The 62,933-nt window shown below is 36.6% G+C and overlaps 1 long non-coding RNA gene and 1 pseudogene across 1 annotated transcript; one reads left to right on the top strand and one right to left on the bottom strand.

Moving 5' to 3' along the window:
- Window positions 1-19,328: 19,328 nt before the first annotated feature.
- Window positions 19,329-36,389, top strand: LOC138165651 (uncharacterized). Its single transcript, XR_011169389.1, has 3 exons — window positions 19,329-19,505; window positions 25,486-25,573; window positions 34,860-36,389. It is a non-coding gene; the product is annotated as an uncharacterized lncRNA (long non-coding RNA).
- Window positions 36,390-49,374: 12,985 nt separating this feature from the next.
- On the bottom strand, window positions 49,375-50,664 carry LOC138165611 (deaminated glutathione amidase pseudogene; annotated as a pseudogene).
- Between the last annotated feature and the right edge of the window lie 12,269 nt (window positions 50,665-62,933).

The following is a 62,933-nucleotide window of genomic DNA, read 5'->3' as shown; positions in this document are numbered from 1 at the left end:
TCTCTCTCTCTCTCTCTCTCTCTCTCTCTGTCTCTCTCTCTCTCTCTCTCTCTCTCTCTCTCTCTCTCTCTCTCTATATATATATATATATATATATATATATATTCAGAACCAATAGTTGCAACAAATGTTTCCCAGCTTTATGCTGTCCTTTTAATCTTGGTTGCATTGGCTTCATTTGTGCAAAACTTTTTAATTTAATATAATGAAAATGATGCTTTTTGTATTTCAAAATGTTCTCTATCTCTTCTTTGGTCATAAATTCTTCTCTTCTACATAAATCTGATCGGTAAACTATTCCTTGTTCTCCTAGTTTGCTTATAGTATCAACCTTTTTATTGAAATCATGTACTCATTTTGACTTTATCTTGGTATAGCGTGTTAAGATGTTGATCTATGCCTAGTTTCTGCTATACTATTTTCCAGTTTTCCCAACAGTTTTTGTCAAGTAGTGAGTTCTCATCCCAGAAGCTGGAGTCTTTGGGTTTATCAAACTGCAGACTACTATAGTCATTGACTACCATGTCTTCTGTACTTAACCTATTCCACTGAACAACCATTTTTTTTTCTTAACCACTACCAAGTATTTTGGATGATTGATACTTTATAATACAGTTTTAGATCTGCTATAGCTAGGCCACCTTCCCTTGCATTTCTACTCATTATTTCCCTTGATATTCTGGACCTTTTGTTCTTTCAGGTGAATTTTTAGCTATATAAAATAACTTTTTGCAGTTTGATTGGCCTGGCATTAAATAAATAAATTAATTTAGAAAGAATTGTCATTTTTTTATTATATTAACTTAGCCTACCCATGAGCAATTGATATTTTCCAGTTATTTAGATCTAGCTTTATTCGTGTAAAAAGTGTTTTGTAATGGTGTTCATGAAATGATCATGGCTTTCAGGTAGACCAATAATTCTTAAATTATCTCTCTTTGATCTATTTTTCCGGGTCAGTTGTTTTTCCATTGGGGTATTTTACATCTTCTTTTATTTTTTTCATTTTTTTTAATTTTATTTGACTGATTATTGATTTCTCATAGCATTATTAGCGTCCACTTGTCCAATTCTAATGTTTAAGTAATTATTTTCTTCAGTTAGCGTTTTTACTTTCTTTTCCATTTGGCAAATTGTTTTTAAGTAATTATTTTCTTCATTCAATTTTTGTCCTTCCTTTTCTAAGCTGTTCACTCTCTCTTGCATACCTCTCATTTCTTTTCCAAATTTTTCTTCTACTTCTCTTATTAGACTTTTAAAATCCTTCTTGAGCTGCTCCAAGAATGTTTTTTTGGGCTTGGGACCAATGCATATTTCCTGCTGAAGTTTCTATTGACAATGTTGTTCTGAGTTTGTGTTTTGATCATCCCTGTCACCATAATAATTCTCTTCGACAGTGTTCTTTTCTTCTTCTTGCTCATGATGCTTGTGTATATTCTCAAAACATCAAACACAAACACCGTGCATATTGGGGGAAGATTTATTAATTTATTTTTAATTAGTCAGTAATAATAAACGGTTCACTTTGAATTAAATGGGTTTGAAGTTGGAAAAGAATACTGACAAAGGGAATGATCATGGTGGAAGAGAATATCAAAACACAAACTCAGAAGAAAACAGCATTGTCAATATGCCTCCATCTGAAGCTTCAGTGGGAAATATGAATAGGGAGCCTCAGGTGCTCTAGGCTGGCATCTCTAAAAGTTTGGCAGCATACCTGATGCTGAACTTGGGGCCTGGTGGTGGGGGCTGGCATGTTCTGAGGTCACGTGGGGTTCTTCTGTCTTTCCTGGGGGCTGAGCTAAAGGATGGGGAGGTTGCCTGCTGGAGGATGGATGCCGGCCTGGTTGGGGCTGCACCAGAACACAAGGAGATCTGGCATCTGGAGGATGCTTACCAACCTGGGGCTGCACTGAACTGCATGAAAGTCCACTGGGGGAGGCCGCAGAGAAGCTGGCGGTGGTTCCTGGAGATGAAACCTGCCAGTCCCCAGGCATCTGCCTGTTCCACCACCCTGGAGCTCAGGATCTTCCTCTGGCTTGCTAAGATGGACCTTGTTTCTGGCTTGCTGCTACACTTCCTGCCTGGAATATGCTCCCCTTTTAGTTTAGTGGAACACACCTTTCTTGCTGATCCTCCAAATTTTCCTGCCGAAGAGGCTGCTCAGCCCCATCTTTCTGCTGACTCAGCTGCTCCAGGAATTTTCCTGGAGTACTATTTTCTGTTTTATTTAAGAGGGCAAAAAGGGAGAGTGACAGTTATCTTTTTATCCCACCATCTTGGTTCCCAGAAGTACCCTCCACTTTTTTTTTCATAGAATACTAGTAACTATATTTTTTTGTTCCCACTTTTGTACAGAAATTATGATGTATCAATGTACCAGTTTACCTACTCTGAAGGATCTCAGGCTTTTAGTAAAATGTCTTTATCCCTTAAATGGTACAAGTCATGGTACCAGTCAATGGTACCAATCTTATGCACCAGTCATTGTTGTATAAGATGCAATCATCTTCATGGTGAATTTTTTGATTATGATCATCATGAACTCTGCAAGATAAGATGAATCAGTTCCCCATGAAAATAAATGTTCTTTACTTCTTTTGAGTAAATAACAATACCAACTCTAAAAATTCTTAGGAGAGCCTGTGAACCACAGTGCTATTAGATGGCAGTTTCATTTTAATCGTTACTTTAGCATGACAATATTAATATTGATGTCACTGGGTTCTTTCATTTGTTCACTAGAAATAGATCTCACAATTAACATTCTTACTGATAATGTTTCTAGACAATCTAGAAACTGTGGGATTTTTTTGGGACCTTCATTGTTTTCTTGTGGACATGAAGAGAAAAGCATATAACTATGCTTAGTGATGATTTAATAACTAAGTATCATTATGATTTATTTCTTTTATTTCATAGGTTTCCATTATGAAAGAGTTCATCCCTTCGTAGCCTGCTTCTGGTGATAGTTCTCTCCATAGTTGTATATCTCTCTTTGTACAACAGTCTCATTGTGTTGCCAGGATGATGTTAAAAATTCTTTCCAAGCATGGTCAGAGAAGTCAGAACACATACTCTGCTGTCCTATTTTTTGAGAACCTAGGCTTACCTCCAATCCAAAAAGAGGCACTGTGGTAGGAATTTGGAGGATTTAATAAAACAAAACATTTTAAAAGTAATTGATAGTATTAGTTTTCTTTTCCATAATAAAAGTTCAAGCCTGATTTACTTCTAAGGAATCATATATAAATATGAGAATCATACTATAATGGATTATGAGTTGAAGGTAATGTTAGAGAAACTAGAGGTTATATAAACCTTTAATATCAATAAAACTCACATGAAGTAAGCAGGATTAGAACACTGAGGTAATGAAAATTAAAAGGGAAAAATCAATTTATTCTCTATATTTCTAAAATTGTGGAAGCAATATATTTTGGTTTTGGTAGCAGGCAGATTGCAGAAACATAGATTTGGACTTGGAAGGTACCTCAGAAGTCATTAAAGTCATATCTTTCATTTTTCATATGAGGAACCTGAGGTGTTGAGGATGGATGGACTTCCCTGAAGAGCCATGAACAGTAACTGGAAAAGCAGTAACTGGAAAAATAACAGGATCAGAAACTCACAACTCTAATATCAGTTGCAATAATCTTTTCACTATCTATATTGAGACATCATATGTCTATCACTTTCAAATGTACCAACTCTAGTGTAGAAACAACAGTTTCCTTCTATTTTGGTTTAACAAAATACATTTTTGCTATTTTTCCAACTTCAAACTCATTTAATTCAAAGAGAACAGTTTATTATTTCTGACTAATTAAAAATAAATCAATAATAACTTCCCTAAATCTGTATAGTGTTTGTGTTTGATGTTCTAAAAATGTTCAAGAATCATAAGTCAGGCTGTTTATTATTCATGCATTCAATCCTGTGGCTCCCCAGCCCTTCCATTTCCATACTGTCAAACACAGACAGTGGTACAGGCATACATTGAGATTCATCCTCTGGTAGAGAGGCCAGAATTCTGGATTTCTGCCCCTAGAACTATTGAGCAGATTCAAAAGAACTGAGTATGTGTGGGAGAACCTAAGTGGCAGTGACCAGACTGTGATATCCCACTACCCTCATCCACCAAAAGGGCATTGTGATTAGTAAAGTTTGCTACAATGCTTGTAATAAAGAGAGATTGGCATACCTTGCCCAAACAGAAGTAACTTCAGCCAGGAGCTAGGAACTTCCTGGTATATAGATGATTAAATTAAGGATCAGACATGGAATCCCTTATATCAGCTATGATCTAACAATATGCCAGTGAAATTATTCTTTATCTTTTAACTGTGGAAAGATATCTCAGTAACAATGCAAGGCACATTAATAAGCAGAATTTATCACTTTAGGATGAAGGTATCTTTTGTAAATAAATGATTAGCTTTGTTTATCTATTCATTCAACCATCATTTATTAAGCACCTACTACATACAAGTTGCTGTTCCATGTTCTGGGGTACAAATATGAAGAAATGACACAATCAAGGAGTTCACAATCCAGTAGATTTAGTCTTTTGTGTGGTACTTCCTCTTCTAAGCTATTCCCATCATGCAACTTGGTACCAGGAAAATCTGTTTCATTTATTTGAGAAGTTTTAAGACATTACACATAAATAATGATGAGGATGAGTGAAAAATAATATAATAACCGACATCTATATAGCATTTTTCCCACAAAACATTTTATATTTGATTCTCCTAACAATTCTGTGAGGTAGATGCTATTACTAGCCCCATTTTATACTCAAATAAACTGAGGCTTTTGGAAGTCAAATGACTTACCCAAGTAGAAAATGTCTGAAGTAGGATATCAACCTGATTACTCTTGATCAAAGATTGTATTTTTAATAGCAGTCATTTAGGAGTTGTCCATTTGTTGGACTATAATTATAATAGTACTACAATTATATAGCATCAGGTGCTATAATTCTTTTAAAAAGAATTTCAATATCTTTTGCATTTTTTACATTGTAATTCCTAATGTAATCTCCTCCCTCTCCTAAACATTATATAATCCTAATAGCACTCACAAGAATACCTGATCAGTTCTTTTTATGTAAAAAAAAAAAAATCAGGAAGCATTTTTCAAACTCTCATTGTCTGACCAGCACTGTGTTGAGCCCTGGAGATATAAACACAAAAATGAAAAAATCCTTGCCCTCAAAGAGCTTACATTCTATTAGAGAAGACGAGAGATATATAATTTATAAAAAATAAAGATAAGGAAAGGGAGATGCCAACATCTGGATTAATATCCTTGAAATTACTCTTAAACCTTTATATAGTTCCTTGATTTCATTGTGATATGTGAGAAATACGTTGACATGAGAACAAAGAAAAATAAACAGCCAGCTGAAAAAGGACTTATGTAATGATTTAACCAAAAAAATTCTCTCAAGAGGAAAGACAAAATAGAAACCTTCCCAAAGGACCGGCAACCATTCCAACACTACATCTAGCAATAGAATTCTGTATTTGCAATTTAAGAATTGATTACAAAACAGATTCCCATTATCTCCATGGGGACATTTCTTTTATTTTCCAATATTCAAAAATAAAAGGATTACGCATTGTGAACAATTAGAGACCTCAAGAATCCTTTAGTGGAAGCCTCTCATTTTAGAGAGAAGAAAACTGAGGCTAAGGAAAGGAAATGACTGAGTCAGAGTCACAAGATCAGTGAAGCAAAGGTATTTGAGCAGACCTCTTAGGGGCAAGAGGAGGGGTCTATCAAGGGTTATAGTTGAATCTTCTCTTGGCCTTGGGATGGGGCTTGGATGAGCACCTAGGAGGATAGGTGGCTGATAATCTTTGGTTTGGGACTGTTTGATCATCTGACTGGGAGTGATATAGGCCTCTGGCCCCTGGATCTATCTGGGTCCCAAGTCTGGCAGGAGCTGACCACTAGAACAGCCAGAACTCTCTTCGGTTTCTGTGCTGTCCTGCCTCCAAGGGCTACAAGCATTGCATGATATGAACCTGGACTGGATCAGGGGGACTTTTGGGGGACCTAGTTGCAGAAAGATACTCCCAATTGCAAGTGAGTATCTGATTTCTGGTTCTCAGATTTTTGTATTATAAAAGAGCTGGGAAGTGTCATAGAGCTCCTTAGGTGAAACTGGGACTTTTCTTGCTGGAGCAGATCAAGAGGCATTTTTTTCTGGGAGATGCAGGGAGGATAGAAGGCTCCAGCAACTGTTTCTGTCTGCCTTTTATTTTCACAGGTTATAATCAGATCATTTACTTCCATTAAAGCTGCTGGAAGGGTGGCAGCTCCCCCATGTTTGATGGTGGTGTTGGCCAAGGATGTCAGGCCCCTTCTCCACAAAGATTGTTGCCCTCAATGACTGTAGCAAGGGCCACCTGCTCATTGAGGATCAAGGTGCACTGATGTTATATTACACATGATAGTGAGCTAGGTTAGGATCAGATGCCTCACTATTAAGATTTTGTTTTTCAATCTTAACTCTCCTTCATCTTTAATGCCTCTCCCAATCAAGACACTTTAAACAGTAAGGGCTTAATTAATATTTGCTAAAGGAGTGAACACATGAAATAGGCTGCCAGTACTCCATTAACTGGGACTCTCCAAAGTAATATACTTAGGGGCCTTCAGGGGGGAAAAGAGGATGCTTGTTTGGCTACTGAATGGGCTGGATGACCTCTGCAGTCCTTTCTGAATGCCTGAAACCCTGAGAATGAATGAATGAAGGGAGGTACTGGCAGTGATTGACAAGTGTCTGAATTCTTCAACAGGCAGAGAGAGAGAGAGAAAAAGAGAGCAAAATAAAATTTGTCTATTCTTCTATTTTCTTATCTAAAAAAGAAAATTAAAAAGGATCCTTATATTTTTATTTGACTATTTTCAAAGTCAGAATCTATAGTTGTTTTTTTGTTGTTCAGTCATGTCCAACTCTTCATGACTCCATGGACCATAACATGCCAGCCCTTTCTATCTTCCACTATGTTTTAAAATCTGTCCAAGTTCATGGTCATTGTTTCCATAACACTATTTATTCATTTATTTCCTTTTACCTTCAATCTTTTCTAACGTGTCCTATATTCGCATTATGTGGCTGAACTATTTAAGTTTCAACTTCAGTATTTGACCTTCCAGGGAACATACTGGGCATCCACAATATTTGAATTGTTTCTTTATTACTACTTGTGATATTTTCTGGAGCTCTGGAATTTAGCAATAATAATCCTGGGAGTTTTCAATGTGAAATGTTTCTCAGGAGGTGATCAGGATTCTTTCAATTTTTATTTTACTCTGTGATTCTAGAATATCAGAGTAGTTTTCCCTGGTGATTTCTAGAAAAAAAATATGACTAGGTTCTTTTTTTGATCATGACTTTCAAGTAGTCCAATAATTGCTAAATTATCTCTCCATGATCTTTTTTTTCCAGGTCAGTTGTTTGTCCAACAAAATATTTCCAATTTTCTTCTCTTTCTTTCATTCCTTTTACTTTGTTTTATTGTTTATTGATGTCTCATGGAATCGTTAGCATCCACTAGCCCAATTTTAATTTGTAAGGAATTATTTTCTTCAGCTAGGCTTTGTACCTCCTTTTGTATGTAGCCAATTCTATTTTTTAAGGAGTTCTTCTCTTCAGTGAATTTTTGTGCCTTTTTACCATTTGGCCTATTCTGTTTTTTAAGGAGTTATTTTCTTCAGCATTTTTGTCCCTCCTTTACCAAACTATTGACTCCCTTTTCGTGATTTTCTTGTAACACCCTCATTTTTTTCTATTTTTTTCTATGTCTCTCTTATTTGATTTTTTAAATCTTGTTGAGTTATTCAAGGAATTCTTTTTGGCCTTGAGACCCAATTTTCACAATTTTCTTTTAATCTTTACGTGGAGCAGTTTTGACTTTGTTGTCTTCTTAGTTTGCATTTTAAACTTTCTTTTCACCATAGTAATTTTCTATGGTCAAGTTTTTTTTTTCTTGTTGTTTGCTCACTTTTTCAGATTATTTCTTGATTTTTAATTTTTGTGAAGTTGGGCTCTACTCCCAGGATGAAGGGGCTACTGTTTCCAGATTCTGAGTTGGTTTTTTTATTTGTTTGTTTGTTTTGTTTTGTTCTGTTTTTCAGTTGTTTTCACAGTCAGTTTGAAGCATCTATAAGTTTTGAGTTCTTTCAAGGTGGTATGAACTAAAGAGAAGTGTCTTTACTACTCATTTACTGCTCTCCTGCCTTGTGCTCTGGTTTAGGAGTGACCCCAAGCATTTTATTTTCCACAACAGAACTGTGACCAGGCTCCTTCTCCCCTTAGGTTACAAACTCTTCTGTGTTAATGTTCCTCCTTGGTCTGGGACAGCAACCCAGGACTGCAGCTCAGACTGGTATAGTGACAATGTACCTAGTGCCAACAAAGAGACCCCTAGAATCTTCTATCCAGTTGTCTGACCTCCTTACCATCTGCTGAAAGAAAGCTCTGAAAGCCATTGATGCTGATTCAGTTTCCCCCAAAGTTTGCAGGTGGCTTGCTTGTGTTTTGCCTGAAATGAACTGTGCTCCATTCTGAGGCAACAAACCTTTTTTGCCTATCTTCTAAGTTGTCTTGGACTACAAGTTTGTTTTACCTGGTCCTTTTTTTGTAACTCTAGAATTTTTTGGTGGGAAGGAGGGGAGGCATATAATGGCAAGGGAATTTGAAGATCTTCCCTGTCCCTTGCTGGGCCTCCCTTGGAGCCCAATAAAAGAAGCTTGCTTAGGGGAGGCGTATATATACATATATATACACACATATACATATACATAAACATAAACACACACACCAATAGATAGATAGATAGATAGATAGATAGATAGATAGATAGATAGATAGATAGATAGATAGATAGATAGATAGATAGATATTTGAGGCTCACTTACAGAAAGAGTTGTATAATGTGGCAAGATGAGATTCTGGGCAGCTGTTGAGCCCCCCAGCTTTGAAAACACAGATGTTGGTGCTTTTCTCTCTGGTAACTAACATTGTATGTATGTAATGATCAGACAGTTAGAAGCCCTGTCTGTTGGTCTATTGAATTACATTGTTTTCTCTGCCTGTATTTTTTATCTGCTTATAATTTTTGTTTGTATTGTGAGAAGTTCAGGGTGCTGACTTTTTCCCCTGAACTAAGTGAATGATATCTGTGCTTGATTAAAATAAGATTGTTAACCTCTTTTGAGTTGCTTTCCTTTAGAAAAGAAGATCAAAGAACCTGTGCTAGCAGCTATCCTGGGTATGCTAAGGTGCTTGCTATTACAGGGCATTATTTAAAGTATTTTGGAAGAGAATTTGGAAGAACTCAGGTGAGTTCCTGTTCTTTATCCATCTTATTAGCTCTGACCCTTACTTTTTTTAAGAACAGGAAGAGCCATGATGCTATCAAATAGAGTAAAAATAAGAATGTACAATATAAAGTTATAAATAAACTCCATTAGGTTTAAGAGAGTTTTAGCTAATGTATCAAAGTTAGTGCTAAACATACAGGCACCAAGTGGTATAGCATCTTAACAAAAGAATAGTGGACTAATTTATTTTTTAAAGGTAGTAAAATAAATTTAGAAAATTTTAATGCTCCTTTCAGACCTAGAGAAATCTAGCAGAAAAAATTCTAAAAGGAAAATATAATGATCAAAAAATTATTAGGGAATTTGAAACTGAAAGATTTGATGCATTTTATGAATGATAAGATAAAAGTACACATTTGTCCTTTGTAAGCAAAGCATTTTACCTTTAACAAAAGGAGTTCATTTGCTATGACACAGGCAATTTATAATAGATAATAAAAATACTAAAGCTACACTTTAGAATAAAAAATAGTAGGACAGAGAATAAATGTTCACAATATATAATTAAATGAAGATTTAACAATATAAGTTTGAATAATTTCTGGGGGGGAAGAGAATGAAAAAATGGGGATATGAAAGCAGAGGCAAGAGGAAAATTGATGGAACAAAATTAAAAAAAATAGAAAGTTTGCATTGAAAACCTTATATAACAAGAATGCTGATAATGATGATAGGGAGGGAAGATATAAGCAGTTGAATGATTAAATGTTATAGGAAAAAAATCATGAATAAGAAAACTCAATTACAATACCTCAAAATTAGTACAGGAAAATAACCCAGAAATGGTAGATGCAGAGAGTAAGTTCAGATCAGGAGGATCCCATAGAACATACATAGAAAATGACTCCAAATTTAACTCATCAAGAAACATCTAAATCAAACTTCAGATTCACACCAAACAACAAATTTGTTCACAAGTGAGACAGCAAAAAAAAAAAAAGGAAACAACTTTCAAATTTAAATAATTTCAATATCACAAGGTTAATATATGTTCAAAGAAATCAAAGGAAAAATTGGAAGATGGTATCTGAAAATGGCAAAACATTATTACTTGACCTCAAATTATGTCATTAGTCAATGTCCACCAAAACTTAGTAGCAGAAAAAATATCAAAATAAAAAAGGAATGAAAATCAAATAGAAATGGATAAAATAAGCAACATACAGACTCAATCCAATATTCTATAAACTAAGAATATGAATTAATAGCAAAAGCACTCACTCCCTTTTTTGAAAAAAAAACTAGTAGGGGTGACCAGGTAGCACAGCGAGTAAAAGCACTGGCCCCAGTGTCGGGATGACCTGGGGAACGAATTCAGGCTCAGATACTTAGCACCCACCCAGAAAGACCTGGCCATGTAACCTTGAGCAAATTACTTAACCCCAATTGCTTAAAAAAAAAAAAAGAAAAAACTAGTAAAAAAATTTTTGAAAGCACTTTAATTTTCTAGAAATTCAATTGACACCAACATTTTATACTATACACCAACATGGATTTAAATTTGATATGTGACTTGAATACATAAGGTCTAATCTTAAAAAAAGAAGAAAGAAAAGATTTTTTTTTCATATCTATGACTACAGATTCCTTTCTGTAATGGTAATGTAATTTGAATTTGAAGATACCTTTGTGTTGGCAAAGGTAGCATGTATTTAGCACTTAGTAATTGATCAAGCCTCTGTTGCAGAAACAGAAGGTATGAACTCCTGTCTCCTGTTGCTGACATATCAGAAAGGGGTTGTCTGAAACAGGAAGCTAATGCTGTGTCTATAAGAAAAGCCCCAGAGAGGCACAGTCAGAATTTCTTGGGACCAGAATCTGGTGGCAGAGCAGCTACAGAAAAGAGAATGGAGAACTAAGCCAGAATATCCTGACAACTTGTCATGGTGCAGCTTCTTCTGAACAGGAGCCTGGAGCCCAGGTGACTGAAGTATGACTGGGATGCTGAGACTTTGTTTGTGGCTTGATTGAAACTTGAATTACCTGGAGCAGAAATTGTGAAGGATCTGGCATGGACCAGACTCTGTTAACTTCAGTGTGGAGCAGGATCTGTCCAGAGAACTGGTCAAGGAACTGGGAGCTGTCTGACATTGAACCCAGGCGACAGTCTGGTGGATTCAGGTAGAATCTGGGACCATGGAAGGGGATCCAGGGAATCTGAGAACTGGTCCCAAGTCAAGATGAAAAGCCCTCTCCTGGATACCGAATAATGATGAAATTGTAGTTTACTAGTGACCTAGGAATGGAGGATCTATATCTTCTATTGTACTTAGTGGTTAATGATACTTAGCAATTGATTGCTGAATTAGTTACTGACTGAGTTAACTTAAGACTTTGCCCCATGAGAGGAAGACTTTGACTATGTACTCTGAGATGATTGTTCTTTGTTCTAAATATTGTGACCACTTTGGTGAAAACTATGTGGCCATTTTAATGATAAGCTGTTGTGCTGTGATAAGTTATGATATTGTGAATGCTGTACCTTAATTTTCTGTGAAAGTTTTGCTTTGATTTGTTATGGAATAAATAGAGTTTTCACTATACTGTGTAATCAGAACCTTAAAAGCTATTCAAAGTAGCATTCTTCTGGAAAGCTGCTTGTGCATGGCATTACACTATCCCAAAGGATAAAATATCATAAAAATACATTGACAATTCCAATTATATAACATGTAAAAAATTGCATGAATGAAATTAATGCTTCCATAATAACATGAGAAATTGTGAAATGGGAAAAGATTTTTTCATCAAATCTCACCAATGAATGTCTGATATTATTCTCATATTTATATACACACATATTATGTATGTGTAGATATGTTTACTTATATATATTTATCTGTATAAATCTATAACATCTATAATGATAACATATAAATATACACAACATATAAGTTACACACACACACACGTGCAGCTAAGTGGTACGATAGAGTCCCAGGCCTGTAGTCAGGAAGAGCTAAGTGCAAATCTAGCCTCAGATACTTACTAGCTATGTAATACTGCACAAATCACTTTGCTTCAGTTTCCTCAACTGTAAAATGACCTGGAGAAGAAAATGGCAAATTTCTTCTGTATATTTGTCAGGAAAATTCCAAATGAGATCAGGAAGAGTTGGACATAGGTGGAACAACCTGAACAACATGTATACACATATACATATGTGTGAATAGGAATATATGTATGTGCATGCATATGTATGTGCATGTAAGCGTATATTTATGTATGTCTATATATGTATACATATATGTTCTGCCTTTATATTTATATCTATATATGTGGGAGGGCACAGTGGCCTATCTACAACTGGTCAGAGTAACCCAGGTTCCTCATTCCTACAGGGCTTTGACCCCTCTTCATACAAGGAGAGGCTATCATAACTCATCACCCTGGTATGTACCAAGTGATTCAATAATATAGTACAGGGCCTCTTCTGGAGACATAATATATTTACAAGTCAGGATGAGTTAAAAAAAAAGTGATTGCAATCACTCCTTTTCTGAGAAAGTCAAGGGCGGGGTGCATAAAACAACATTACTCACATACTGAGTTGCAGCCTGAGAGCAGAGAAGAGCTTCTTAGATAGGGTGTTGTACAGAAAGTTTGAGATTGAGGTACCCTGCGTTTATTCCATTTGTGATCATCCTGGAGTAGCTTTAGTTCCACTGGGTTATTGGGTACAGTTCTGACCTTACTTAGTTGGAGGAGTAAGGAAGGAGAAGGTAAGGATAAAACTCCAGCTTCCTGAGTAGATACGGGACCAGAAGCCAACCTGGGAGGTAGGGTAGGATTTAAGACAATAGGGAAAATGTAGTGAAGCTGGCAACTAAAAATTATAGTTTACCACAGGTTTCCTCACTGGATGCATCATAGCATCATCTATGGAGTAGGGACATTGGCAGGGCTTGAGGAGGGGTTTTTTCTACTTGGTTGCAGAGGAACCAAGTAGAGATCTGAGGGGAGGGGCAAAAGAATTGACACATCTGCAGTATGGAGGGGTCAGGTAAGGTACTGGGTGGAAAGGCCAGTGGGGCGTAGAGGGTGCTTCCATTTGATAGTTTACTTAATTCTGCTATTGTGAATGCTAGAAATTCAGCTAGAAATGAGTTTTTTAAATAAAAGTAAGCCTAAGGCAGCAGCTGGGCCAAGGGTTAAGTATAAAATGTTGGGGAGTTGTGAAAGGTTCTCTAGAGAAAAGCTACCCTCAGAAAAACTACTATTTGGAAATAGTGTGTTTTCAGATATATCCCACTGAAAGTACCTGAAGCTCAAACTTTCTTCACCACACTCTATCTAAAACTGTGTTCTTTGGTCTCTGGCTGCAGCTCAGTGTACTAGTAATGGTATATTTTGCATACATTGGATCCCTCTCAGAAGAAGGATTTGAAATATTTTTATCCACTTGTCCTGACCTATAAATGAACTCTAATTTTACGGAGTTTTAAGACTCTTCTAAAAAGATCTGTGACAGGGAGTGAGGAGGGCCTGAAGGTCTGAATTCTAGGAAATAATTAATGTCTGGGGCCCAAGCACTTGGATGTTCGCTCAGTTAAATAAAGACCAGAAGGGAGCAAATCCCAGTCTCAGGGTAGTAGAACTGGCAGTTTGGGCTCAAACTCAACCAGCTCTTTTTGTGGTTTTAAGGTTTCTCCCACCATGAGGCATAAGTCAGACTCCTTGTCGTTGACTTCAAATTGGTTTTAAATTGAGACCAGTTCTGAGTGAGGTACAGATCTGATCACTGGCATTAAGAAAGGGAGCAGGGATGTTTCCATCTAGTTCCCATCAATGAAAACAGGAAGATGTGACTTGGAGAGTCAGAGAATTCACCCTGGGTTTCTAAGGCTCAATTTGCATGTTGGACCCTCACCAGGAATAAAAACCAGGCCATCCTAGAATTTATTATAGGGAGAAACCATAGAATACTACATGCACTTTATATTTGGGAGCAATAATGGTTTTTGATGAGTTCAAAGAACTGATAAGTAGAATCAACTAAAGGGAATTTCATACTCTCAGGAATGAAATTCAAACACAAATGATTCTGAGGAAGAAGAAAAAAGGTAGTTCTTTATAGAAACTAATACGAATACATAGTGATGTGATCAAATACAATTAGATTTGTTAAAACAACAAAAGATTGAATCAAGGGTAAGTAAATGAGGATGAACATGAAAGGGTGACAAAAACCTATAAAATTGTGTTTGGAATACTATAGCACAGAAGGAGCTGAGATTGATGATACTTTTTTTTTTAAGCAATTGGGGTTAAGTAACTTGCTCAAGGTTACACGGCCAAGTTTTTTTTTGTGTGTGTGGGTGTTAAGTATCGGAGGCCGGAATTCATCCTGGGTCCTCCTGACTCCAGGCCAGTGCTCTTACTCACTGTGCCACCTGGCCACCCCAGGTGATACTTTTTTTAAAGTTATTTTGGGGGCAATAAGATGAAAAAGAGATAGAACAGCTATCTCAGATAGATGCAACAATGGTAAAGAATGACCAAAAGGAGAAAGAAGTAATCATTTCTTATTTTGCCTCCATTTTTTTTCTACCAATAGGAATGACCTTTGGACTGTGAAGAATAATATAAAATGGTTAACCAGGAAATAAAAACAAAGACAAGAAAATGGAAATTAAGGAAGTGCCTACCTAGTCTCATAAATTCAAGTCTCTAGACTTCAGTGACTTATATTAAAAGGTTGAATAAATCTTTTTGGGCCCCAGTTTTCTCATTTGTAAAATTCAGGGCTTGGATGAAATTAGATCTAAAAGCATTTCCAACTATTTTGAACTAAATATATATTGATGATCAGCATCTATAGCAGATAAGTTAGCATTGCAGACACATGATCCCAAACTACCTCCCTTAATGGATTATCATTATTCAGTGATTTTGGACATTGATTTATTTAGCACATTTTTTTTGTTTAGCTTTTTGGTAAATATTTTAATTTATTATTTCTTTATTTTTTAAACATTCTTTTCTTTTCAAATTTCAAATTCTTGATCCAAACATCCTGGAGAGCAATTGGAACTATGACTAAAGAACAATCAAACTATGTGTGCTGTTTGATCCAGCAATACCACTATTAGGTCTATATTCCTAAAAAAAATCATAGAAAGGGGAAAAGGACCTTCATATTATATATATGTGTGTGTGTATATATATATATGTGTGTGTGTATATATCTATATCTACAAGTAGATATAGGTATATACTCTTTTATGGTGGTAAAGCTTTTGAAATTGGTGAGTGGCCAATTGTTTGGGGAATGGCCAAAAAAGTTGTGGCATATGAATGTAATAGAATACTATTGCGCTGTAAGAAATGACAAGCAGGCAGATTTCAGAAAAAAAAATGGAAGGACTTACATGCACTGATGCAAAGGGAAGTGAGCAGTACCAGGAAAGATTTTGTATATAGTATTAGTGGCATTATATAATGATAAACTATTATTGACACTTTTCACTTTCCATATTTTTCTTTTGTGTTTCTTCTTCTTTCACAACCTGACTAATATGGATATCTATTTTAAATGCTTACGTGTATATATCCTATATCAAATTTCTTATCATCTTAGGAAGGGGAGACGAACAAGGAGAAGGGAGAAAATTTGGAACTCGAAATTTTATGTAAAATTATATTTAAAATTATCTTTACATGTAATTGGAAAAAAATAAAAAAAAAACACCTACTGGAAAAATATACTGAGCTCCAAATTCTCTCCATCCCTCCCACGCCCACTAAGAAGGCACACAATATGATATCAATTATACATGTGAAACCATGCAAAACTTATTTCCACATTATCCATACGTCAAAAAAGCAAGAAAAATAAAATGAGAAAATTATACTTCAATTTGCACTCAGAGTTAATCAGTTTTCTCTTTTTTTCACTATGAATTCTTCGGAAATGTCTTAGAACATTTTATTAATAAGAGTAGCTTAATCTTTCATGGTTGATACTCATTACAATATTGCTATTACTTTGCACAATGATTACCTAGTTCTTCTCACTTAACTTTGTATTAATTCATAAAACTTTTGTCATTTTTTATTTTTGATACAAGTATTTTTGTACATAGAGGTCCTTTTTATTTTTCTCTGGTTTCTTTGGGATGTAGACCTAGTAGTGGTATTGCTGGGTCAAAGGTTATGCACAGTTTTTACCCCTTTTGGTCATAATTCCAAATTGTCCAAATTGTGGGACCAGTTCACTACTCCAATAGCAGTTTATTATGGTACCTATTACGTCTTCATCCCCTCTAGAATTTGTCATTTCTGATAGCTGTGAGGTGGTACCTCAATGTTGTTTTAATTTTTCATTTATCTGACCAACTCTGTTGCTCATATGCAGTTCTGGGTCTCAGTTCTAGGGAAGAGATGAGCATTGGTGATCAGTAACAAAGGAACAGAAGCCAAGGTCACAGTACTAAAGCAAGGAGGAACATTAGTGCTTGCAGCTACAGTGGACCAAAAGCCATTCCTGGATAAAAAGCAGAACAAAGGTAAGGGGAGCAGTGACCATATTTCTCCCCAGATCACACTATTCTGAAAGCAGTTAAAAAAACACCTCTGAAAACAACAAAAAAAAGACTGAAGCTTGGGACCTTGCCTTCCCATGCCTCAGGTGAGCAGAATCCAACTCAAAGTCAAGAAATAGAATGGAAAAATGAACAAACAACAACAAATAATAATTTGGTGATAAAAAGGATAAGGAATAACAAGCCAGATGATTTCAAAAAAACTTGGAAAGACTTATGTGAACTGATAAAAAGCGAAGTAAACAGAACCAGGAAAATATTGTACATAATAGCAATAATATGTACAATAAAGAACGACGAATGATTTAGCCAGTCAGTGCCAGGTATACTCAGTGCCAGCAAATGATCCTCTGTGATCTTTTTTGACCCCCTTGCCATATCTCTGTTCTGAGAGCTCCCAAAACTACTGCTGACACTGCTGTTGCCATTGCCATGTGTATGGACTCCTAATAGGTCTCAAGTGTCAAAGACTTCTCTTACTGACCATGTAAGTATTTTTAGGTTGAAAAAACTATTTCACTGGGACGTTTTCTTGGCTCTACCATTTCAAAATTTTCATTTGAGGTATTACTTTGAAGTTGTTTGAAGGTGAATGTTGGGAGAATTTAGCTAGGAAAATGCTTCTAAACTGCCATCTTGGCACCACCTCCTTGGCTTAGCTTTTACTATATTAACTCTTGGTCTATTCCAATTTGTATTTCAGTATATAGGCAGAACGAATAGAGTCCTGGACCCAGAATCAGGCAGACATGAGTTCAAATCTCACTTTAGATACTTCCTAATTGTGTGACTCTGGGCAAGTCACTTAACCTGTGTTTGTCTCCATTTTACGATAAAATGGAGATAATGATCTTTTCCTCATCTATACAAGACCCCCAACAAGGCTGACCAAGGGTGAGCTAGAAACAAAATGGGTACAAGATAGAGAATTATTTGAAAAGTGACAGAAGAAGAGCATGTTTAGGGCTAACGGTAAGAGGATATCCTTATTTTTGTAAAGCTAGGGCAGTTAAGAAAGAGGAATTTTGTGCTAGGGAAAGCCCTGCCTGTGGATGCCACTTGTTTCAGACTTGCCTTCACTTAAAGAAATCTACATTTACATTATCCTCCATGTGTGAGATTAGGCCCCTCTATTTCTCTTCTTCTGCACCAGTGGGAAAACTTTGGCTTCTAGGAACATTAATGTCGGAAGTCAGGAGATATAGTGTGTGCTAATAGCTAATATAGAACATGTGGCTGAAAAAAATTGTAAAAATGATTTTTATGCAATTTAAAAAACTAATCCACCCAAATAAAAGATAAAGTCTGACATGGGTTTGTAAGCTATAGCCTAATCATTTCTCTTTTGACAGATTCTAGATTGTTGATACATGGAGTATTTTAATCATAGCATACCTAGATTTCAGCAAAACATTTGACCAAATCTCTCAGGTGGTCAAGCTAGAAAAATGTGTACTAGATGATTATATGGGTAAATGGATACAAGATTTGTTCAACTACTGGATCCCAAAGTAGATATTAATAAATCAATGTCAATTTGGAGGGAGAGCTCTTAGTAGATAAACCAGGGAATGTAGACATTTAGTCATTAAGTTTGATATTTAGGGGTGGAGTTTACCCAAACATATCATCAGCCTCATATTCATCCTGAGAAATTGGCTTTATTCGTATAATTTTTTAAAAACTATTTTATTTTATGTAAAGACAATTTCAATGTCCAGTTTTTTTGAGTTCCAAATTTTCCCCTTCCTACCTCATCTCCCCCTTCCCTGAGATGATAGATTTTTATAGGTCCTATATGTGCAGTTATGCAAAATGTACTTCCATATTAGTTATGTTGTATATAAAAAATTAAAGGAGAATTTCGTACACTATTTTCCCTGTCTTACCCTCTTTGCAGTGTTTATTACTTCAGAGTTGTAATGAGGGTTGTGTTGCTAACATCTTAGTATTCCCAGTAGTTGAACTCATTAAAACATGAATTCAAGAACTCAAGTGAACGCACAAGGAAATCAAGGAGAAGTGGCAGATAATGCTAGAATTCAGGAACTTGGGGTGGGAAATGGGGCTTTGGATACCCACATGTAGCTAAAGGTAAATATAGGAATTAGTTCCATTTTATTTTTTGTCCATTTTTGTGAGCTAGAGAGATTTTTTTTTAATTTTGATCTGATAGAGTGCAGAAGATTGTCAGAATCAGTGGAAATTCCCTCCATCAATGAGATTATCAACAGGTCTATAACTGATTGGCTTAGTGAGTTGCACAGGGAAAGGGTGAGGGTGAACTAAGAGGATAAGTGACTTGCCTAGGGACATAGAACCAGTACCTATCAGGTGTTTGAAATCAGTTTTTTCCCAAGGGCAAGTCATTTAACCCTTTTTTGCCTCAGTTCCCTCATCTGTAAAATATGCTAGAGAAGGAAAGGGCAAACCATTCCAGTTTGGGTTTTTTATTTGTTTGTTTCCTTGTTTTTGCAAAGAAAGACCCAAACAAGGTTTGTGAAGAGTGGGACAGCACTGAAAGATGAGTGAACAACAACATTTCTTAAATGTGGTCAGGTGAGTAGAGTGCTGGGCCCGAAGTCAGGAAGACTCATTTTTATGAGTTCAAAATCAGTCTCAGACATACTTATTGACTGTGTGATGCTGGACAAATCACTTAACCTTGTTTGCCTCACTTTCCTTATATGGAAAATGAGATGGAGAAAGAAATGGCAAACCACTCCAGCATCTTTACTAAGAAAACCCCAAATGTGGTCAAAAAGAGTTATACATGACTGAAAACAACTCATCACAATAACATTTTCTTAACTTCAAATAAGCCATTCAATGCATAAAGTTAACTGTAATAATTTTCTGTATCTCTGTATGCTACTTATGTGAATCTGGACTTCCATTCCCCATAAAAGTAGGAAAAGCCAATTCCTCTATCAATAAGAACAGCAATGCCACAGAGTATCATAAAGATCATAGGTATAGATAGAGTTGGAAGGGACATTAGAAGTCACCACTCCAACTCCTCAATTTTACAGAGATGGCAACGAAGGCCCATAGGGATTAAAATATATACAAGTAGTAAATGAGTGACAGGGAAAGGTTTGAACCAAGATAATGCAATTGCTGTATACATTTCAACAAGGCATAAATGCAGACTGTTCCAACACATTTAAACAAGTGAGAGAATTCACAGTTAAAATTTATTTTCCTTTAAACCTTTACTTAAGGAAAGACTTAAAATGTCCTACATAAGACAATGTTGCTGCCTGCTTTCCTTAAACAGGTAGCTCATTCCAGCTGTTCGAAACTGCAACCCAGAAAGATTTTCTTCCATCGTCAGTTTTGGCTCTAGGCGTTTCAAAATTAATAGACTGGGTCGAGTGAAGGGCATATTTGCAGTCTGTGTTGGATAAAAGTGAACATAAATATTCTGGTGCCAAGCTGCTTCAAGGAAACATTTATACTTTGGGGGAAACAAAGGAAAATTCTAATTCTTTGGTTGGGGAGGGATGACAAATAAATAATTGGAATTATTGAATAAATTGATAAATACTGAGATTTTACAGAAGCGTTAAAAAAAACACATTTTTCCATTATTAAGTTGAAAACCAAAACTGCCAGCTTTGCTTTACAAGCTCTCAGTGATAGTATTCACAAAATGACACTCATATCATAAGAGGTATCCCCAATGGCATATATTAATTTCTGTATGAGAGCATAAATGCTCCTTGTAAATAATATCAGTGAACAATTATGTTGACCACTTAACAAAAAAATGTTGGTTATAGTGGAGTATATTAAGAGGGAAAAAAAATAGTGATCATAGAGAAAGATGCAGGCCTACTTAGATACTATAGCAATAAATACATTTACTTTTTAAACATAATTTTTTCAGAAACATGGAACTTAAGTAATTGCCAGAAAAATTGTACTTTCATCACAATATCCATTAGGTCTCTGTTGTTCATTTTGTAATTTTTCTGTGTATATTGGGTGAAGAATAAAGTTTATAGAGCTGGAAGGGTGTTAGTGGTGTTCTAGTCCAACATCATTTTACAAATGAGGAAACTGAGGCCTAAAAAGCTTAGTAAATGACAGATTGCAAGTTTTGAACCCAAGTCTTCTGACTCCACACTTCAGTGTTTTGTTTTGTTTGGTTTTCCCTTTGAATCATACTCTTTTTTTTTTAGTGGGAAAACTGGAAATATATTTTTAAAAATTGGTATTAAAATATTTTATTTTTTAAGGTCCCTAAAAGTATCATAATTATTTGTTGCTACTACTTTCCTAAAGAATAGAGGAGAAATCCTCCTGATCCTGAAAAATTTTGAACTACTAAGATTTATTTCTAATTTTGCAATAATTCAGTTTTAATTCAACAAGCATTTATTAAGGACTACTTTGTGCCTAGGTACTATGATTCTATGACAATAATGAAAGACTCCAAATAGAATTAATCTAGGGTAAAACAGGACAAATATGAACCTGCTATTTCCCTCTGTGTCCTTCATTCCTGCAGTCTCTATTCATGACATCATATTTCAGGGGGAGAGTGGGCCTGGGTAACTACTGAATGCAAACAATATGCTAACGATATCAGCATGTGGTTATGTAGGCAGCATGGGCAGAAGAAAGGAGAGGACCCAGGGCAATAGAGAATTGATTTGAAACAATGACCTAAACTACATTAGTATAGGGCAATGCAGAAAAGCAGCAAAAGAAGAGTCAATTGATGTGGTTCTAGAATAATTCACTGATGTATTTATTTGGGCTTGTTAGCGTCCATGTGAATTCCCAATTCTACACATCCTTTCTTCTCTTCTACTTTCTATTTTTAAATTATTCCTTCACTTTTGTTTTTTCCCTTTCTTTTCTATACCTGTTCTCTGGTATATACCTGACTCTCTGACTTTTTTATTTTCCTTTAGCAAGTAACATGATTTATTGGGACAAAGAGAGGAAAACAATTTTTTATATTGATTTAGTTATTCAGTCAGTCAATAAACCTTTTTTTAAGTACCTACTATGTTCCATGTATCATGGTAAGTTTGGGGGATATAAATAAAGGCAAAAAACAGTCCCTAGTCTCAAAAAACTCACATTCTAATGAAGAATATAGATTTAAACAATTAAGTATGAACATGATATAGAAAGAATAAATTAGATGATCAGTCAAGGAAGACACTAGCACTAAATGGGATTGGGAAATGCTTCATATACGTATGATTTGAAGGATTCTAGGGAAGCCAGGAGAGAGATAAGGAGAAAGATTATTCCAGGAATGTAGGACAGGCAGTGAAAATGTCCAGAATCAGGAGGACTATTACTTTTCCTGCTGTGTCTTCCTGGCCATAGTAGGCAGTGATTCCTTCCTCTAATGAATTTTTGTGATGCTATACCTATATTTTGCTTAGGTCACTTATCACATGGTATCTTATAAAATAATTATTTTTAGTGTTTGCTTTATTCTTTTTATGTTCCTATGAAAACAGAGATTATGCCTCATTTATCTTTTTAGCACTTATTGTCTAGAGTGGCCAATACTTGATGTGTGTTTATTCCCTGGGTGAATGAGCAAATATAATAATTTTAATTATTTGAGATTTTGGGGGTTTCATTTGAAACAATGGTTTTAATTATTTATTCATGTAAAATTAAGAGACAGTGTAGTCTAGTGGATAGAAAATTGGCCTTACAATCAAGAAAACCTTAATCACTCAGCATATTAAGAAAATTTTCAGGGCTCTCAATAGGATTGTAGGTGTGATCCGCATGGATAAAGCAAGTTTACTTACTAGTAATTTCCACATCAACAAAATCATAGATCTGGTTGAAAGAAGTAATTGGCATTTTTCATCTGAAAAAGTGTCATGGAAGTTGATTAACTATGGGAGAGTCTCCCCTTTTTATAAATTGTAGTGGTTCTTTGCCTCCTGGGTTCATAGAAGGAAGACAAATATATTTCTTGGAACCTACTTCCTCTGTTATGCAAAGAATTGAGTGAATCATTTGTAGTTCTGAAGGGGTTTTTTTTTGGCAGAGCTGCTCAACACCATTGCTATTTGGTGATGCCATTATAACAGCTTTGCCAAGGTGAAATTTATTTTCCCAGTCCTAGCATCTCCCTGTATTTCTGAGATTCTTTAGCTCTTCCTTTACTGAGCTATAAGGTAAGTGAAAAGAGTAATTCTCCCATATTTTAAAAGATCAGATAAAAATGTCTCACATTCCCCATTATATGCAAACTCTTTGTTCATGGCAGAAGGGGAGACCCATATAACTCTTCCATTTGACAATAATGAAGTAGGGACATGCCATTAAATTGCTCTACTTCCAGAGAACCAGAATAAAAAATGTATACAAAAGGAATTGGTTGCTACTATGATTCTCAAAGACACAAAGCAAATGAGTTGCCGAATGAAGACTAAAATTCAAAAGTTTCTGATTTTTTTTTTTTCATTTGGGAATTATCCATAACTTCTGTTAAAAAATGCTGGGTCATTTTAAATTCAACTTAGTGCATAGTTACTTCTGCTTACTCTGAACCACAGTCTTGAGAAATGGTAGCAACATTACCCCAATATAAAGAGGAGTCCCCAAGAAAGCATGGAACAGTCCAACTACAAGTAACCAAAGGTTGTATAATGAAGAATATAGGTAAGCATTCACCAAAATACTTCCCCAGCTGCCAAATATGCACACACATTTGATACTTCCTTGAAATGGTAAGTCATCCAACATAAGCCTGGTAAAAGCACTTTGCTGAAAATTTACCTTGCCTAATTCTTTATAGCTTCTTATATACAAATTTGAATGTATTCTGGGAAACCTATGACTTGGTCAAACATTTGTAATTATCAAAGCTTTATAAGTATAGTTTTAGCTTTAAAAATGAAATATAGCTATAGCAGGAAATACCTACTCTTTATAAATTGCTTGACAGGATTTGTTTCCCACTTTTGGGGGAAAAGCTTTTCTTTGTAGAATATTCCCACACATGCCTAAGTTTATTTCTCAAAGCAGAGTCACAAAGGATATGACCTCCTTACTCCTAGTAACCTTTCATGGTGCTGAATTGACTTGGACGTTGGTGCCAGTCAGTCAGCCCAGCTGGATTTGCTATGGTAAGAATAAGATTATATCTCACAGACTATGTCATTTCCAGGTTCAATAGGCACAGATTTAAAACTAGTCCTCTCTTCGACCCTTTGGATTCTCTTGAACTATTGCACCTTCTTTGACAGTGTTTGTGAATGAATGAATTCATGACGATTCAAGGTTATTTTAATGATAATGGCATCACTGCGACAAAAGAAAAAGGAAGGGTTACTTGTCCCCTCACTAGGGCTTCTTCACCACAGCCGACTTCCTTTTTGACAGACTGACTGGGGAGTGAATTCCTGTTTATGGTCAAAGGCTGAGAGCTGTTGTGTGTCTGCAGCAGTGCCGCTGCTACTGATCTGTGAACATGACATGCCTGATAATATTGCATCACCATGGCAACAACAAACATGGGGCAAAATTCTATTAGCTAGAGTGACTCAGTGAGTCAAACAGATAATGTGATGGGCCTGGCCAACTGCCCAACAAAAGCTTATGTGAAAGTTGTGATGAATTAACTTTAGCTTGTTTTGCCTGCTTTGGTATAAATTCTCTCACTTTTTTTTTTTGTTACCTAGGCCCATATATTTATGACCTTTAGTAAACAAATACTTATAACTAATTAGCCATTTGGCCACCCAACACACAAACTAGACCACCTTTTTGCTTTTTTTTTGCAATAGCATAATCCTTCCCTGCCTGATCTTATGGCTTTCCTTCTCTGATTGTTCTTTTCCTTTCTGTGATTTTTCTAAGGAGAGGAACCTGGACTTCATTCAATCTTATGTACAGTTTTTAGGGATGTCATGAGAAGCCTTGGGTAATCCTCTTCCTCGGGACTTTTTAGAAATTATCCTTAACCTTTAGAAATTGATATTTACGCCTTTCTTCAATAAAGCCAGAGGTAAGAAGGCTTTAAAAAGGCTTTTAAAAGAAAATGGGGCAGCTAGGTGTCATAGTGAATAAAGCACTGACCCTGGAATCAGGAGGACTTGAGTTCATCTCCAGCCTCAGACACATAACACTTACTAACTATGTGACCTTGGGCAAGTTATTTATCCCCAAGTGCCTTGCCTTCCCCCCTCCAAAAAGACAAAAGAAAAAAAAGACCAGAAACTAAGGAAAAGCAAAAAATGTAACTATTAGTAAAATTAAATAATATAGTACAAATCACTGGGGATAACAATGGTAGGTAAGGGATTAAAAAATATAAGATTTTTTTCATAATCTCTTAATTTTTTTCTATGGCTCTTTCTTTGAATGATCATGTATCATATAACCAAACTTTATTATCTATTAAATAACAAGACTTTATTTATTTATTATAATTATTTAGTTATCATTACCATAGTATAGGGGTTACAATGTTCACCTAATATGGGAAAAGCCCCTGGTTTGAAATTGGGCATAAACAATCTTTTGTTGTGATTGTCTTTGAGAGGAAGCTAGGTGGCAGAGCCCAGTGCCTGGAATCAGGAAGACCTGAATTCAAATCTGACCTTGGACACTCACTAGCCCTGTGACCCTAGGTAAGTCCTCTGTTTACTTTAATCCATTGGAGAAGGAAATAGCAAACCACCCTGTTATCTTTGAAAAGAAAGCCCCATACAGGATCACGAAGTGTCAGACATGACTAATTAAGTGAACAACAATAATTTAGAACAGAACTAAAACTTTTAAAACATCACATCTACTCCAAAGAGAAGCTAATGAATAAAGAGTTTCAAGGACTTGTTAGTAATTGAACAAGCAAATAGTCACCCAGAATCTTAATACCATGTCCTCTTCCTACAAGTCCCACAATACCTCATTCTGGATCTCTCTTTTCTCCACTACCATTCTATATACCTATACACACCACATGTACACATGAGACATAAGAAGATTCGGGGGGGGGTAATTATGTTCTATTAAAAATTATCCCAAAAGTGAATGTTTTAAGGTCATAGATTGTTAGTCGAAGTATATAGTGCCTGTTCCAAAGGCTAGCTTTTAGTAGGACATCCAATAGACAGTAAGTACTTCAGTTATTCCAATGAAAAGCAAAACTTCATCTCTTTTTTTAAGGCTTTCCTGATAATCCTCTTATATCACATTTAAATCCATGGATAAGATATAGACATTTAAAAGATCTGTATTTTTTTTAAGTTGCTAAGTACTCCATTCTTTTTTGTTTGTTTATCTAAGAGCTAACATATTTCTTGAGTGCACCATGCTAGCAGCTACATGGGATGTTACCAACACATGGAACATGGTCCTTGACTTTAAGGAACTTGATAAAATCAAACATGCATAATAATCACACCAGATACTTCATCTTCAATTTAAAGTTTAACAAAGGCATTAAAGACTTTAATTTATTTCATCCTTACAAATATTTCATGAGGCAAATATTATAGATTTTATTATTCTTAGTTTACAGATTGGGAAAACAAGACTCAATAAAGGTTAAATTGTTTTGTTAGGCATAACCAACTGACAAGTGTCAGAACTACGATTCAAATCCAAAATTATTTGACTAGAATTCTAATGGTTTTTTCCACTTACCCACAATACTTTTCTACATGAAACCAGATTGTAGCATCCTGGAAAGTATATTAGAATTTTAGTCAGAAGAAATCTGGGTTTGGACTCTCCAACATTAGCTAAATTAATTTTCTAATAAAGTCATATAATTTTGTTGACTTTAATAATGAGATCAAATGTCTACTGTGTAGTAATGACAGTGTGTTACAAATCTGAAAATTTTGTTCATATTTAGATGTTTGCATGTTATATCTCCTATTAGACTGCGCTCTTTGAGAACAGGGAATTGGTATTTATTATTTTCATCATCATCATCATTAGCTTGTTTTTACATTTCTTTGTATCCCTGGCACTTAGTAGGGTACCTGGCACTCAGTAGGCACTCATTAAATGCCTTGTTAACTTATTATGGTGTTGGATGGGTTTCATGCAAGAAAAGAATAGCTAAACTGGTCCTGATACCCTTACTTTCATCCTAACCCTGAGAAAAAGTCTGGGCAGAGATATTGTTATATCACACTAGGCTTGAATACTGAATCATGCTGAAAGAGACAAATATATCTCAAAAAGAAAGCAACTGGCCTCAAAATTCAGCATATGCCTAATTTCAGTATAATGTTAGAAATAGGTTTGAATGTGAATCCTGTATTAAGGGAAAGAACAGAATATATTTCTGTAGTCTATCAATTGAAAACACACAGAGAATTTAAGTGGCAATCTAACTAGTAAAAGGAAATTGGGTACTTTGCTGAGAGATGGACCTAAGAACCTTAAAGTTACACACAAGATAGGAAAATTACTTTTTTGAAAATTGGACATGAAAGTGAAGGAAAAGCTTAGTGAGGAAAATGAAAAGACAGATGAGAAGCAAGAGGAAGTTTTTAGTTCATCAAAAAAAGAGAGAAAATTCAATAACAAGTTATTAAATATCATCTACTTTATGACTTTTATGACACATGAGTATATGTAGAACAAGATTTGAATGGATTATGACATATGATTTGAAAACTGAAACAAACACCAACTACTCAAAATTTAAACACTAATTGTTGGTTTGGTTTGGTTTGGTTTTGCAATAGTTGGAGAGATGAAGGGGATCATGGGGGAATGTAGAGGGGAATCTCATAGAAAAAAACTAGATGCAACCATTATTTTATATCATACTCTCCCAATGATTGTAGCATTTTTAGCATAAGCCAAGGCAGATAGAAATGCTTCCTCTTCTGCTGCTGGTATAGTTGCAGCTCTGTCCAATGTCACTTTGGGCACTCTTCAACAAATCAACACTGCCTGGAGAAGGGTATCATCATAGTGGGATAGAGGGATTTGACTTTGCCTCACACTCTGAACCTGTGGAAGAGGATGATTATTAAGGAAACACAGGGTCCTACCTCCCACCCATGCCTTCATATAATTATAAAAAATCAGACATTTCTATAGATTTTTGCCTTCTGGTTAGATATAGGAAAGGTCATTTTTTAAAGTGGATTTTGAGCAATAATAAAAAAGATTTTTAAATGAACTGAATCTGCTCTCAAAAAATTTTACAACATAATTATAGTTTTATAGTATTAGCATTTTATTTTTTCCAATTACATGTAAAGATATTTTTCAATATTCATTTTTGCAAAATTTTGAGTTGGTTTTCTTCTTTTTTTTTGTTTTTAATCAAATTAACCAAAAGCTTATCTATTTTGTTCTTGTTGTTGTTTTATAAAACCAACTCTTAGTTTTATTTATTAGTTCGATAGTTTTCTTAATTTCAATTTCATTAATCTCTTCTTTGATTTTCATTATTTCTAATTTGGTATTTAATTGGAAATTTTTAATTTGTTCTTTTTCTAACTTTTTTAGTTCCATACCCCATTTATTGGGCCCCCCTTTCTCTATTTTATGCATATAAGCGTTAGAAATACAAAATTACCCCTAAGAATTTATTTGACTGGATCTCATAAGCTTTGGTATATTGTCTCATTATTTTCACTCTGATGAAATTATTGATCATTTCTATAATCTGTTGTTGGACCCTCTTATTCTTTAGGATTAGATTATTTAGTTTCAAATTAGATTTTAGCCTATCTTCCAATGGTCCTTTATTACATATAATTTTTATTGCATCATTATCTGAAAAGGATACATTTAATATTTCTGCCTTTCTGCATTGGAGTGTGAGGTTTTATGCCCTGATACATGGTCAGTTTTTGTGTAGGCGCCATGTTATCACTAAGAAAAAATGGATATTCCTTTTTATCCCCATCCAATTTGGAAGAAAGCAGTGCAACAGGAGTGGAAAGTTTGTTTTGTTGAGTGGTCGACAATTGATTTGGAAATGTAGCTTGGGTCCAGATTGTAGATAATCTTCAATGCTAAAATGTGGAATCTACTTAATTTTTTTTTTTTCTGTGAGCAATAGGGAGCTATTGAAAGATATTGAGAAAAAGTGAGCAATGAGAAGGATGTTCAAGAAAGAATAATCTGATATTAAAGTGTTAGGAAAAGCAAGAAACTAGATGCCGTTTGAAAGCAGTCTGCAATAACTTAGTCTATTACTTCTCAAGTCTGGCTTCACTGTGAAAATCAAATAAATGGTTGAACTGCTTTATTCCATATTTGCCTGGAAACTGACCTGCTCCTTCCATTTCTGAACTTTTGCTCATACTGTGGTCTCTTCCTAGCCCATCTTTTTCCTCCTTCTATACATTTCTACGTCATCACGAGACTTAAAAAATGGCTTAGCTACCCATTTCTTACATGAAGCCTATCTTAGCTACTACATCACAAGGCTCAAGGTGTTCTTATGTTTCGGAGATTCCTGCAGCATTTTCTAATTATACCACACTGAATCTTGCATTTTTGTAATGCAGCATGTATAGAAAGTTGTTGTTTTTTTATTCCTCAGTCTTTCTTAAACAAATTTTAAATATTTACATATTTAAATATAAAATAAAATAATGTAAAATATTTGAACACACACAACATTCTTGTTTCTTGACCCTCTGTCATTTTCAGCTACCTAGGGTTTTCATGCCTTGAGTTGTCAAAAGTCATTCATAATGGTGACATAACATCCAATAATTTAAGAATATAATATATGATATAATTTGGGTTGGGAAACATTATTCTCAAAAACAAGTATTTTATAGTATGAAAATAGTTTTAATTTTTGCTTCAAAATTTCCCCCAAATTTTTTTCCCCAGTGTTAGTCTGTCCCCATCCTGTGGGTCAGCATTTATGAGCTTTTTGACCATATATTTATATAATATTTAGTACTTGAAAGAGCCCCCTTCATTTTACAGTTATGGAAATTGAGATTTAGAGAGTTCAGGTGATTTCCTCAAGGTCACCAAGGCAGTAAGTGGCAGAGATAGAATTCCAATTTTTTTTTCTAGATTCACTTTTAATTTTTTATTAGTTTATTTATTTTTAGTTTTCAACATTCACTTCCTTAAGTTTTAAATTTTCTCCCCCTCCCTTTCCCCTTTCTACCCAAGACAGCCTGCAATCTGACATATACATACATATGCTCTACACATGCATTCCTATTAAACATATTTTCACATTGGTTATGTTGTGTAGAAGAATTACAATTAATGGGAGAAACCATGAGGAAAAAAAAAAAAACAAAAAAAGAAAAGAAAAGAATCTGTTTTACTCTGCATTCAGACTCCATAGTTCTTTCTATGGATGTGGATGGCATTTCCATCATAAGTCCTTTGGAATTGTTTTAGCTTCTTGCATTGCTGAGAAAGGCTAAGTCTATCAAAATCAGTCTTCACACATTGTGACTATTACTGAATAAAATGATCCCCTGGTTCTGACTATTACTGAATAAAATGATCCCCTGGTTCTGCTCACTTCACTCAGCATTGGTTCATATAAGTCCAAGTTTTTCTGAAGTCTGCATGTTCATCATTTCTTATAGCACAATAGTATTCCATTACATTCATATACCACAACTTGTTCAGCCATTCCCCAATTGAAGGGCATCCATTCAATTTCCAGCTCTTGGCCACCACAATGAGAGTTGCTATAAATATTTTTGTACATGTGGGTCTTTTCCAATTTTTATGATTTCTTAGGCATAAGCCCTAGAAGCAGTATTGCTGGGTCAAAGGGTATGTACATTTTTGTAGCCCTTTAGGCATAATTCCAAATTGCTCCCCAGAATGGTTGGATCAGCTCACCATCAATGAATTAGTTTTCCAACTTTCCCACATCTTCTTCAACATTTATAATTTTCTTGTTTGCCTTGTTAGCCAACATGACAGGTGTGATGTGGTACCTCAGAGTTATTTTGATTTGTATCTCTCTAATCAATAGTAATTTAGCACAGTTTTTCTTATGACTATAGGTATCTTTAATTTCTTCCTCTGAAAACTGCCTGTTCATATGGTTGACCATTTATCAGATGAGGAATAATTTTCATTCTTGTAAATTTGACTCAGTTCTCCATATATTTTAGAAATGAGGCCTTTTTCAAAGACACTAGGTGTAAAAAAAAAATGTTTCCCAGCTTTCTTCTGTCCTTGTAATCTCTGTTGCATTGGCTTCATTTGTGCAAAAACTTTTTCAATGTAATAAAATCAAAATTATCCATTTTGCATTTCATAATGTTCTCTTATTTCTTATTTGGTCAGAAATCCCTCCAGTCTCCATCAATCTTACAGATGAACTATTCCTTACTCCCCTAATTTGTTTATAACATGAGCCTTTATCTAAACCGTGTGCCCATTTGGACTTTATTTTGGTATACAGAGTCAGACGTTGGTCTATGCCCAGTTTCTGCGGTAATATTTTCCAGTTTTCCCAGCCGTTTTTGTCAGATAGTGATTCCAAATCTGGGGAGATTCAAAATTCAATGCTGTACTATGCTATTCTTTAAAGATATTTTAAAATTTTAAAAGCCATTTTGGCTTGATTAGTTTGCAGAACTCTGAGATTACTTGATCTCTCCCAAACATCCCTCAATTTTCTAAGTTCTCATGCTCTTCCTCTTTTATTTTCATGACTCTCCTGAAATGCTTTCCATTCTTCAAAATCCTATATCAGTTTTCATGGAGGTTTCCTGATCCCAACCCTACTGATTTCTCCTAATGGTAAATTCTGATGTCTCATTTTCCCCTTTCTTATTTTTGATCATATGCAAACAATAAATCAATGTTTTGATGGAGTAATAACTAGAGTATGATGAATTTGGGTTTTGTCCACTAAATAATGACTTTAAATAGCACTGGATTTTGGAATATATGACAACAATCACAATCCCTTAGGAGTAATAAGCATTTAATTAGCAAGAATAATTCATTAAAGTAGGAGGCCACCAGGTGGTAGACTGAAGTAAATTCCTCCTTCATACCACTTTCTGAGGCAGTTGCCTTTGATTATTATCCCTAGATCTTTCCTGTTACTGTCCATCTTTTTGTCCTAACATAACTGAGAATGGGTATCATTTGCCGTAAGTATAATTAGAAATACTTATCACATGCAAAATAATTTTATTCACACCTCAGGGTATATATGTCTTACCTCTCCCTCTTTGAAAATAATGACCATTTGTACTTACTGACCTGACTTCCTAAAGGGATATTTTCTGTGGAGAATTTACTTTTAAAAATTTATTGAGAAACTAAAATCAGATGGCAAGTATTCTGCTGGTGTTGAATGAGAATAACAAAGCATGGAAGAAGAAGATATTAAGAAGGGAAGGATTTTCATTCTGTTAGCGTGATATTCTTGGTCACTGAATGGTCAAAGAAGTCATGAGTTTCCTAAGAGTTTTGATTCATTTTAAAGCTGGAGAACTACTATATCAGATGAATCCTTCTTCTTAAGAATAGACTAACCATTCTGGTAAACTGGTAATGATTTTTATAGCTATTTAACAGCAAGAAACCCAAACTCCAAATTCACGAGTTGCTCATTTTGAGGGAAGGAAAAAAATAATGCATTTTTTTCATCCCCTCCCCTCTTTTTTCCATGATCATGACTGATATCTTGTCCTTTGTAGAAAACTGAACCTATAGTAGAATAGAATTTAACATAGAATTTAAGTTTTCTATTTATTAAGAAAACCTTAGTAAATGCTCAAGGAATTTTCTACCTTCTTCATACTTGATTTGGGTACATAAGATATATGGGCATATATAGGATATAAAAGTTATATGCCATCTCTTTTCAAGTTCTTTACATCTGATGAGATTCTTACATGAATCTAAAACCCACAGAGAAATTCTCAAAAATTTAAAAAGACCTAGTTTAAATCAATGAAAACTAGAATTCCTTCTCTGAAAAAGAGAAGTATTATTATTTTTAACTTTAAATTCCATATTATAACTCAAACTAAGATAAAAAAGTCCTAATGATCTTTAATGGATATTATATAAGAAAGAAATTAAAATTATTTGTAATTAACATATCAATTCTTTGTACAAAATTGAGTGCTTCTAAAGTATTTGATGATGTTTGAAAAGATTCTGTTCTCTTTAATACATCAAGTAATTCCCTGAAATCTCTTATGACCCCTCTATGGCAGAAAAAAAAGTTTTCGAAGCAAAGGAAAATTTCATTCAAGCAAGTATCTTTCTTAAATATCACAAATTCCACATCAGTTTAATCTAACTGAATAAATCTCTATAATACTTGCAAAAATAATCCAGGAGGGCAATAGGAGATTATGACTATGCAAAATGGATTAATCTTGACTCCTAAATGAATAGCTCTCTTATTTTTTCCTCTTCCTTGCAAGTCATAAGATTTTGTAGCCAGCCACTGGTTTTTATGGTAGTACCTAAGGCGACCCCTTTCCAATACAATGTCTTTTATCATAAATCTAGAATCCTATTCTTTTGTTTTTGGACTTCTAGAGGTCCCCAAGGTGAATTTATCCCTATTCCCAATTTGTACCTCACCTCTCTGTCTGTGTGTTTGCCTGTTACATTTCAGCATTGCAATCATGACTCTAAAAGGTCAGAGCTGTTAGAAGCCCATGTCCTGTGTTGCTCTGAAGTACTAAGGAGTTCTCTTTTTCCCTTTGCTGTCTACCTCATATCCTCCTGTTACTTCTTATTATGACCACCCTTCCTGATACCCATCATGCCTGCCTTCTCATCAGTGTCAATGTCATCAAATGTAATAGATGACAGTATTATCAGCAAGATCAACGTTGGCATCCCACTAGACCAGTATGTCAGCATCTGACCCCTGCTCTTCCAATGACTTGGTCCTTGGTAACACTCTAAATTAAAATTCATCTTAAATGCAGGATCTTTATTGCTATTTTGAGGGGAAAAAATGGACTACCTAAGGGATAGAGAGTAGGAAAGCAGTATATTAACCTCTTCTTCCATTTAAGGTGATAGTTCAAGAGGAAAAGATCACAAAGGAGATGGCTAACCTGCTAAGTATTTTAAAATAATATTATGAAAATCACAAATCTAAAATATCATATTTTCAGTGGATCTAAGAGGTCATGTAATCCAAAGCATGTCAAGGGTAGAATACTAGGGAATCTGGTCCATATTTAGAAACCTCAGATTTGGTGAACATTCTTTTTCATCCTGAGTGAAAAATCTGTCTTTCAGTTACTCCAGTTATTTTTGGCCTTGGGTACTGCCATCTAGAAACACCTGGAATTAAACTAATCAGTTTTCTAGATGACAACCCTTCAAATATTTGGAGATAGTAATCATGACTCACTTATTCCCCCCCAAAATATTCTTCTCTAAACTAAAAATTCCACATGTTTTTTGTAACATCTTCATGTGACATATTTTGTAACCCCTTACGATTCTGATTGTTCTTTGGATGAGCTCTAGCTTCTCAATATTTCTCTCCAAATCTAAACTTTACATATGGAATGACCAATGTAGCATTAAAAGGAACAATCTCCTCTTCTGTTCAAAACACTCCATTTCTTTAATATTGACAAAGACACGTTGGAAAAATATTAAAGATCTGTTGAACAATTTTGTCAGGCACATCACATTGTTGATTCATACTGAGTTTACAAGCTGCTAAATCTCCTAGGTCTTTATCAAATGAAGTACTATTTAGTCATATTTCCTCCATATTATACCTATTCAATCGTTTTGACCTAAGTGTAGTAATATGCAGATATTAAAACTGGAATTAATATTTATACTGATTAAATTTCTCCATGTTAAGTTTTGTATTACTTCTGATAACTATGTACTGGATGATTCTGTCATTCAACTTTTAAGCTACACCATTCCTTTATATCAGTCTCCTATATTTATACTCATTAAGACTTCATACCATTTTTGTTTCAGTTTCCTAGGAATGCCACCAATGGCTTTGTTTAAGTCATGGATGAAAAATGTTATGCAAGAATGAAGACAAGGGGTGGCTAGGTGGTGCAGTGAGTAAAGTGCTGGCTCCGGAGTCAGGAGGATCCAAGTTTGGTTCTGGCCTCAGACACTTAACAACCACACAAAAAACTAGCCATGTAACCTTGGGCAAGTTACTTAACTCCAATTGCCCTCCAAAAGGCAACAAAAAAAAAAGAATGAAGACAAATGTCTTGCAGCAATCTATTACTGATTTTCCTCCTAGTTGGTGTCTATCTATAAATCAATTCAACAGCATTTGGCAAATATTTGTTAAACGCTTAGGTGCAATGCATTGTGTTACGTGTAGGGGATATATGGATGAAAAAGGAGCACAGTTTCTTGTGTCATTCCTTGTGTCATTTCCTGCAGCCAGTGCTTAATCCCTCTAAATTTTATTTCGCCCCCCTCAAATTTCTCTATCTTATCTATATAATAGATTTTTCAAGTGTAGCATAAGATAATGAATGGGGCACTGGGCTTAGAGTCAGGAAGACCTATGCTCAAAATCTACCTTAGACTAGCTCTATAAAAATGAATATATATAAACCAATTTCCAAAACTTAAAGTAGTATACAAAGTTAGTAGTGGTAATATTAATAACAGTAGCAACAGCAATAATTTTAAGTAATTCCTTTAATGCTAATGCCTTCTGTTCATTAACTCTAACTTATCCTGTAGATATCTTGTTTGTAAATAGTTGTGTGCAAATTGTCTTGGCAATTAGACTGAACTCTTTTAGAATGTGGATTTTCTTTTGCCTTTTTTTTATATTCCCAAAGCTTAGTATGGTTCCTGGCACACAAATGTTATTTGACCAACTGACTAGTGAGTTAAGTGCTGAGTTAACCTATTAAGCCCTAAATGCCTTGCTCCTCACTGACCTCGAGATGACCCCCCTCATTTATTATTATGATAATTAAAAATCATTTGATAATCTGAAAGTTCCTCATTTCAATTGATAGAGGGATTTTCCTATCTTTCCCATTGGTACCATTTGGGATTTTCTCCCTCTCCTCTTTGCTCTCTCTTGTGACTGAAGAGCTCATTCTGAGTTTTAGGAATAGTGTATAAATAGAATCTTTTTGTCAGTTAAGGACTTCCAATAAATGTTTCAAGTGTCAGGGTGGCCTTTACTTATGGAACTTGCCTATCCTGTTTCCTGTTTTTGAAAAAAGAAAAAAAAAACAGCACACAGCTCTCCAATGAATTATGGGTTACATGTTATAAGCCTTGTTTTAAAAAAAATAAATAATGGGTATCATTTATTTTTACAGCACCTTCATTTCTGCATAGATTTTTCTGCCTTATTTTACCAGTTTCTGAAGTGAGACATCCCTGGCCACCGTGCAACAAAGAAGAAAAAGAACAGTTCAGATAAGCCAACAAATTCATTAGTCAATCAACAAATAGGCACCAAGTATGCATTTTGAGTCAGATATTATGCCAGTTATTAAGACAGCACAAACATAAACATGAAACATTTACTAAAGAAAGATTCTGTTAGAGGGAGGTGATATGTTCATACATAAGTGTATGCAAAATAAAATTTTAAATGAGATGATTTGTGAGGGAAGACACTGGCATATAGAGGGTTCAAGAAAGATTTTGTGTGGATGGTTACACTTGATTTCAAGTTTAAAGAAACAAGTAGTCTAAAATATGGAAATAAGAAGGAAGTACTTTGCAAGGATGACAGGGCATCCAATACAGTGATACAGACATGGCAAGCAAAGAATCATGTCTGAAGAACAAGACAAAAATATGACTTTGGTTGAACCATAAAATATGGGGAGTGGAATAATATAAAATAAGCCTGGAAATATAGGTTGTGGATAGTTTGTAAAGGCTTTAAAGGACAAAGAGGAGTTTGTATTTGATCCTAGAGACAATAGGAAATCATTGGATTTTAGGATCATGGTAAAACTTATGCTTTTGGTAAATCACTTTGACAGCTGTATAGAGGGTGGATTAGAAAGGAAAAATATATGAAGAAAGGAAAACAGAAGTCTATTGAAGTAATCCTGGAAGGAAATGATAGGGCCTGAATTAAGTTTATGTTTGTGTGACTACAAAGAAGCAAATTGCTGTGAGGTACGTTGTGAAAGAAGAAAAGATACAGTTTAGCAACTGATGGGATATGTGGCATTTGAGAGAGTAAAAAGTAAAAAATAATGCTAGAATCATGAACATGGATATATGGTAGTATTTTCAACAGATATAGTGGACTTTAGAAGAGAGGTCAGGGATGTATTCTGTTTTGGACGCATAAAGTGTGAAGTGCCTATGTGACATTCAGTTTGAATTGTCAAATATGCAATTGTTGACATGGGACTGGAGTTCAGGAAAGAGACTAAGGATAGACATAGAAAGTTGGGAATCATATACATACAAGATAGTAATTAACCCTATGGGTAGTGGTGAGATCACTAAATGAGGGATTGTAGAAAGGGTAGAGAAAAGGGCCTAGGACAGACAGAGGCTTGGTGTATGACTACAGTTTAGGGGAATAATATGAATGATTAAGTGGCAAAGGAGTTTGTAAAGGAGTGGGCATTATAAAGTCTGGAAGAGATAGGCATGTGCCTGTGGAGAAATGGTATGGTTGGCCTGGGCCTTGTCCTGAAAATGGAAGTTCTGGAAGGAATATGCCAATAAGAGGACGAAGTCCAGGGATAGAATGAAACATTGTAGAGAACATCTGGAGAAATCAAGCATGTAATCTGATGAGAAATGAAAGATTATAAACATAAACTTCTTTATAGGAGCTTTAACATAACTTTAATCTGCATTAAAAAAACTATTGTAACCAGAGCAAAGGAGGGGATAAATCCCCTGTCCTTTGCACTAGTCAGAACACATCTGCATTACAAGTTCTGATATGTGATGGTGATGGGATACTACTGTGCTATAGGAAATGATGAGTTCAATGATCTTAGAAAAACATGGAAAGATTTGCATGAAATAATGAAAAGTAAAATAAGCAGAACTAAGAGAACATTGACTACAGTAACAGCAATATTATTTTAAGAACAACTTTGAACAAAAAAGTTATTTTGACATTACAAATACTCATATTAATTTTAAAGGACCTATGAAGAAAGATGCTATCTAAATCCACAGAAAGAACTGCTAAATAGATGTATATAGAGAAAAATTATCTATCTATCTATATGTGTGTATATATATATGTATATACACACATGTTTTTGTGTCTGTGTGTACCTACTTGTGTCTAATGGTCCATCTTGAGAGAGGGAAGAGGGAGAGAAGAAAAAAAAAGAAATTTACATGATATTTTTGTTGCATATTTGAAAGGAATAGCAAGTTGTACATAGTAGATTTGTAGTTTCATGTGAAATCATCTTTTTTATTGTGCCATATTATGGAAATTCTTATTTAACTTGATAAATTAAAAAAAATAAATTTTAAAAAATAGTAGTTGAGATGACACTTTAGGAGGGACACAGAACCATTGGGTCCAGAATAGGAGTCCAAGATACAGAAGAATGTAGAGCAAGTCAGATGAGACTTAACTGAAAGAATTGAAATTGTATATTCGAAAATAAAACTTTGAAAGCAAATGGCATTCAAATATTCAAGCATTCAGAGGCAGACATTTGGAAGATTTATATGATACTTGTTCTATTTGGCCCTAGAGGGGAGAAAGATTGAGACATGATATAAGGACTAGAAGAATGAGTCTTCTAGGTTAAACTTTCCTAACAAGAAATCTTCAAGAAAAAGTTAAATGACCAAATTAGGCCAGGTGCCTAATAAGAAGAAAGAAAAAAAAAAACATATATTAAGCACTGATTGTGTGCCGAGTGCTATGCTAGCACTTTATCAATATTATTTCATGTGATCTTCACAACTTTAGGAAGCAGATGCTATTATTATCCACATTTTGCTATTGAGGAACCTGAAGCAAAGAAAGATTAAGTGACTTGAACAGGGTCACAATACTAGTGTCTGAGGCAAGGTCTTCCCAAATGCAGGACCAGTACTGGAGCCAACTAGCTGCCTCAGAGTGGAGGACCTTTTTGTTCAGGTTTAGGCCTCTAGACAAGATAGCCCTGGGATCTCTTTGCATTTCTGAAATTACAATAGAATGAAAGCTTTCCAGAGCCAGAAGCTATTTTGTTATTGTCTTTATATCACCAGTTCCTAGCATAGGGCTTGGCACATAGCAGACACTTAACTTGCTGCGGTTTTTCAGTCATTTTTCAGTTGTGTCTGACTCTTTGTGACCCCATTTGGGGTTTTCTTAGCATAGATACTGATGTGTTTTTTTATTTCCTTCTCCAACTCATCTTACAGATGAGAAAAGAGGCAAATGATGACTTGCCCAGGATCACACAGGTAGTAAGTGTCTGAGACCTTTGAAGATGAATCTTCCTGACTTCAGGTCCAGCATTCTATACACTGCACCACTTTCGCTGCACAGATACTTAACTTAGGCTTACTAAAAGGAATTGATCCCCTGATTTTAGCATAAATAGTGTACGAGATGCTGTGCAAAGTGTGATACAAACTAGAATCTGGAGCAGTTTTGAAAGATAGATACCAAAGCAATTAAAAGTCTGAGACTTGTTAAGGCAGATTGAATTGGTCAGCCAAGAAAGTTGATGCATAAAATCATAACTCTAATAATACATAAAAGTTTCTTATGTGAAAATTGCAATTTGAGTCAAATCAGCTATCAGATAATAGAGAATGCAATTGAGGAAAGTTTGCATCTCCTCTAGAAAATCGTATTTAAAAAGGGAATAGACGGAGGATAATCAGTTGTTTAGAATAAGCCTTAAAGGTGTATTAGATGATTGAAGCTATTTTAATATAATTATCCAATAGCTAGATTCTAATATACTCCTGAATTTTTTGCTACTCAGTTTTTAATTCATCTAGTTAAAATAATTGCTATCACATATGTATGTATATATATATATATTATTTCTTTAATATTCCTTTACTTTTTAAGTTTTACTTCCTTAGAGCATTTTTAAGTTTCCAATCCTCTTAAAGGATGCTGAAATAAAAAGGGACATGTTTTATGGAAACTTTATGGAACTTAATAAAAATCACTCCATGAATGAACAGGTTTTCTTCTCCTCTTCACATTTCCACTTCTCTGTTATGAACTACAAAGATACTCTGTGAAGGAGTGTGGTCAAGTGGCTTTTACAGAATCCTAAAGTTGGTACTAAAACCCATTCTTTTCTGTGTTTTATTTGGCGTGATAATCTTTCCCTTTTTTTAGATGTGGAATAGAAAGTGGTCTAGTCATGTAATAGACAATGGAGCATCATGTTTTATGGCTATTGATTATATCCCAGACCTGCACAACTGAAGATGTTGCTACTGGTATTGATCACAATACATGTGTTGACTACATGGAGATGGAAACATTTTGAGTGGTGCTAAAGATGCCCTGGATCACCATGTAGTGAGGATAAATGAGTCACTTGCAAATGTTAGTAGACATCTTAGAGAAATGTAACTGTAATCATAAATTATATACCACTATTATTTAAATGAATATGTAAAATAAATTAGTTATTTCTCACAAATACATATTTCATTGTATCTATATCAGTATTAATTATGTAGCTGTCTAAATAGATAAAGAATAAATTTTAATACGGTGTACAAAGGTTGGTGATTTATTTCGAAGATAAACAAAATGGAAATTTTTTTCAAGATGTTGAATACATTAAGTAAAAATGTGTTTCCTTTTAAGTTGACATTCCTTATGTACAAAATTTCTTAAGTGTTTCAGGGATTTTCAAAACACAAATGTATTAAATAAGAATATAATTTAAGATAGAAGTTACTTTAAATTTTAATGACATAATTAAGTTGTATTATTCTAACATTATTTTTCAAATTAAGCATTTCTGAGAACTCTCATCCCTTTCATCTTTTGGACAATGTGTTTGTCATAATTATTTGGTACGTATTTTGATAAACATTTCATGAATATTAACTATTTAAAATTTAAAAGTACAATTTGTTTTTGCTTCATTTTACTGTGAGCATAGTTAATAATATTTTAATGTTTAGGTTCTTCTTGAATGATCTGTGAAAATAAACAAGATGTTTGTTAACAGTATGATGTTGGCATTCCCAATGTTTTTGAGAACCTCTTGAATTTAAGTATTGCTATAATGTAAGAAGAGGCATTTTTCCATTCCATTTCCATTCCATTCCAAAGTCTGGAAGTGAGGAAGACTTCAAGCCATAGAAGTTCAAGCCATTCCTCTAATACATAGAGACTATGTGATCATGAAAAAAGTTACTTAATTTCTCAGTGCTCTAATTACTGTCTTATATGTTAAAGAGAAGGGGCTGATCTGCATCGGTAGAGGGAATTTCCTCACTTGGGAATTTCTTGTCAATAAAATTGCAAGGTCAATCCCTATTCTTAAAATTTGACACTTTTCTACATTTTCCACATTTAACCTTTGAATTTCAAAATATTTGTACCACTTATGGAAGGTACACATGAGAAAGGACAACTAACTAATAAAGAAATATTTGGACTTAAAATATTCAAGGACCTCAACTACGTGTTCCCAACTTATGTACCCTATGCTCCAAACAAATAAGGAGGTTGGTCATTTCCAAAATAGATTTTATAGTTTCTGACTCAAATGACTTTAGTCATGTCATTCCCTTCATCTGGAATAACCTCTCCTTTTTATATATCAGAGAACTATTCTTCCCTCAAAACCTGGTCATATACCACCTTTTCTGTGAAGTCTTTCTTGGTCATTCAAGTTAGAAATTTCTCCCTCCTCTAGAGTTCAATAGTATTTGTCTGTCTCTTATAGAACTTATCATATTAGTTATAGTAATTTATATACATCTCACAATTTCTATCAGAGTAGAAATTGCTAGAGGGTAAGAACTAAGTCTTTTTTGTAATTAACCTGAAGACCCTCATATTTAATAGATATTTGTGGAATCAGTAACATGATTTGTGTCCTTAAGTCACTTCAACTCTTGAAATGTCTTCTCATGTATAAAATGGAGTGGGGGAGGGGATTGATTCTCTATTTTGTGAATAAACTGGTGAAAGAATGAATGAATTATATGGGGAAATCTTCCTGAAATATATCTACTGAAAGAAAAGAAAACCTTTTAGTTTTTTTAGAATTCAATTAAAATTCATTAAATTATTTTCTCTTTCCTCAAGCCAAATACACAACTCAGAAGAATGGTGATGGGATGACCAATAAGTTACTTTAGTGATTTTTTTTCTGCTTCTACAAGATTCTTATTATTTTAGAGCTATGATGGACTTTAGAGAATACCTAGTTTAACCCCCTCATTTACCCATGTGACAACTGACTTTCAGATCAATGTCTAGAAACTAAGAACTAGTACCCAAGTTTTATGATCCCATGTTGTGTCTTTTTCTTTATTCTATGTTGTCTCTTTTACCATATATCTCTACCTACATATTTTCACATAGCTCATATTTTCTACTAAATACAATCTCAGTAGTTTGTTGTTGTCATTTTTTTTAACATAGAACAGAAACCCAATTTTCAAAGAAAATCCCTACTAGAATTGAGATGCAGGAGCGGGCCCTAATATGGCCATTTTCTCATATTGATCAAAATAAGTGTGTTCAGTAGTGTTGGTGGCTCGTCCAAATTAAAACAAGTGGTCAATCACTGGCAAAATAATGTCTACATTTCTAGCCACCCCTTACATAAATTCTTGATTTCTGTTTCACTTGACTAAGTATAATTAGCCAGATTACTTTCCAGTGTGAAAAAGTGATTTCATAGTTTTTACTCAACTATTTTTTTTGTCCAATCATGAAAATGGGCTAGATCTCAGGATTGTCATGAAGGAAATAGTTTATCAAGTTTAAAGTATTATCTAAACGTGAATTATCTTTGTCAGCATCCCCATCATTGTTAACATCATTGTTATCACCATATGTATGATTGATGAATTGACCTCCTGGTCAATTTGGTTAAGAATACTGAATTATGTCAGTTACTTAATCTTGGATGGGGTTGTGACTAGCTATTGCAGACCCCTGAGAAAGCGTCTCATAACAAGCTTTAAGAAGAGGAGTTTAAGATATAACCTCAGGGGGGGTGAAGCCAAGAAGGCAGAGTAGAAGCAAGACCTTCCCACAGCTCCTGCTTCCACCCTCCCCAATCCATGTAAAAAGGGAACTCTAAACAAACTTTGGAGCTGCAGAACCCACAAAATGACACAGAGAAGCTAACCTCCCACTGAGGACAGCCCGACAGGCCAGCAGGAATCCAGCACAGCACTCTGGGAGCCGAGCCCAGCCCCATGCCTAGGCTTTAGCCGCAGGGTGGGCCTGACCAGCTGCTGGCCAGAGGGACTCCAGATCAGCAGCAGCTGTGCCATTTCCAGATTTATCAACACATAGACACAAAGGACAAAGTGAGAGGTTAGTACAGTCTGGACTTTGGGACCAGTAAGTGGGGGGGCGTGGCTTTTACCCCCAGGGTGAAAAGCCACTGAGAGGTCAGCACAGCCAGCACCACATGGTGGCTTCAGCTCTTGGCCTGCAGAGTGTAGGGGGACCAAGCACCAGTCTGAGGGGTAATCGCTCTTGCTTTAACCTGCTTGGATCTTGATTGCAGTCTAGGGTGGAAGTTCTGGGGTTTGTGTCCAGCTTGCCAGAGCGTGTGGAGACCTCAGAGAGGGCACCCATCTAATACCTCCGGCAGCTGAGAAAACCCCAGTGTTTGGGACAAAAGATCCCCTGTCTGGTGGCAGAGTCCTACTGTGGCAAAAAGCCCAAAAGTCAATTAATTGAGTAGCAAAATGAGCAGGCAAAGGAAACAAAGCAGACAGAAGATTCCAACATTACACTCCTATTTTGGGGACAAAAAGGAGCAAAGCATGGAACAGGAGGAAAACAGTGAAGTCAGAACTCCTGCACCAAAAGCTTCAAAGGAAAATACAAGCTGGTTACAGGCCATAGAGAACCTTAAGAAAGATTTTGAAAACCAAATAAGAGAAATGGAGGAAAAATTGAGAAGAGAAATGAGAACAATGCAAGAAAATTATGAAATGAGAGTCAACAGCCTGACTGAGGAAAATAATACCTTAAAAAACAGACTGACTCAAATGGCAAAGGAGGCCCAATAAGGCAATGAGGCGAAGAATGCCTTAAAAAGCTGAATTTGCCATATGGAAAAAGAATCTCAAAAGCTCAATGAGCAGAATCATTGCTTCAGAATTAGATTGGAGCAAATGGAATCTAATGATTTTCTGAGAAATCAAGATGCTGTTAAACAGATCCAAACAAATGAAAGAATAGAAGGCAATGTGAAATATCTCATGGGAAAAACCACTGACCTGGAAAATAGATCCAGGAGAGATAATTTTAAAATTATTGGACTGCCTGAAAGCCATGACCAAAGCTAGAATCTAGAAATCATCCTCCAGGAAGTTCTCAAAGAAAACTGTCCTGATGTTTTAGTACCAGAGGGCAAAATACAGGTTGAAAGAATCCACCAATCACGTCCTGAAAAAGATCCCAAAAAGAAAACTCCTAGGAATATTATAGCCAGGCTCCGGAATTTCCAGATTAAGGAGAGAATATTACAAGCAGCCAGGAAGAAACAATTTGAATATTGTGGAAACACAATCAGGATAACCCAGGATCTGGCAGCTTCTACACTGAGGGATCAAAGGGCTTGGTATATGATATTCCGGAGGGCAAAAGAGCAATTAGAGTTAAGTGACTTGCCCAAGGTCACACAGCTAGTAAGTGTGTCAAGTTGCTAAGGTCACATTTGAACTCAGGTTCTCCTGACTCTAGTGCTGATGCTTTATGCACTGCACCATGTAGTTGCCCCTATTTGACCAGTTTTAAGGAATTTTAATTAGAGATTTGACCAATCTTAAAGGAGTTTTTTTCTTCAGTGAATTTTTATATCTCCTTTTCCATTTGGCCAATGCTACTTTTAATACAATTTTCCAAGCAGTTAACTTTTTTCATAATTGTCTTTCATCACCCTCATATATTTCCCCAATTCTTCTTCTTCCTCTCTTACATAATTTTGAAGCTCCCTTTTTAACTCTTCCATGAGTTCTTCCTTGACTTGATACCTCTTCCTGTTTTTCTTTGGGGTTTTGCCCATAGGTGTTTTGACATGATGGTCCTCTTTTGAGTTTGTTTCTTGATCTTCCATGTCACCATAACTTTCTATGGTCAGAATCTTTCCATATTGTTTATTTATTTTTTTTTTGCCTTCTTTTAAATTTGATCTCTGCTCCCAGGGTGGAAGGGGCTCTTTTTCAGGATTCTTGTGCCAGTGTTTTGGCTGCACTGTTGCCCTGAGGCACCCAGGGGACCCTCTTGTCTGGTGCTGTGTTGAGGGAGTAGGGTTGGGAGTTACTGGTGGTTCTGGAGTCTGTAGGGCCTGGTAAGTTACCTGCTGCTGAGCTGGAGTCCTAGTTGTGGTGCTTGGCATGTGCTCAGTTCTGATGGGTTTTTTTGTTTGTTTTTTGCATTTCCCAGTGACTACATTGAAGCACGTAGACTTTTGCCCTCCTGAAGCTAGACTGAAGCATGTGGTGGTTCTTGGAGCTGGAGTCTGTTGGTTCCTCTGGCTATGCTAAGGCATGGGGGAGAGAGGGAGTCTTGGCGTTGGCTTTTGCCTGCTCTTCCATATTGGGACTCAGGATATCCCACTGATTTGCTGAGGTGCAGTTTACTGGGATGCTTCCTATTCTGGAATGTACTCCCCTTTCATCCAAGTAAGATGTATCTTTCTTGCCAATCCTCCAAATCTCCCAAACTAAAAGAATGATCCACCCCACCTGCTGTTCCAGGATTTGTTCTGGGGTGCCATTTTATGGTGGTGTGTAGATGAGTATGAAAGTGTTACAGCAAAATCTACTGCTTACTCCACCCTCTTGGCTCCTAGAAGTTCATCTCATTCACACTGACAGTTACTGTGAATACTCAATATTATTTTGTTTTTTTTCCTTCTCTTCTCTTTTCATTTTGTCCATCCTCAAATAATTCTTAAATTATTTGCCCTTGATCTGTATGCCATGTCACTCATTTTTTTCTGATGAGATATTCACAATTTATTTTCTTTTCATTCTTTTGACTTTGCTTTATTGTTTCCTGATGTCTCATAGTCATTAGCTTTCACTCACCCAATTCTAATTTTTAAATAATTATTTTCTTTTTTGTTGTTGTTGTGTTTGTCCTTTATTCTCAAAGAGGACCACGATATCAGGGAGATGATGACATGACTTGCAGTTGACTTTGATTTGCGTGAGAGAGGGCTGTGCAAGGTCGCCAGCCTCACTTTCTCCCCCAGAACCATCTGGGTCCAGTGGACAGATATTCATGTTGACTGGAGATGGCCCAGGATGCAATGGGACACATGACTTAATGGGTGAAGAGATAGCCTCAGAGTTAAGAAGATAGGTTCTGGTCCCATTTCTGAAGTCTCTGCGGTATTCAGGGTTTGTGACTTTGAGCAAGTCACACAGTTCTACACAGGAAGGTGTAGAACAGTTGCTGGTATTCGTAGAGGGAGTTTCCTCCCTCAGAGGTAGATCTCTATACCAAAGAGGTCATAGACCAGGTCCAAAATAAAAACATGTGCAGACATAAACTAAAAGAGATACAGTTGAAACTATATGGAGCCTAAGAGAAGTCCTTAAAGGACTTTTTTTTTCTTTTTTGGGGGGAGGGGTAGAATGGGGAAAGGACAACTCAGTTCTCTGATATTTTCTTCTAATATGTTTTTTTTGTCATTTTTATGTTTGTTTGTTTTTGTTTTTTTTTTAAATTAATTTCTTTGTTTCCTTTTAGTTTACAGGATTCAATTCCACAATTGCTTGAGTTTCACATTTTGTCCCCCTCCCTCTCCTCCCCCCCATGGCGGCATATAGTCAAGTACTGGATCTGTAAATACTGTCACATTATACATTAGTCAGGTTATAAGGACTGATTGTACCAGCTGGAATGAAAAATGGTAAAGAGGACATAAAACCAAATAAGAGAAGGAAAAAGATCAGGCATTTTGCTTCCACCTGGATATAAACTTAGTTCTTTTTAGTTCTTTCTCTGGATGCACATATTTCTCTCCATCATGAATCTGTCTTTTGGGATTCACTTATATCACTGCATTGCTAAGAAGAGTCCAGTCTATCAAAGTTGGTCATCACACATACATTGTGCCTGTAATTGTGTAAAAATTTCTCCTGGTTCTACTCTTCTCACTAAGCATCAGTTTGTATAAGCCTCTCCAGGTAAATATGAAGACCGTCTGCTCCTCGTTTCTTATAGCACAATAGTATTCCATAACATGCATATACCGCAACTTGTTCAGCCATTCCCCAATTGATGGGCACCCCCTTAATTTCCAATTCTTTGCTACCACAAAAAGAGCTGCTATAAACATTTTTGTACATATGGGTCTTTCTCCCATTTCTATGATCTCTTTGGGATATAACCCTAGGAGTGGTATTGCTGGATTAAAGAGTATGAAAGTATTTATAGCCCTTTGGGCATAATTCCAGATTGCTCTCCAGAAAGGCTGGATCAGTTCACAACTCCACCAGCAATGCATTAGTGTTCCAATTTGCCCACATCCTCTCCAGCATTTGTCATTTTCCTGTTTTATCATCTTAGCAAATCTGACTGGTGAGATGTAGTACTTCAGAGTTGTTTTGATTTGCATTTCTCTAATCAATAGTGAATTAGAGCATTTCTTCATGTGCTTATACATAGCTTTAATTTCTTTCTCTGAAAACTGCCTGTTCATATCCTTTGACCATTTATCAATTGGGGAATGACTTGTATTCTTATAAATTTGACTCAATTCTCTGTATATTTTAGAAATGAGTCCTTTGTCAGAGACATGGGTTGTAAAGATTCTTTCCCAATTTCCCACCTCCCTGTTAATCTTGGTTACATTGGCTTTGTTTGTACAGAAGCTTTTCAATTTAATGTAGTCAAAATTATCCATTTTACATTTTATAATGTTCTCTAATTCTTGTTTAGTCATAAAGTCTTTCCCTCTCCACAAGTCTGATAGGTAAACTATTCCTTGTTTTAGGAGACTGCTTATAGTATCAACCTTTATACCTAGAATATGCACCCATTTAGACTTGATTTTGGTATATGGTGTTAGATAATGGTCTATGCCCAGTTTCTGCCATCCTATATTCCAGTTTTCCCAGCAGTTTTTGTCAAATAGTGAGTTTTTATCCCAAAAACTAGGGTCTGGGGGTTTATCAAACAATAGATTACTATAGTCATTGACTTCTGAATCTCGTGTGCCTAATCTATTCCATTGATCCACTCCTCTATTCCTCAGCCAGTACCAAGTAGTTTTGATGACTGCTGCTTTATAATACAGATTGAAATCTGGTACAGCTAGTCCACCTTCCCTAGCATTTCTTTTCATTAATTCCCTTGATATTCTGGACCATTTATTCTTCCAAATGAATTTTGTTACTATTTTTTCTAGCTCTATAGTTTTTTGGTAAATTAATTGGTATGGAACTAAATATATAATTTAATTTAGGTAAAATTGTCTTTTTTAATTATATTAGCTAGACCCAGCCACGAGCAATTGATATTTTTCCAATTAGTTAGATCTGATTTTATTTGTGTGAAAAGTGTTTTGTAGTTATGGTCACATAGGTCCTGGGTTTGTTTTGGCAGGTAGATTCCCAAATATTTTATAATGTCTACAGTAGCTTTAAATGGGATTTCTCTTTCTATCTCTTGCTGTTGAATTTCATTGGAAATATATAGGAATGCCGAGGTTTGATGTGGGTTTATTTTATATCCTGCATCTTTGCCAAATTTATTTATTGTCTCAAGTAGTTTTTTACTTGATTCTCTAGGATTCTCTAAGTATATCATCCTATCCTCTGCAAAGAGTGATAGCTTGTCTCTTCTTTGCTTAATTTAAATAATTATTTTCTATGGTCAACTTTTGTACCCCTTTTTCATTTGACCAATTCTGCTTTTTAAGGGGTTCTTTTTTTAAGGGAATTTTTGTGTCTCTTAGTATTTGGACAATTCTGGTTTTTTAAGTGTTATTCAGTATTTCTGTGCCTCTTTTGCCAAGTTGTTAATTTTAATTTCATAATTGTCTCACAATACTCTCATTTCTTTTCCCAATTTTTCATCTGCCATTTTTTTTTTTTTTGGACTTCACAACTGTGTTTTTTTCATTGTCAGTGCTGCTTAGATCTCAGTGTAGTTTTAGTTTTCATAAAATTGTGATTTAAGAGCCCATCTATATGTAACTTAAATCTGGGTCCAAAAACACATTTTGGGAGAATTTACAACAGGTGAAACTGTATGCCACAGAGGAAAGGGAGTTGAGGCTCTTCGGTAGCCTGGGGTCCTGCCTCCAAGACACAGATTCTCTCTGTCCCAGAAAAGGAATCCTGGTTCTGTCAGCAGGTGTTAAGGATCTGGGCCACCCAAACAAACACACAGGTCAGGTCTTAGGTGGCGGGCCACAGCCATATTCTGGGGTACTTGGTGCAAATAGGCCAGATCAATGTGGGCAAGGCAAAGGCCTCTCCCCTCAGAACCTCATGCTACCACAACTCCCCAGGGGTCTACCACCATACTGTGTCCATAACTCCCTCTTTTTTCATGATGATGTCCTCACTGTGCTACTACACAGCACTCAGTCTCCATGGCCCAAGCTGGGGCAGCACCTCCCAGTGGGCTGGTCCTGTGACTGCGCCAAAAGCTAAGTGAGAATTTCAGCACCATCCTGGGCTAGTGCAAGGGAAAGCTCTGGAAATCGAAGGTCATAGCAGCTGGCCAGCTGGTGTCATGACCGGTGCTGCACCGAGGGGGCCCAGGTAGGGCAGAGGTGGTCGCACACGTGGCTCCCTGTCCCGGACACTTCACAGCACAGAGGTGTCTTCCTATATGTGGCCACAATAGAGCCCGTGCTGTCCAGGGACACGTGACAATTAGAGATGCACTGAGTCTGCTCCCAGTCTTGGCCACCTTCGTGAAAGCCACCAAGAGATAGCCAGAGTCCACATTCCCTGGCAAGTCGGGCATAGCGATTCACAAGATCCCCACCCAATGAAGGAGTCTGCTGGGTCACGTCCGGCAGGAAGGCCCGGCAGGTAGCCAAAGTGGCAGCCTCCTGAACAGGCTACAAAGGTCTGTTCCCCATCAGGTGTTCATGTCAACTAGCACATGGCCACCTGGGGCAAGCCTGGAGGAGAAGAGCCCGTCATGGTCCCAGGCCTAGCACAGGTCTCCTCTTGTTACAGATGGCAATGGCTAAGGGCAAGAAAGCCATCCCCGCCACGTTCCAGTTCCGCACTCACTCCCTGGCCTCCTGCCCCTGCCCCAGCTCGCCCTTTCCCTCCTCCCAGGGAGGGCCCTTATGGTACAAGCAGAGGAAGCCCCAGGGTAGGATCCTACACGGAGCCGGAGCTTTGGGGAGGAGGTTCGCAGCTCCTTCTCTCTCCTCCCACCTAAAGATCTTGCAGCTCTGCGGCCATAGGCAACCGGAAATGTCAGGCGCCCCCAGCGGAAGCGACCCTGACCAAGATGGCCCTCAAGGCACCGGATCCGGAGGAGGCCGGAAGTGAGGCGCCCGGAAGTGACGCGCAAAGGGGCGGGCATTGGGTCTCCGGGCTGTACACGCAGCGGGCGGTAAAGGTGGCAGAGAGTGGTGATGGGGCTGAACCAGAGTAGCAGCCGCGGCGCGGGCACGTCCATCTGCTATTCTTACCTCCATCTTTAGCCCTTTCAGGAATTCTTCTTGCGTTTGTATCCGGATTGCATTTCATTCCTTTGAGGCTTTACTTGTTGTTTTTCTCAAATTGCCCTCCCCGTCAGAGCTCGTGTTTTAATCCAGACTGTCGCTATAATAGATTTTTATGGTCAGGTTCTTTTTTTATTGTTTTCTCATTTTTCTAGCCTATTTCTTGAACTTTATGTTATAACTTGGCTCCATCCACAGAGAGAGAGAGAGAGATACTGTCTCCAGTTTTAGAATTTTTTTCAAACCGCTGTTTTCAGCGATAGTTCTAGGGTTGTGTAAGAACATGCGTCCTGAGAGCAGTAGACACTCCCTGCTCTCCTGACCGTTGTTCCGATCTTCCCTTCTTTACCCAGACATGGGCCTTGTTTCCCTCACAACACGCTCCTGGCTCTGGAGTTGTGACCGGCCGGCCTGATCCCCTGCTGCCACAAGCACGGGCACTCCTCTCTGCCCTGGACTTGTGACCCGGAGTGGGGTTGTCAGAGCTGTGCCCGGTTCCATACTTGGAGCCAACAAAAGGCCCCCCAGCGCCCGCCCTCTGTCCCTGGGTGGAGAGCTGCCAAAGGTCCTGCTGATGCTGCCACAGCCGGTGTTGCCACCAAATTGACTCTGCACCAGCCCCGTCCTGGTGCCGCAAATCTCTCCTTCTGGCCTGTTGTTTCAGGCTGGAAAAATGTTTCACTCCGGCCGTTTGGTGGCGCTGCCACTCTGAATTTTGGTTTGACATATTATTTTAAAATTATATGTAATGGGGCGGCCAAGTAGCACAGCGAGTAAGAGCACCGGCTCCAGTGTCAGGATGACCTGGAAATCGAATCCCGGGCTCAGACACTTAGCGCCCACCCAGAAACACCTGGCCGTGTAACCTTGAGCAAGTTACTTAACCTCAATTGCTTAGGGGCGGCGAGGTCGCTCAGCGAGTAAGAGCACAGGCTCCAGTGTCGGGATGACTTGGATCAAATCTGGGCTGAGATACTCAGCACCACACCCAGAAATAACTGGCCGTGTAACCTTGAGCAAGTTACTTAACCCCGATTGCTTTAAAAAAAAAAAATTATATGTAAGGCAGTATTGGGAAAGATTGATGGTTGCTGACTCCATAGAGCCATCTTACTCGATCTGGGGTTTGTGAAGTTTCAAAAAAATTTGAAAAGTATCAATATAATTGGATTCTTTTTGTAATCCTATAGACTTTGTTTTATGTTTTCCAATACATTTTTCAGAGAAGGGTTCCATAGATTTCACTAGACTGCCAAAGGGATCCATATCACACACACACACACACAGACATACACACAAACACACAAAAAAATCCAGAATCCTTGCCTTGGAGGGAAAGGCTCTAGCAACCAGGAAGAATGGGAAACACTTCCTGCAGAAGACAATGTTTGAACTGAGATTTGGAAGAAGTCAAGGATTCTAGGAGGGAGAGAAAAGGAGGAAAGTGTTCTGGGCATAGAAGACAACTCATACAAATGAAGCAAATGATAGATTCAAACCGCTGATTCTTTTCTGTATTAATTATTCTTGTTAGCAGGGTACTAAATTAATTTTTTCCCTTGTTTGATGTAGTATAAGTGATACCAGTGTCTTCTCAGTTTTGTTTCTTTGGAACAAAACCCTTGACACTGTGCCCTACCTCAAACAACAGGATCGGAGCTCTATGCTTGGAAAACAAACTTCCAAGGTCATCTAGTATAACTCTTTCATTTTTCATTTACATACTGAGAATGCAAGCCAGGAAGTTTATGTGACTTGGCCCAAGGTCACACGGGGAGTCAGTGGCAGAATCAGGATTTGAATCCAAGTCTTCTGACTATATAGGTAGTGATGTAGTGGATACAGCACGAGGCTTGGAATCAGGAAGACCCATCTTCATCAGTTCAAATCTGGCCTCAGACACTTAGTAGCCTTATGATCCTGAGCGGTCCACTTTATCTTTTTTGCCTGGTTTCCTTATCTGTAAAATGAGTTGGAGAAAAAAAAATAATAGCAAAGTACTCTAGTATCTTTGCTAAGAAAACTCAGAATGCCAGCACAAAGAGTCAGACATGACTGAAACAACCTCAAAACAACTTCTGTCTCTAGAACCAGGATTCTTTCTATTATAGAGCACTGCCGCCTTTGGTTGCCAAGTTCGCAGCTGTACAGGGCATAACCCAAGTTATGTTGCCAAGATTTGGAATCTCTTTTAACATGATTGTGGAGAGAAACTTTAAATTCTGCAATTTTGAACCTGAAAATGGGGGGTGGGGGTAATAAATAATAAAATAAAGGGTCTGGCATAACTGTAATGTGCAGGAAGGGACTTAAACGTGCTGCCTGAGAAGTATTATTATTATTGGTTAGCTCCATCTTTCTCTCAGAGTCTAATAAGTAATATTCTCAGACTTCTTATGCCTTTAGAGATCTGGGTCTGGCATTTACAGCCATTCTTCAGGGCCTTGACACTGCCCTAATTTCACACTTTGCATTACTGTAGGACACTAGCAGACCTCAGCCTATTTCCTAGGCCCTAGAGCCATTCAGATCTCCTGTGTTGTGAGACCTTTAAGGCATCATATCAGCTCTTGGCTGTAACAGTGGGAAAGCTATAGCAGTGACATTTAAATTGAGCAACAATAGGGCCAGGACGAGTGATGCTTCCTGTGGAGGGGACTTAATGGAGGGGAAAGAGGATGGATGTGGGGGCTACACCATAAAAAATGAGTGCCCTTGTAAAGTAGGGGGGGGGGGCAAGAAATAGATCCGTTAGGAGAGCAGCTCAGTGGATGGAAGGAACTTGAACTCAGAAAGATTTTCATTTACCAGTGTGGCTTAAGAGCTGTAAAATAATGCTTTTGAGGCCATTTGTGTTGATACCAAAGAAGGAGAGGGACAAGGAAAGCACAGAGGGGAAATGGGGGGAGGAGAACAGAGGGAAGAGAGGAGAGGAAAAAAGAAGAGTAGAGCAGAGGGGAGGAAAAAGGAGGAAAAGACAAGAAAGAGGAAGACAAGAAGAAAATGGAGGAGAGAGGAAAGAGGGGAAATGTTTTGATAGGTATGCTTTAAATTAAGGAATATAAATATAGTCTGAAAATAATTTTAAACAATACACATTCAGATTCTAGTTGTTTTCCTGATAAACGCAGGGAAGCTGTTTGGAGGCCAATATTTCTTGTGTATCTGAGATAGAGTCCATGATTGTATTGGACTATAAGCTCCTACAGCACAGGTACCATATTTATTTAGTTTGTTTTCTGCAATTCACAGCAAGGTGCCATACACAAAAACTTTCTAGGGCATGTATTTTGATGATCATTGGGCAGATTAGAGAGTCTTCTGTAGAATAGGTTAAACTTAGAAAATTCTGTTGCTTAATTTATCCGGGAGCTTTATTTCTGAGAATGCTTACTTGGAAGTTTATTTTGTTTTGAAAAAGCTGTTTAAAAAAAAATAGCAACAATGTCTCTTTTATTTTAGAATTTCATTTTCTTCCTTTTTGTTTTTTGCTTTTTCGAGGGAGGATGGTAGACAATTGGGGTTAAGTGACTTGCCCAAGGTCACATGGCATGTGTGTGTGTTAAGTGTCTGAGGCTGCATTTGAACAGACGTCCTCCTGACTCCAGGGCCGGTGATCTATTCATTGTGCCACCTAGCCTCCCCTAGAATTTCATTTTCTAATGATTAGAGACAAAAGTTCTATTGCACCCATCTCCACCCTTATCCTAGTGAAAGGAATAATTCACTGCCCAATTGGTAGTGATATTTTAACTGGGCTCCCTATTTTTCTCCTCTGCTACGTTTAGCAGATTGTGATATTCAAACCCAGCCCATTCCAAAGTTGGGAGACATATTGCTGAGGAGAGGTTTCTATATTGTTTCCTAAGATAACTATGTGATATGTTTCTATATCCTACTTTCAGAATGTAGGAAAGTTGTTTTTGCTTATCTTCTGTGCACTTGGAAATGCGGTACCCAGCACTGTACCCTCTGCATTTATCATGGCGCCTTACACATTTTAGGCAATCAATGAATGACAATGACGATGATGATTTTATATAATTCGAGTTCCTAAATTCCAGGCATTAACTGGGAATAATGAGACAGTGGACAGAAGGTCATATTAGCCAATTTGAGGGCATTAGAGAGCTATAAATGGATGATCTTGGAGATGGAGGAATGTCTTCATACCTGAATATTGTTCTACAGTGGACAGGGCTCTGTTGTTGTTGTTGTTGAGTCATTTCAGTTCTATCCAAGGTGTGTTTGTCACTTCTTTCTCCAGCTCATTTTACAAACAAGGAAATAGGCAAATAGGGTTTGATTACCTGCCCAGAGTCACAGAGCTAGAACATGCCTGAGGTCAGATTTGAACTCAGGAAGGGAAGTCTTCCTGAATCCAGGCCTGGTGCTCTGTCCTCCAGTGCCACCTAGCTGTCTGACTATCAGTCTCTAACAAGACAGAGAACAGAAGCAAACTTGAGCTGTTATTTATGGGATTTTATACAATCAAATCCATGAGAAAGAAGAAGGGAAGGGTGTGAGTCCATCAAGTCAAGAGACAAACTTTGTCTTAATAATCTTTCTAGGTTCTGACGGATGCTAATTCAAACCATCAGGTAATCAATTATTAAACACCTATGACAATCCAGACCTATGTTTAATTAAAGAAGGGTAAAAATTAAATGATGGCTGTCCTCAAGGAGATAACTTTCTATTAATACTTTAATGAGGATGAAGAACATTATTGTTGTGGTGGTGTTGGTGACTGATCTAATGTTTTGAGTCCACTCACATATGATGATAAATATTTAACAGTGAGCTCTTTACAGGGGAAAAAGCATACACATGATACAGTTTTAAGTTAAATCTGCATTACTAACATTTTCTCCATTACTTTCTTAAGTCCAGACAATCAACAAAACAACAAATCAAGGGTAGCATTTGCCCATTTCCAAGGTGTAAATGCTAACACTGAACATTTAAAAATCATTTCTCTTGAGTCAGAGTTGATTTGAGCTGGCTCTAGCATACACCTGAGTCTACAATGAAACAAATCAAAGTGATAAATAAATGTTGACCATTTTTATTTTTAATAGTATTGTTATTAACAGTTTTCAGAAGAAACAAAAAAAAATAAATGACCTCACCTCTTCATGTCTTAGAAAGAGATGTGATTTCACCAACCTAAGCCTAAGGCAAGATGAAAGTTAATCATTCACTCAAATGACCTATCCCTGGAGGGGTGGGGGACAGGACACACAACCAGATTAGGGTTATACCATTCAGGATTTGAATGACTTCTTAAATTTTCATGAATTGTAGTGCTGAAAGACACATTTTGTGTACCAGATGAATGAACAAAATGGTAAAACAAATACAAAAAGTGATGTAATCATTGTCCTTATAGAATCTCTAATCTACATAAAAAAGGCGAGGACCCACATGTACAAAAATATTTATAACAGCTCTTTTTATGGTAGCAAAGAATTGAAAATTGAACAAGTAGTGGTATATGAATGTAAGGGAATACTACTGTTCCACAAGAAATGGTGATCAGGCAGACTTCAGAAAAACCTGAAAAAACTTCCATGAACTGATGCTGAGTGAAATGAGCAGAACCAAAAGAACATTGTACACAGTAACAACAATCTTGTATGATGACTGGCTTTGTTAAACTAAGCTCTTCTGAGCAGTGCAATGGATAATTCCAAAAAACTCATGATGGATCATGCTATTCACATCCAGAGAAGGAACTACAGAGTCTGAATGTAGATTGAAGCACAATATTTTCTCTTTCTTTGTTGTTGTTTTTTTTTCTTTCTCGTGGTTTTTCCCTTTCTTTCTGTTTTTTTTTTTTTCACAACATCGTTAATGTGGAAATATGTTTAACGTGATTACATGTCATCTTAGGGAGAGGTAAGTGAAGTTGGGCGGGGTGCAGATTTTACAACTCAAAATCTTATAAAAACAGATGGTGAAAACTACAAATAAATCAATTTTCAAAAAAATAATCTGTGATCTAATGGGGATAATAAAATAAATGGAGGAGTAAAAGTCAAGGAAGGGAGTTTGAGGTTAGAGGAGACAGAGGATGGCAAATTTGTCTATAGGACAGTCAGTTGAAAGGTCTTTTTCAAAAGCAATAGTTTTATTGGTTTGATTATTGTGCCTAGAGCAAAAGGTGGAAAGCTAGACAGGGAGATGTTGATGAACATTTGACAAATAGCAATATGGTCTGTGTGGATGACTGGATGAAATATGAACCATCTTCTGGTCTGGCATGGTTAGGGCCTGATTGGTTACAGTGGAATCCAGTACATTTGAACTTACTCAAGATGATTCAGTCCCATGGAATGAAATGCAAACATGAGTTTACTAATTTCTCTGAGCATTAGGGGTTTGGATTTTGAAGGATTGGCAGATAGGAGTGGTGGCTGAGCAATTAGTAAGATGGGATATGAATCTATAAAGCAGGTCTGGTCTGGGGTCACCTAAAAATTCATGTAATATCTGCTATTCAAATATGCATTCATGTTTGTTAAAATGTAGATATTGCTCACTCATTTTAGTCATGTCTAATTCTTTATGAACCTATTTGGGATTTTCTTAGCAAAAATACTGAAGTGGTTTGCCATTTCCTTCTCTAGCTCATTTTGCAGATGAGAACACTGAGGTAAACAGGAGTAAGTGACTTGCCCAGAGTTACACAGACAGTAAGTAGCTGAGGCTGAACTTGAACTCAGGTCTTCCTGACTCCAGGCCAGATCCTCTATCCACTGTGCCACCTAGCTGCCCTCAAAAATGTAGATTTATGTTAGGGCAGCTAAGTAGAAAAGTGGCTATCATACCCACCCTGGAGTCAGGAAGACTCATCTTCCCAAATTCAAATCCCATGTCAGACACTTACAGTGTGACCCTGGGCAAGTTACTTAACCCTGTTTGCTTCAGTTCCTTATCTGTAAAATTAGCTGAAGAAGGAAATTACAAACCATTCTACTATCTCTGGCAAGAAAACTCTTAAATGGGGTCACAGACAGTAGGGTACACCTGAAATGACTAAATAGTACCTTCCCATTGTAATTCTCCATGTCTATTAGTTTCTTAAACACTTGCTCAGTCCTCTTTCTCAATAAATGCCTAAGGCTTTGAGATATGGAAAATGCAAAGAACAGTTGACGTTAATTGATATTCTTTCCCAGAAATCTTATAACAGAATTTGAACTCAGGTTTTTTTCCTGCCACAAATCACTACTCAGTCCCCTCCCAGGGCTTTATTTTCCTTATCTGTAAAATGAAAATGTTGAACTAGATGTCTAAAATTTCTTTTAACTTCAAAAATTTTACTAAATTCCTTTCTATCAGACTAAAGTGCATATAATTACAGACCTATGCCATGTTCAAGGAAAACATCATGACATGGTATGTGGCAGAAGACGTTAACCATGCAGTGAGAAAAGCCACATTTATCCATCAATAAAGAGGTTAAATGAGCTAAGAAAATACTTCAGTAAAGAAAGTCTCTGATGACTGAAAATCTGCTGTGAATATTATATATTCTGAGAGGGGAATAAAAAGGAAGAAAGAAAGAAGGAAAAAAGTCTGACCAAGGGACCTGCTGCAAACCACAGAAGGAGGCTTTTTATTACTATCCTAGAGATGCAGATTAGTCTGCAGCAAATACTGTACGGAGCTGGATTTGCAGGAGAAAACATTTGCAAACTATTAGCATATTTAGATCTGTAAGTGGTGCTTTCTTGTGCAGATTTTCTGTGAGCAGCATTAACTCCTTGATTAGAAAATGTGAAGTTACACCTTATTTCAGTATGTACTCAAGAGAGGGAAAATGGGTTCAAAAGGAGTTGTGCAATATTTTCCCATTAGAATAGTGTGTGTGTGTGTGTGTGTGTGTGTGTGTGCTCTTATTTTTCAGCTTTCAGTCAGATGCACAATAGTTCCTCTGAACAAGCAATGACTTTCAGTGGTCTATTCTTAATAAACATCCGCTGGAATTTTTTTCCAATTCTGGAAAATACACTGCTTATGATAGTCATACATGTGATGTATTAAAGAATAACAATAGCCTTGCTTTCTTACTACATCATTAACCCATTATATGTCATTAAAATAATGAATACCCCAGACAAAACATTTTAGTCTTTAAACTATGAGTTAGCACAGTTCTTTAATATACCTTAATAATTTTTTTTCATTTTGATTCTATAAATGCATTTATTGCATAATCTCTGCAGCTACTTTGCCCTCCACCGCGAACTCAGGGAGGTTTACTGCTATTGTTTCCCCCCACCTTGGCATTCCAGGGGACTGAGGAACTGGGGAGTAGTTTTGTAAAGTTAGAATTTATGAAGCCCTATCGTGGCACTTTCTTTCCTGAGTGATTATAATTTGTTAGAAATTATTCAGCTATATTTAATCTACGTTTAGAAATAAATATTTATTGAGGTAGTCTAGTAAAAATAGGCCAAAACATGGCCGCCCTTCATCCCCTAATCTATGACACACTCCTACACCTGTACACACTGAATCCGGGTAAAATTAGTTTAGACAAAGAACACATATAGCAAAAGGATAACGTAGATGTTGGAAGTCATTTTATTGAAAGTCCCCTTCTCCCTTTTTGGGACTTTCATGAAGTTGTCCTTAGGTGTGATGTATAATGCTGCTAGAGTCTTGCCTTTCTAAAGTGTGTCTAGTTTGTCCTCAGTTCCTGACGTAGACACTGCTACCAGTACTGTACCAGGGATTTTGTTAAAACACTAATAAGTCCAAATGTTATGACCCTCTAAGATTCACCAGGTAATGCTTTATTTAACGGGATGAAAGTGCCGCTGAGGCAGAGGTGCTCTGTCTGTTTCTAAGTGATTTCCTATCAAGGAGCTTGGCCAAGATTACTTTTCCCATTCACTGGCCAAACAGTGAAATGCCTGAATGTGAGCTTGTTTTATATATACATACATACATATACCTGTATACTTATATATACATACATATGCATCCACACATACACAATATACATATATAAATATGCGTGTACTATATATGCAATATACATGCTGTATGTGTATATGTGTGTACACATCCATGCATGCACGCACGTACTTACATATACATATGCTTGTACATACATATATGTGTATGTATGCATATGAAAGCTCCAGAACTCATGACTGAATCTCTTCAACAGATCCAAATATACCACCTGTACACTTAGTTGAAATGCCTTTAATTGATCTAATTAATGGATAAATTCAATAGTTTTCTCACCTTCTTAAAGTAGTTACTTTAAAAGCATGGAGTGATTTATTATTTAAAACTACCTACACATTGCTATTTGTCCTGCATTTTTGAAGAGGATCAGTGACATCATGGGGTGATTGATTCATTTCAACTAAGTGTGCAGGTGTGTCTATTGAAGAGATTTGATCATGAGTTGTGGAACTTTTATGTATATACACACATACATATGTAGTGTATGTATATGTGTAGTACATATATAGTATATATTACACATATGTGTCTGTGTGTACATACATGTGTATATATAAGTATGTGGGTGTGTGATGCTTTAAGTGAGGCAGAGTTGTGTAAAATCATAAGCCCCACTCTCCTCTCTCTCTCCCTCTCTCTCTCTCTCATTGACGTCAAGTGACAAGACAAAAGTCAAGATGACTGGCAGTGGTCTGGGATACAATGAATGACCTTAGCATCTTTGATATCTGACCAAACTCTAAGTACTGCCTCAGCTGCCTTCATGGCCATTGGAACAAATTACTCTCATTCACCCATTCTGCTGGAAGAAGTCTTCACAAGCTGGAGGTAGATACTCCCCTAACTCAGTGATGGGTTTGAGGCTTATTGGTTACCCTCTAGCAGGTTTAGGCCATCTGCAGAGATGGTTTTACTGGGGTATGGCCACCATACATGCAGTAGCTTCTTGGAGCCACAGCTGAGAGCTGAGAGCCAGGTGGACACCAAAGGTGGATAAACAGCCCTAAAAGGATTCAGCCAGTCCTCATACACCTAAGTTGGTCCTCCCTGAAACACTCCATACGCCTCAAGGCATTGTGGCTACATAGTTCATGCTTCTGGTTGGTTGAATCTATATTACCTCCCTCTTTTTGAACTATTAATTGTGGGGACACATGAGTGAAAACAGTAGGATTCAATTTTTTTTTGTTCTAAATGCTCTTTCCTATACAAGAAATGGCATCTTCTGTCTCTGGACTTTTGCATGGTTATACCCTCTGCCTGGAATGAATTCCCTATTCACTTCTCCATTAGCTAAAGTGCCAAGCCAATATTGATATATGAAAATTTCCCCTGTTGTTAGTATTTTTTCCCTGAAATTACTTTTTATTTACCTTATGTGTCTTCTGCATTTACTTATCTATGTCCATTTTGTCTAAACATCTTAAGGGCAAAGTATGTTTAGTTTTCTGCCAAAGCATAGCATAATGTCTGAGATAAAATAGGCACTTAATAAATTCCTGTTATATAAATAGATGAATGCTTTTGAAGGTCCCAAAGAAACATCATTTTTTATACTTCACCTGACAATCACTAAGAAATAAAGCAACAGAGATCCTCCAGAGTGAGACTTTGATCCCATGGATTTAATGGAATAGGCTATCCACTTTATGGGAAATATGACTATGAAATCCAGACTGTTGTGGTGGGGGTAGAAATTGGGACATGGGGTAGGATGTAGTATAGTGGAGAGGGAAAAGACCAAAGTAGAAGATATGAATTCTAGTCTGATCTTTGTCACCAGCTATGTGATGTCAAACAAGTCATTTCATATCTTGGGGTCTTTGTTACCCAGACTCCAAAAGTGAGGGATTGGAAATAAATGATTTCTAAGATTCTTTCTAGGTATAATATACTCTGATTTTGTGAACTATCTTGACAATTTATGGAAGCATTGACACAGACATAGCACGTCACACATGTCACAATAACTAACACCCTACATATTAAAATTTTAGAAACACTAACCCTATTAGTTATCTTCATTAGATCTGTTGACCATTCACAACAATAACTTAGTAGACATACAGTGAGTACTATATTTTATATACACAAAAAAATCACTTCTAATCCTTTTTTCTCATATTGCTATTGCTAACATCAAAGCCAAATGGAGCAATTTTCTCTTCCAATAGTTGTCTCAAGATGGTAATTCTAGAGACAAAGTAAAAGTTCCTACAAGCAGAACACAAATCATCACCCGGGTCACAGGGGCTCAGACTTTACTCAGAGAGAAGGGCCATTAGATCTGTAGTTCAGAAGAGTTGTGCTATTCCTACAGGAAACCTAGAAATATCTTAGTGCCTTTGCTAATGATCTACTCTTGGGCTTCCTGTGTTGGAATTGTAGGTGACTTTAAGTGACTTCTGCCATATTCAGCACTAAGGCTCTGTGTAGAGAAGCATAAAATTCTAAAAATATGGGCTTGAACATGTGCACTTAAAATTTAATTTAAAAATAAAGTTAATGAAGTAGTTTCTCAAGTATAACATCTCTCACTAATATGTGACATACATATGCACCTATGGCTATCTGACAAAACTAGCTGTCTGTAGGATAGCTAGGTGGCACAATGGATAGAGGGCCAGGCCTGAAATAAGGTAGACTCATCGTTCTAAGTTCAAATCTCACCTCAGACACTTACTAGCTGTGTGACCCTGGGCAAGTCACTGTATCCTGTTTGTCTCAGTTTTCTCATCTGTAAAATGAGCTAGAGAAGGAAATGGCCAACCGCTTCAGTATCTATGCCAAGAAAACCCCAAGTGGGGTCATTAAGAGTCAGACACAACTGAAAAAAGACTGAAGAATAACAATAAAAGGCAGTCTGTAATGGAAATGAGTTGGAACATAAAGAAAGAGTTTTGGATCTTATTGGTGTGCACATTGTATGATGGTCAAGGCAAGGAGTAGCCAGAGGGGAAGAAATTGCAGCTTGGAGAAGAGGGAGGCAGTTCAGGTCTAGTCCTTGAACTCTACATAATCACATTGCTGGTCAGGAAGCTGATGATCTGAGCTTCATGGAAGGCAAGGGACTACTGAAGGTAAGCCATGAGGATTAGCAAAGGTGACATAGGGCCAAATCTTGAGTGCACGCACTGGCCATTACCTGAAAAAGTATACAAAGTGTTTAACTGCCTAATAATTTCTCTCCTCTCCCTGTCCTTCCTCTCTTTCCATCTTGAGTCAGAGTCTT

The sequence above is a fragment of the Petaurus breviceps genome, unplaced genomic scaffold (genome assembly GCF_028583685.1).
Source record: "Petaurus breviceps papuanus isolate PSGF00001 unplaced genomic scaffold, PetGlider_PUasm1.0 214, whole genome shotgun sequence".
NCBI classification, from domain to species: Eukaryota; Metazoa; Chordata; class Mammalia; order Diprotodontia; family Petauridae; genus Petaurus; species Petaurus breviceps.
Note: the sequence above shows the minus strand (reverse complement) of the source record. Positions and strands in the feature narration are given on the sequence as shown.